This window comes from Odocoileus virginianus, chromosome 10 (genome assembly GCF_023699985.2).
Source record: "Odocoileus virginianus isolate 20LAN1187 ecotype Illinois chromosome 10, Ovbor_1.2, whole genome shotgun sequence".
Classification (NCBI taxonomy): Eukaryota; Metazoa; Chordata; class Mammalia; order Artiodactyla; family Cervidae; genus Odocoileus; species Odocoileus virginianus.
In genome coordinates, this window is record NC_069683.1 from 3,218,653 (window position 1) to 3,290,741 (window position 72,089).

Sequence of the window (72,089 nt, forward strand, 5' to 3'; positions counted from 1 at the left end):
CTTGCTGAGGGCTGCGCTCACTGCCCTCTGTTACAGTGTGGCTCCAGAGCCCTCACCAGGCCACTCACTAGCCAGTCCCAGGCCTGAGGAAGAGGTGAACCCTCTCCTCCAGCCCTGTCTCTGTGACCTAATAGCAAGGCATCCTGCCTGTGTCACGGTCTGCAGAAGCCCACCTCCACCGCTTTGGGCGGCCTGAGGAGCCAGAGGGCCAGTCGGGTTGAGCCCCCGGCTCCCTCAGCGATGACAGTTGGGTGGGGTCTGAGGACCTGGGCCTGAAGGAACTGTCAGCTGAGATCTGCCTCCTCTTTGCCAGGACCAGGACATTGGAGGGTGAAAGTTGGGCCCTTCCTTGTCAGGAGACTAGCATTCATGTCATAGAGATTTACAGTGACATCATTGCTTGGCCTTAACCTGACTTCAGAAACAAGGATCTGACATCAAGAAGTTTGCAACAGCTAGCCACGCCCCTCCCTCACTTTGCCTATCGAAGGGCAGCGCTGAAAGCTTTCAGTGACTATGGGGTTTTGGGGCATAAACCTCTCACACCCTTACTGTTATGCCTGATGTCCGAATCCCCGAGCGGGAAGAGAGAAGGCCTCCAAGACAACGCAACTAGCAAAAAGGGAAGTTTTATTGCTGACTCGAGTCAGGGCTCCTGCCGCATCCAATGCAGTGGTGCGGGATCAGAGAGCCCCGAGCCCAAGCTGTTACACAAATTTATAGGGTGAGCACACCCCGTTGGTAGTTGGTTTAAGCGGTTGGTCAAAACTTGCGCGCACGGGACTTTCCCGGGGTTTCCGCCCCGTTCCTAATTGGCAAACAGCGGTCAGTGTTAAGCTGATTGGTTGTATCCAGGTGGCCTGATAATCTTACCACCCAGAAGTAGGAAGGCCTACTCCTAATCTAAACTGCCTGCCATGGCATTACTTCTGCTCGCCTCACACTTGCATGAACCTGTAATCAGTCTTGCTCTGTTCCAAACTCCTACGTTTGAGTATTGCTTGACTTTACTGTGTGTTGGGCACACGGACTTGCATCTTGGTAACAGGAGGTGGTCCTGCCCAAGGACGCAGCACCAACCTTGGCTGGACAGGTTTCTGAGGGCGAAGAGGGCGACGGAGGACCAGCGGGGACGCCCTGGAAGAGACTCCTTCCCTTCAACCTCGGCCACGGGCAGCGGCAGGTTCTCAGCCAGGTGGCTGAGGTCTGGGGAGGCCCTTCTCCAGCAGGAACCCGTCCGGGGCCACATACTGCAGGTAGATTATGTTGCGGTCACCTGGCAAGGGCTGGTCACAGACACGCCACGTGAGGGAGGCTGAGATGGCCATGGTGCTGGCTGTCTCAGCCATTCTTCCAGGTTTTCCTTCCACTCGTCTTTATTGGGACGTGCCTCACGGTGGTGGTGGTGGGGGTGATGGGTGCTGATTCTCCAGTAGCTTCTCCAGGACTAGTGAGACGGAGTCAAGCAGGCCGCTTACCTTGGCTGTATACCCTGGCCTCAGGCCTGTGGCTCTTCATGTAACTTCTTTTTGCCCCACATGTTCTGCCGTTGGAGCACTGGACCTGCCGCTGTGGATGCTGGCCGCTGGCGCAGGCGCCCAGCAGCCCCCTGCCCCCCCTTCCACAACCCCTCCTCTCTCTCGCTCACACCTCCTGCTGCCCTTTCTGTGTTAGATATGGCCCTAGCCATCTTAATTTCTATTTTCGTCTTAAATGTATATTATTCTTGTCTTCGTCATAAAATTGTCAGCTCTTTGAGAGTGAAACACTAGCGGGTCCATATTCCCTGTTCCTGCTATGCACCTTAGCCACAATACCAGGTTTTCCAACGTTGCATGTTGGATTCTCTGAGGTCCTCCAAATCCTATTCTGTTGGATGGTGCTGGTAGCTTTTTACCACAGAAATTCCAGCAGGTCTGGACCTTGTACCCTCTGCAGGACTACTCTGAGATGTGATCAGTACTTGAATAGAAAAACAGCAGTCCTTGAAGAACAGGCACTCAGGGCAGGTTTGGTGCTGGAGGTATAACAAATCAGTCCAAAACCACTGCTCTCAAGGAGCTGATGATATTTTTCCACTCTCTTTACACTTTATAAATGACAAGGGCATACTTACATTCATTCACTTACCAGATTTCTGTGTTAAAGCTTATATTACAATGAAATAAGATAACATAACTAATTTTGGATGGTGTTGAAAACTATGAAGGAACCGAAAATGGATTAGTGCTTAGGTAATGATAGGTTCTCCTGGTGAGGGAGGAACAGGGATTCTGTGCATAAATTGGATTGGATGGATGGTGACTATGATAATAAGTAGATACTCCTCATGCAGATATCTGGGAGCTTCCAGGTAGCTAGGACATTGAGTTCAAATGTGCTGATGATGGAAGAAGAGGGTAAATAATGAGAACAGTTAGGAAGCTGATGCAGTAGCCCATGAAAGCTGGTCAGGGCTAGGCAAAGTACTGACACTCTAACATATATTGACTCTTTATAACCCCAAGTAATTCCTTGTATTTCATTCGATTACCTATGAATAAAGGAGGTACTCTCTAGAAAGGAAGGCGCAAGCTCATGATCAGAGAGTAAGTGAGAAATAGATGTGTAACTATTAAGAGAGCCCAAGTTTAGGGCTGGAAACTTCACATTGAGGTTTAGGGCAGCCTTACTCTCTCATCTGTTCAGCTATACCTAGTCCTTCTCCAACAAGTCATCTGGCAGAATGCAGATTCTTTTAGTGTAAGCCAATATTTGTACCAGTGAAAGCATAACCCAAGTCACTCTTTGTAGCCTTTTTCAATTGACTGAGCAGAGGGTTCCTAATTACAGGCTTAAAACTTAACATTATAAAAACTAAGATCATGGCATCAAGTACCATCACTTCATGGCAAATAGATGGGGAAAAAATGGAAACAGTGACAGACTTTGTTTTCTTGGGCTCCAAAATCACTGAGGATGGTGATTGCAACCATGAAATGAAAGGATACTTGTTCCTTGGACAAAAAGCTATAACAAACCTAGACAGCATATTAAAAAGCAGAGATATCACTTTGCCAACAAAGCTCCATATAGTCAAAGCTGTGGTTTTTTGAGAAGTCATGTATGGATGTAAGAGTTGGACCATAAAGAAGGCTGAGTGCCAAAGAATTGATGCTTTCGAACTGTGGTGTTGGAGAATATTCTTGAGAGTTCCTTGGGCAGCAAGGAGATCCAACCAGTTTATCCTAAAGGAAGTCAGTCCTGAATATTCATTGGAAGGACTGATGCTGAAGCTTCAATACTTTGGCCACCTGATGTGAAGAACTGACTTGTTGGTAAAGACCCTGATGCTGGAAAATATTGAGGGTGGGAGGAGAAGGGGGTGACATAGGATTGTCAACTCAGTGGACATAAGTTTGAGTATACTTTGGGAGATGGTTGAGGACCAGGCAGTCTGGCGTGCTGCAGTCCATAGGGTTGCAAAGAGTTGTATGCTACTGAGCGACCAACAAAAACAAGGCGTGTTTTTAATTTTTTTTTTTTTTTTTTGGTTAGGGGTAGACACCAGAGAGCATCAGAATGATAACTGGAGTCTAGGCAGCAATTACAAGCAATTTTTGGAATGCTTGTCATGAGAAGATAGATTAACTAATTATCATTAAAACATTTATTGAATACCTGGTCAGTGATAAACATTGAACAGGGGCTGGTGATAAAATGGTGAGTAGCAGCATATAGGGTGGCCACTACCCTCATGGAGTTTTCAGTGTTTAGTGGGCACACAGGCAGAAAACAAGTTGTGCTAGTGAGGTGCACAGGACGCAAGGGCTTGTAAAAGGAAATTTAACCTGGTCAGTTAAATCTGGGAGGATTTCCAAAGAGAACTCTATGCTTACATTAATAAAATGATAGAAGTTTACTTTTATTATTTTTTATTGAGATATAGTTTACTCATAATATTCTGTTAGTTTCAGGTGAACATCACAGTGCTTAAGCATTTTTATAGTTTTTTGTTGCTGTTGTTTAGTTGCTAAGTTGTATCTGGCTCTTTGTGACCCTGCAAACCTTAGCTTGCCAGGCTCCTTTGTCCATGGTGTTTTTCAGGCAAGAATGCTTGAGTGGGTTGCCATTTCCTTCTCCAGGGGATCTTCCAAACCCAGGGATCAAATCTACAAATCCTTCACAGGCAGGCAAATTCTTTACTGCTGAATCACCAGGGAAGCACTTTTATAGTTTATACTCCATTTAAAGTTATTATAAGATAATGGCTATGATTTCATGTGCTATGCAGTTTCCTTGTTCCTTATCTGGAAAATTGTTTTTGAATGCCTCTGAAGAGCCAAGGCAAAATACACTGAAGAAATGAAGTTGAAAAGTATACTATCAAGGTTGAAGTAGATCACCAGCCCAGGTTGGATATATGAGACAAGTGCTCAGGGCTGGTGCACTGGGAAGACCCAGAAGGATGGGGTGGGGAGGGAGGTGGGAGAGGGGATTGGGATGGGGAACACATGTAAATCCGTGGCTGATTTATGTCAATGTATGGTAAAAACCACTACAATATTGTAAAGTAATTAGCCTCCAACTAATAAAAATAAATGAAAAAAAAAAAAAGAAATGAAGTGACAGTGAAGGAAAAACCTGGGACACAATTCCATAGTCATATGGGCGGCTGTGTTCTTTGAACAGAAGTTTGTTACCATCTCAGGGCCTTTGCACTTGCTTCTAATGATGCTGCTCATCAAGATCTAATGGCAGTCTTCTTCACATTCTTATAGTCACTTTTTCATATCCCCCTTATTGAAACTAGTCCCTGCTTATCACTCTCTCACACAGCCTTTTGTTTTCTTCATTTGTGATGATCTTGGTTTTTCTTTCATTTACCTTTTCTTAATGACTTTCCACACCCACCCACCCCCAACTAGATTGTAAGCTCCAAGAGCCCAGGCCGCTGCAACTCTTTTTCATATCACCTGGCCTCAGTCTGACACATGGTAAGTGATCAATAAATACTGCCAAGTGAGAGAGAATGAAGGAGTTACATATATATCAATAATCAAAAAATAGAGAAGGATAAATGCATGCACAAGAAGGTTTATTCTGTTTTGAGTTAATAATTTCTTTTGCACAATGTTAACCATGTTATATTCCCTTCACATAGCAAAATTCCCATAAAACTCCCTTAAAGATGAAACTGCTACACAATTCTTTATTGAAGATGAGAAATGAACTTTGTTGTTTGCATAATCTGAGGTTTAGTTTAAAAATAAGCCTCTGGAAATTTACTTTGAAGCACATAAAAAGGATAGAGTAATGGATAGAGAGGTTAGATGGATAGATATAAAATAAAACAAGTTTACTAAAAATGTAACTTCAAAATTTTGATTATGGTTAGATGTTCATTCTAAAATCCTTTCAATACTGCAGATTTTCATAAATGAAGTTTAGAAAGAAAGGGTATCTGAGTGTTCCTTCTCTCAACAGAATTTATGGTTAATCTTTATTGATGTTAATAAAGTACATTAAAATTTTTATATTTAATTTAGTACTTTCTGTATCTTAAGGGTAGATAATTAACAGGGAAATAGTCAAGAAAATCCTTTACAATATACTGATTAAGCAACAAGTGATATACTTCTCTTTGGTATGATTTCCAGTAGAGAATTGTGCACTTATATGGTTGACACTTATATGGCAGAGAAAAGTTCATTGCAGGGCTGTGCCAGGAGAGGAGGTGAAAAGGAGGCCCTGAAAAGTCTAGACTTTCCAGAAGGATTTTGGCAAAGCTGCTTGTAAGGGCATGTGAGAGGGAGGTCCTGCGGTTTGGGATCAGCTTGTGTACAGCTCTCTGACTGGTTGATGGTGAGGCACAGAGGTTCCCATCCTCAGTTCTTGGTCAAAAAGTAGTTCCTCCTTTTGGGGGGGGGATAGGTTCCTATATGCAAAACAATTCAGGAAATTTGCATCAAGTACTATTTTCTGGCCCCTCAGAGAGGAGCTAAAGCAGAGGATGTGCCAAGATCGCCTTTTGTGGGGAGCTGTTCCCAAGAGGTCCCATAGGGTCCTGCTTGGTTACGGAGACAGAAGTCTGGCCAATCAAACCATCTTTATTCCTGTGGCCAAAGAGCAGAGGGTGGAAATGATCTGCAGGATGGATAATCTGAATTCTAACCCAGTGCTCAGTGATCTGGGGAGTCATGAAAGTAGCAGGCCTTGGGTCTCCTCCTCTGGGGAGATTATTGAACAAGCTGTTAGAAAACAAAAATTCAACTGAGTAAATTTGGTGATTTAATTGGCTTTATTTAGTGACATGAATCAAGTTAATCAAATGGGGCTTTGAGGGGCTGGGTAAATGGAAGGCTTTTATTGGAAGAAGGGAGGGGCAAGGAAGCTCTCAGCAAAGTATATTTAGGGCAGACACCTTTTTTGGTGGTGGGGAGCGGATGACAAGGGTTTTATCCTCTTCTTCCTCTGGGCTGGGGGCAAGGATGGAGAAGGGACAAAACACAACAGATTACCTCCTAGATAGCTGATCAAAAAAAATTACAGATAGTTGATCAGAAAATTACAGACAGTTGATTGAAATTACACTTTGGGGAGGGTTGAAACTGCAAGTAAGTCAGGCGTTATAGAGGTTTGGTATCATGACCTTTAGCACAAGTGACACTTTGGGGCCTGAGGCTTCCTCTTTAACACAGACTCACGCACATCCACATCATGTTTCTGGATGCCTGTAGTAAGCATCCATCCAGAGGGCTGTGGACTTCTTCAGGGCCCTGCGAGAGGAGCAGACAAAACTGTGAGTAGGTGAGACTCAGGTCGAAGGGGCTACTTCATGGAACATTTGCTCTTTTACTTAATTCAGGGCAGCATTGTCATTTTCAGCTGTATCTGGAAAATGTCTTTCTATTTTGCCAGTGGGGTGAGCCAGATACCCCAACTTATGTGTTAGAATGTGAGTCCGCCTTTTCTGGCTCCCCAGGTGGCTCACTGGTAAGAATCCGCCTGCCAACTCAGGAGATGTAAGAGATGCAGCTTCTATCCCTAGGTAGGGAAGATCCCCTGGAGGAGGAAATGTCAACCCATTCCAATATTCTTGCCTAGGAAATCCCTTGGACAGATGAGCCTGGCAGTCTACAGTCCATCACCATTTCTATATGGAAGAGATTGAATTTTTCTTTCAATTATTTTTCTTCTGTACTCCAAAACATCACTTATCCTTTTCTCCATATTAAAAGAAAAATCTCTACTGAGTCTCTACAAGATAAACCATATACCTATACCAACCTATCCTGTATCCACCTACCTCTCCTACTTTATAAAGTTAAAGACTTTTCTAGGCTCTGGTGATATAGCTGTGAGTAGGAGTGGTGAGAGTCTTTCCACCTGGAGCTCTGGTCTACATTGAGAGATACATATTGCATAATTTATTACCCAATATGCTATTAAATCATGATTGTAACAAGGATCAGAAATGAAAAGAAACAGGTGCTGTAAGAGCATGTGATAGGTTTAGTCTTGGGGGCAAGGGAGAACCAAGATGGAGAAAAGACCTTTTAGGTGAGCTTTCAGAGTGAATGGAACTTGAGAAGCTGACAGGAGGCAGGTGGCAAAGTTGGGAGATTATTCTAGGTAGGAGAAAAGGTGACCAAGGATGTGTCATGGCAAGGGGCAGGGAGTTATGTAGCAGCTGAAGGGAGGTCAGATATTGGGAGGGCAGGAAAGGAGGAGGGCAGTGGTAGAAAGTGAAGATGGGTCACTGTTCAGGGATCAGATCTGACCAGGTCTAGCCTTGCTGGCTTATTTTTCGTTTTAAAAAGATACTCTTGCTTTTCTTTTCCCAAATTTTAAGATAAATTATACAACCAAAGTCTTGGCTGTTAATTTGACGAGCACAGGCTTCTCTAGGGAACTGTGAATGATTCAGGATGAGCATGGATTCTCAGTTCCTGCAGGAAGAGTTGCCCCTGCCCATCCCACTGAAAGGTTATTGCTGATGATAAAATGCTGGGTTTCTTGGCCTCCGGAGGAGACGAATTCAATCCGGGGCCACAGACGAGGCGGGATCGCTCAGAGCTTTTGTGTAATAAAGTTTTATTAAAGTATAAAGGAGATAGAGAAAGCTTCTGACACAGGCATCAGAAGGGGGCAGAAAGAGTACCCCCCTCCTAGTCTTTAGCTGGATGTTATATAGTCACTAGCAGTCTATTAATGAAAGAAAGGAATGTCTTAAAATTCAGAATGGCACCAGATAATTCATCCCAGGCCATAAAATGATTGACTTGAATCTTGTAGAAGGGCAGATTACCATACAAATAGTTTCATTTACATAGATTAGGGAATAATATCTGAGTATAACATACTGGTTTGTCAAGTAGGTTGAGCCATTTGGCAGAACCAACTTGAAGACAAAGCCTGGGGCACATTAACAGAGCTTAAGACAGACATTTCCATAAGAAAAATGTATTGGTTAACTCAGGGTTTGAGAATAGTTAGCTTCAGGTGAAACCAGGTGTCATGGCAACACAGCATTTTAAGAGAAACCTTCTTCTAAATTTGTAGAGAAGGAAAAAAAATATCTCTAGTTTGTTTCCTCCTGCTGCTTAAGACAGATAAAAATGTCTGGCACTTGCAGCCTATTTCCTCCATTTGGAGACCCCTGGCCTTCCTGCCTCTTACCCTCTCACCACCAGACCCTGCAAGCATCTTAGTCTGCAAACCTGGACCAGATAATTTGAGAGTCCCTCCCATCAGTTAAGTTCTAAAGCATATCAAGGCTCTGTGGGTGATACAAAGGCACATAATACAGAACCCTGATTTATAAGAAGCTTGAAATTTAGTAGGGCATCAAGGCATTTTCACTAAGAAGTACCCAGAAGGCAGCAAGTAAATGGTAGGAATTACTGTTATCATTTCTGTGTTAGTGTTGCTCCTTATAGAGCCTCCTGTCCATGCTGGGCACATAGATGTTCCTTAATAAATAGCCATTGGCTGAATGATTCATAAAGCAGTGAAGAGTCTGGGGACCAGCAGTGAAGGGAAATGAGAGCTGTGGGTTGTGGGACTGTTATTACCTGGCAATATCTCCAAATGCCTTCAACATGGGCTTATTCACATATGGCAGTCCATGCTTGGCACACAGTGACTTCACCAGAGGTGCCACCTTGTGGTAATTATGGCGTGGCATTGTGGGAAACAGACTAGGGAAACACAGAAAGGAGATATAAAATTTCTCAGACCTAAGGAGAAACCCAAAGTTTGCATTCCCCCTTTACAAAATAAAATGATATCAGCCACGCAGACCCAACCTTGACCTTGCACAATACTTTTGTTCTAGAAAGTTAAAAAACTTGCTGGCAGACTCATCTTATCCTTTAACCCACTACAAGCCTTGTGGGTGGCAGATGTTTAGGAAGAACTAAGAGAATACGTTTTAGCTCCTTTCGCTGTTTATTTTTGGCCTGATCAAATGAAACTATACCATTTAGAACTTTCTACCATTTAGAACTACCCAGAGAACTGGAGATACTGAACTGCCCACCCTGCCCCTACTGATCTCTGTCTTACTCTCTGTCTTTCTAACTTCCTTAGCAAGAATAGATGAATGCATGTTAAGTCATGGTAAATAGCTAAAAGTCCTATGAAAGGAATAGAAGTGAGGAGAGATGGATTTTTAATCCCAAGTTTTCATTAGTCAACCAGATGACCATCATGGATGTAAACCTCTCCTTTAATAAAACTGTGAGTAATAATCTTTTGTTTTTTTGTTTGTTTGTTTTGCTGAAAATTTCAAGCCCTAATATGAGTTTTGAATGAAAAAAATTCCTTGAACAAATAAAGGTCTTGTTCCTTCTTTGACTATCATAGACTCACATGGCTTAGACAAAGAGAATGTGGAAAGCCTCTCCCTGATTCTCTGGAGAAATTGACTCTCAATGTTTTAACTTGCATCAAGGCGTGAACTACCCATTTCCTCTCTGTAACTGACCCATTGGTAAAGTATTTCCAGATACCATTTAGAAATTGCAGCAGGGACTCCACTTCATTTATTTTGTAACCTTGGCTCTAAAGACACAGATAAGTAAATATTTGAATTATAGCATAGTTAAGTTTGAACACAAGTTGGTTACTCAAGTGTCCTGATTTTTCTTAGGTTTTGCCAACAAAGCAAATGCAAAGAAATCACCAATTCCTAAGCCCATAGGAATCTGGAAACTGAGTCACTGATACTTTTCCAAGATTTCACTCCATTTACTCGCAATTGTGACACTTCCTTCATTTCTTTCTTCCTTTCTTTATCATTGTTGTTAATCCTTTAGAGAATCCTGGTTCATTCTTCTCCCTTAAGTTTGCGAGTCTACTGCTCTGCTCTGGACTATATGGAGGACAGTTATTAGTGACAGCCCTTGCCCTTTATCGTGAACTATTTCTCTTACTCACTGGTGCTCAATTTGGAAGTTCAAGTGCCCAGTGAACCAGTCATTGAAAAAGGACTGTTCAACATTACAGGTGGCCAAGACCTGCAAAGAAAAAGCTTACATTAGATGTAAATGAACTCATATCAAGCAAGAGGTTTAGTTACTCTTTTAGTTATCCATCATTCAACAAGTGCTGATTGAGTATGCATTTTGTGTAACAAACCATGATGAATAGAAATAAGTCCCAGGTTTCAGGGATCTTATAATTATAAGGGAAATAAGGCATTTTGCTAAGAAGTATAGATAAGGCAATAGATATGAAGAAGTAAATAGGATTTGAGATGACTAAGTCTCTATTTGCCCTCAAATTCAGAAGACTAAGGTATCACAAGTAAGGACTTTGGCAGATGGAAGTGGGATTGTAGGACTCTGGTAGAAATTATAGGAGTTTGAATATTATTACCACAGAATAGACTTAAAGGACTTCCAAATGGGGAATAAAGCATTCAGGGGCTTTAATCAAGGATTTTGTGCATAGAAATAAATTTATTAATATATACAAGTAGCTTCCTTTTTAATCTAATGTATTTTATTTTATACAAAGACAGATTGAGAAGAAGTTCATAGGATTCTCCAGACTACTTAGAATGCTTATGAATGTGACTTTTATTCAGTGCCTTTCTAAGATTTAATTCTTGTTAGGGTTGTTGCCATTTTGAAAGTTATTTTTGCAGTTGCTCTATGTCAGCGTTCCTTGAAGTGTACTTTAGAGCACCTTGGGGTTCCCTAGGACACTTTCAGGGGAACTTCAATGTCAAAATGATCCCCATAATACTTCTGAGACAGTATTTGCCTTTTTCATTCTCATTCATGCATGCTTATAGCATGGGTTTTACCAGAGGCTATTAAACATAGGATGATGTCATCACTCTGATGTTAACCTTTATTGGCTTTAAATTAATTAATCGATACTTTAAAACTCTGTTTCAATTTCAAATACAGTAAGTATCAGTGGATATGTCCTCCACAAATGAAAGCTCTTTGATGTTCTCAGTAACTTTTAAGAGTGGTTTCTTGACCAAAATGATTGAGAACCACTACAGTGTGGAGTGTCCACTGAATCTGGAAATGGGCATGGAGAAGGAAGCAGTATGATGACTGAGTCTTCAGGTAATCACGGCACAGCCAGTGTCAGGCTTAGGAGGCAGTGGTATTCTGCATGGGGTCACAAATCTTTTAATTGTTAACAGCATGCTTGCAGAGAATGCAGAGTCTATTCTCTGGGCCCCACCATCTATACAATGAAACGAGGAGGATTCCAGGGTTCTCCCTTCTGTTATTCTAGGAGTGTGAGATTTGTTGAAAGACTGTATCATGTTGAGGCAGGTTTAGTAAACCTTGCCTGTAAAGTGCCACACAGTAAATGTTTTAATTCTGCATCACAGCTACACAGTTCTGCTGTTTTAGAATGAAAGTTATCATAGAGAATATGTAATGTATGAGTGTGGTTATGTTCCAATAAAACTACAAAAACATAGACTGGACTAGATTGGCCCTCTGACTGTAGGTTATTAAGCCTTGGTTAAAAGCAAAGTTTCTGAAATCAAACTGCCGAAGTTTAAAACCTGCTTCTAGGGAACTCCCACTGGTCCACTGGTTAAGACTGTATGCTTAACACAAGTTTGACCCCTGGTAGGAGAATTAAGACCTTGCATGCCACACAGTGTGGCCAAATAAATACATAAAACCTGCTTCTACCACTTATCAGCTGTGTGATCTTACACAAGTTATGCAACTTCTTCATACCTCAATTTTCTCATTTGTAAAGTGGGAATACTCTGAGCATGTAGCTACAACTAATGTAACTACATGCAAAACAGTTGACGTGCCTGGCAAGCCTCCAATAAATATTATCTGAGGTAAGCAGATGGTAATCAGGATGCTTTGGTGGATGCTTTCCCAAGAACAGCATTATTACCTGAGTGCTGAACCAGTCCTGGTTCTCCTCGTTGCTCATTTTCATTGGTATGTGGCTCATCTGGGTAACATATGCAATCCAGGGACTTTCAAGAAACCTTTAAGAGAATAAAAGGAAGATATGATCATTCCTTGGGGAGTTTCAGTTCCAGTCACTGGGCTTGCATAACCACTGACAGATCTGGCAGAGCATTAGAGGAAAGGGCAGTGACTCAAAGGTTCCAATAAAGTGGTGGTTATTTGTTTTTCATCTTTGCAGACCTTTTATATCTAAAGATGACACGCTAGGTATCAGTCACACTCCCTGTCTTGCAGCCTACTGTACCAGAGCAGTGTCTCCAGTATTTTCTGTCTGCATTGGTGCAAGGCTCAGAAGATCCTAGATAACTGAAGGTCAGGCTTCCCTGGTGGCTCAGTGGTCAAGATTCCATCTGCCAATGCAGGAGATCTGGGTTTGGTTCCTGGGTTGGGAAGATCCCCTGGACAAAGAACTGGCAACCGACTCCAGTATTCTTGCCTGTGAAACCCCCAGAGCAGAGGAGCCTGGCAGGCTACAGTCCATGGGGTTGCCAAAGAGTCAGACATGACTTCGCAACTAAAGCAACAACAACTTAAGCATACATGCAATGTGATTAACAGCTAGGCTGTTGTCATCAGATAGAACTGGGTACAAGTTGTGATTTGGCACTGCCACTGGCCCTTATTAGCTCTTGAGTAAGTGATTCAATTTCTCTAAACTTTAGTTCTCTTACCAGAAAAATGAAATTGATATTATCTACATTGCCTGGTTGTGCATTTTTGATTACATCAAATAAGATCATGCATGTAAAGCCTTTAGCAAATTGCCTGATGCATAGTAGCTACTGTTATTGTTATGAATAGTAATGCAAATGAATGGGGAAGGAATATATTGGGAAGTTGAAGAGGGTTATTAAGTTTAAAGTCATTCTGATTTGGGGAAAATCTCTAGTCATAAAATAACTTTTTAAAAAACTGGCCTCCTATTATCTTTGGTAAGAATTATGATGTCCAGCTGGATTACAGTTTGAAGGACTTGGTGATCAGGCAGAATGCAATTGTCCTTTGAGAAACGTGCAGGTCCACTTAAATGTGGATATTTTAAAGTAAACACATACACTACTACAAGATTAGTGGTTGCCTGGATTCACAGTTGTGGAACCACATATATGGATAGATGACTATGGAGCTTGAATATCTTTGAATTTTGGTAACTGAGGTGGGTCCAGGGACTAATCCTGCTCAGATGCTGAGGGACTAGTATACTGCAATTGGGAATTAACCACGTGGGAAAAAAGGCAAGATTGGGCAAATTCAGTTTCCAAGAAACTCATTCAGCTATTTCATCTGTTTTATCCTACATTTTCTTGGAAATGTCTCAGCTACAAGAATGGGGTCTGGTGTCATAATCTGCTAATCATTGCTAATCATAAATATCAGAAAAAGGTAAGAGGACCATCTGGGTAATAAGAGTAGGATAATATTATTGTTTTCTTACTTGATTAAGTATATGAGCACCATGGTTCCGAAGATTCCATAGAAAGGACCAAATGTGATGAAATAGCGAATGTAAAAGCTGCTGATCCAGGTAATGTCCTGCGGAAAGAAGTGTTTGAAAGTTAAGCGAGTGGAAATAAAACTGGCTAAATCTTACATCCTGGTACTCAAGGAAGTTGCATGGAAAGAACCAAGCATTTACATTTTTCCCTTTCTACCAGCCTGATCTAGCTCTAGAAAAGGAATCGAGTGACTCACCTTCCAGTCCCTTCTGTGGTACATCTCTTGCATGGATTTCGTGTTGAAATATACTGGAACGAGAAGGGGGGCCGCAACTGAAAAACAAAAAAACAAACAAACAAAAAAAACAAAACAAGAAGATGGTGAACAAATGAGTTGATATGATTCTTGTGGAAGCTAGTGGGAGTTGATATCCTTAGCACGGTACCCCTGGAATATTGCCCCTGAGAAGGGGTGGAAGGTGAAGATCCACAACCACATTCTGGATGCTGCTGGGCTTTTAGAGTCTTTGAGGCTCAACCAGGACTTTGGTTCAAGCTCCCTTAAGGAGACTAAGGAAGCTTTGAAGATCCGAATCATTCTTGATGAAGGCATCCTGGAAGGGCTTCTGCTCTGAGCTTTCAAGTTTTCTCAAGGTCCCTGGAATCCTTCAATCCTTCACGATCCTTTGTGTTGGACCCTGTCACAATATGTCAAGGTGGCAGATGCAGAGCAGGCATACTGTGTCTGACCAAATAGTTATTTACCTGCATCTCTTCCAGGACCAGTGAACTTGCTTGGAGCACATAGGAGTCATATGGACAAGCTTCAGATTTTGACAACTCTCTCCTTGATCAAACTTAGTTGGATGCTCTGGACCCACTTCCTGACTAGGCTTCACATTTGACCTGTAAACTTTCAAAGTCTGCGAACTGTCAGCACAGATGATTTTGTCCACCCTACACACTAAGAGACTTGCACAAATGCTAGAAATAGTTTCTAAGAACAGTTCAGGGCCATGCTCCTGGGATGACTCCAGCCCCCTTAAAATTCTTGAGAAAGTTCAAGACTGTCCAAAGAACTTATTACTTGTTCAGTAGGCTTCTGACCTTCTTTTTATTCAATCATTTGTTAAAAAACTTACAATTATAAAATTCATACTGTGTCCCTCTGGAATCGATTGTCCCTGACCCAGAAATGTCTTTCTCAAGGACTTGGGAGTCATCTCTTTGAAGTACAATCTTGGAGGATTGGGCTCCGTCCTGAGGCCTTTGGGAGGGTAAGGAGTTTGACTTTGATAAGCGCCAGTGAGAAGACACACATGGCTTAACCACATGACCAGCTTCCCCTCCATTTATCCTCTTTCCCTAATTTCCTTTAGCATATCCCAGTGTTTTAAAAGTCTCCCACCTTTCATTTCTGAGAGTTGAGCTCAGCTTATACTGAAGTACCTTTCCCTGCTACAGGAATCTGCATGAAAGCTGTCTCGCCACCTTTATGAAATGTCAAGCTTCATCTCCCTTTGACGGGTTGAGTAGGACTCATTTGTACCTGTCATACTAAGTTGAAGACATTTGAAAGAAAATGACAAAATGAAACAGCTCCTGAGGACGATGTGGTTTGTAAGCTGGGCATTCTGCAGGGAAGCTACAATATTCATCCATTCCTCGTAAGCTAAGGCTGTATTGTTTTACTACACACAGGAGGAGAGTTCAGACAAGAGACCCCAACAGTTTTTTTCTTATGTGAATACACATCTGTCTGGGCTGGAATAGTTACCTTTCGAACTGGGGAACCAGTGTCCTCCACACCCTTCTTGGTCATGAAAGAGAATAACCGCATTAGGAGCAGTCCTCAGATTCTAGCACTGGAAGAGGCTGCAGTGGTGGTTGAGCCTCGTGTCTCAGAAAACAGACTCACAGGCCATCCCGGTCAGGGGAGACAGATGACCCCTGGTGGCCAGTGTCTGGGCGAGCCAGATCATCTGCAACCGTTCTCGATCTTAACACTGTTGGCAGCTTAGGGTCAGATAATTCTTTATTGTTCAGGGCTGTTCTGTGTCCTGTAAGGCATTTTATAACATCCCTGGCTTCTGCCCCATGGATGTCAGTACCATTCCCCGGCACCTTTGTTGTGATAATCAAAAAAGTATCTATATGGTGTCAAATGTCCCACTGGGAGCAACTATGCTCTTAGGTGAGGACCACTGATCTACAGGAAATGTTTGGAATCTTCCCTAATTTGGGTTTCTTTTCCAAATGAGTAAGCATGTTTTAGACGAGCATATTTTGGGGTCCTAAACTTTTCTTTGTGAGCTCTCATAAGTTTGACTTGGTTAAGAGCAGACCATTTTTGCTTCTAATATTTTCATTGGTATTAGCATTATTCAGCTACCCTATTTTCTCTCAAGCCTAGAATATATCCAGATCTATCTTATGTGTGTGTGTGTGTGTGTGTGTGTGTATCTGTCCACTAAAATACCTTCTCCAGCTGTATGTAAGCTGTGGGAACAGTCAACTTTCTTCCACACAGAAGTTCTGCAGGTGACTTTTATTCATGAGACTGCTTTTTCTGGCACCTACTGTCAGTGCATTCTTTTCCTGTTTTTCCTCCCTATCCATATACCACTATCCTTTTCTTCTTCATAAGTATTGTATTTATCCAGGACGAGAGTCACAGATACCAGACCCCTTGATTGGCATCCTGCCTCCCATCCTTCTTGGAACATCTCCTTCCCTGTACAGTAGCCAGAGTGATGAGATGCCCATTAAGAATGCCTAATCACTCTTCTATTTTCCTCTTCAGATTTCACCCAAGTAAGTCTGAAATAAAACATGCTGCTTTTTTGAGGCACAACAAGACATGGGATTGTCTCTCTGTGGGAGGATTTCAGTCGTGCCTTCTGGTTGACAACTATTTGCTTCCAGGAAATGGGATGATAGGGACTGTGGCTCCCTGGGACTCACCCATGAAGAAGTACAGGTGCTGCTTCTCGTAGTTGATGTATTTGATTTTGTTCTTGCCGTACTGAATGAAGAGAGAATAAAACTAAAATAAGAACAATATAGACTTCTGTTATTATACTCAAGGTTGTGTGTGTGTGTGTGTGTGTGTGTGTGTGTGGAGAATCTCTATAGAAAGAGTCATCTGGTCAGAGTTCATTTACTGTCAAACTGAAGGCACTGAAGAAGCAGAACTGAAGGGGAGGAAACACTGTGGTGTCTTTTTTCTTTATTTAAATGTGTGCGGTTCTTGCAGGGATGGTTTATGCCATTTGACTTCAGGGATTGTTATCGTTTATTATTATATCCATGGGAGCCATTTTGAAATTTTTGTCCTGGTGTGGAATGGAACAGCGATGGAGGAGAAATATTTCTGATAAGTTTTCAAGGTCTTCTTCAACCTATGTGCTTAGAATTCTGCTTGAAGCTCAGTCTGCTTGTATCCATTCATCCATTTAACAGATATTTGTTGAACGGTTGTGTTATAAAACACATAGTCATAACCTCTAGTATCTACTTCATCTTTCCTCCTTTAATTCCATCATGGATCTCATGCTGTGATTTACTCATTTTAAGGCATGATCATATATAATCTTACCACTGGAAATTTGAGTCATTTTCCAGGGGTCTTCTTAGTTAACTTAGTCTGTACCCAAATGCACAAGGGCAGCAAATATCTTGAGAGGAGGCAGAGAAGTAATGGTTTATCTCTATTACCTAAGACACATTTAATAAATGTCTAGCTGAATGAATTAATGAATGAATGATAATTCAAATCTCTATAATTTTACCATATGTTCAGTCAGTTAAAACACTGAGCCAAAAAAAAAAAAAAAACCAAAAAAAAAACCACAGCAACAACACTGTGAGCCGTGTTTGATTTTTGCCTTTCCTCTTCTTTTAATACTTTCCCTTCTACATATTTCTTCTGTTATTTGGATATTAGACTTGACCTTTCTTTCTCTTACTATCATGAATAAAAATAAATGTAATGGTGATAAAATAATGATAGTTATTTACAGTTACTCCCATCTGGTTTTAAGTGGTAGGAAACTACAAACAAAGCTAGTCGAGGTGATGGAATTCCAGTTGAGGTATTTCAAATCCTAACAGATGATGCTGTGAAAGTGCTGCACTCAATATGTCAGCAAATTTAGAAAACTCAGCAATGGTCACAGGACTGGAAAAGGTCAGTTTTCATTCCAATCCCAAAGAAAGGAAATGCCGAAGAATGCTCAAACTACCACACAATTGCACTCATCTCACACACTAGTAAAGTAATGCTCAAATTCTCCAAGCCAGGCTTCAGCAATACATGAACCATGAACTTCCAGATGTTCAAGCTGGTTTTAGAAAAGGCAGAGGAACCAGATATCAAATTGCCAATATCTGCTGGATCATCAAAAAAGCAAGAGAGTTCCAAAAATCATCTATTTCTGATTTATTGACTATGCCAAAGCCCTTGACTGTGTAGATCACAATAAACTGTGGAAAATACTGAAAGAGATGGGAATACCAGACTACCTGACCTGCCTCTTGAGAAACCTGTATGCAGGTCAGGAAGCAACAGTTAGAACTGGACATGGAAAAGCAGACTGGTTCCAAATAGGAAAAGGAGTACGTCAAGGCTGTATATTGTCACCCTGCTTATTTAACTTGTATGCAGAGTACATCATGAGAAATGTTGGGCTGGAGGAAGCACAAGCTTGAATCAAGATTTTCAGGAGAAATTTCAATAACCTCAGATATGCAGATGACACCACCCTTATGGTAGAAAGTAAAGAGGAACTAAAGGGCTTCTTGATGAAAGTGAAAGAGGAGAGTGAAAAAGTTGACTTAAAGCTCTACATTCAGAAAACTAAGATCATGGCATCCTGTCCCATCCCTCATGGCAAATAGATTGGGGAACAGTAGAAACAGTGGCTGACTTTATTTTTTTGGGCTCCAAAATCGCTGCAGATGGTGATTGCAATTATGAAAGTAAAAGATGCTTACTCCTTGTAAGGAAAGTTATGACCAACCTAGACAGCATATTAAAAAGCAGAGACATCAATTTGTCAACAAAGGTCCGTCTAGTCAAGGCTATGGTTTTTCCAGTGGTCATGTATGGATGTGAGAGTTGGACTATACAGAAAGCTGAGCACCAAAGAACTGATGCTTTGGAACTTTGGTGTTGGAGAAGACTCTTGAGAGACCCTGGGACTGCAAGGAGATCCAACCAGTCCATCCTAAAGGAAATCGGTCCTGGGTGTTCATTGGAAGGACTGATGTTGAAGCTGAAACTCCAATACTTTGGCCACCTCACGCGAAGAGCTGACTCATTTGAAAAGACCCTGTTGCTGGGAAAGATTGAGGGAAGGAGAAGGGGATGACAGAAGATGAGATGGTTGGATGGGGTCACCAACTCAATGGACATGGGTTTGGGTGGACTCTGGGAGTTGGTGATGGACAGCGATGCCTGGCATGCTGTGGTTCATGCGGTCACAAAGAGTCGGCTGCTACTGAGCGACTGAACTGAACTGAACTGAACTGAAACTTGAAAGAGGGAGTTGGTGGGAAATTTTGGAGGGTTGGCTAATATAGGTGAAGGATTGATTTTTGAGTATTGTTCCAAAGGAGAAGTCTAACTTTTCCAGAGTATGAACACAGGACCTGGCCCCTACAGGATTTAATTAATACTTGTTGAAGGAATGAATATTTGAAGAACATGGTACAAACTGACAGTAAAATGGGAAGAACAGAAATGTTTAGGGCTTATCCTTATTAGTTTTGTTGTGAAACAACTGAATTTTAGAGATTAAATGATTTTAAGTAATGTGTTGTGCAGTTGCTTTGAAATTAAAGTATACAGAACCTAAGGCTCGAGGGATATGCCTCTAGAATGGTGGAGAAGTGATGATGTCTCCATCCTCTGTGAAGAGGCAGCATGTGAACTGGATACAGTTCTACAGAAAGGACTTCTGGGGGAAGTCAGGCTGCCTCATGAACTCCAGTGAGACAAATCTCCATTGCTGTGAGGGAATGAGGAGAGAAGTCAAAATGTCATAGGTTTAGCGATCAGCCAAGGAGTTCGCAGGGATTTCCTGGTGGCTCAGATTGTAAAGAGTCTGCTTGCAATGTGGGAGACCCAGGTTGGATCCCTGCAGCGGGAAATGACAGCCCACTCCAGCATTCTTGCCTGGAAAATCTCATGGGTGGAGGAGCCTGGTGGGCTACAATCCATAGGGCCTCAAAGAGTCAGACATGACTGAGCGATTCACTGCAGGAGTTCAGAAACTTTAGAGAGCTCTGACTTGTTTGTGGAGTCATGGTGAAGAACAACTGACTGAAGACTACAGTCAAGGTTTCTTTCTTTCTTTCTTTATATCTTGGCAGGAGACTTTTTCTCCTAATTGGAAGAAGGTTGTCTTCCCAAACTGGGAAAACCTATTTTGAGAAAGTTGCACTATTCTGGTTACCACAAAGTCGACACAGCAACTGACCAAGCTACACTCCTTTGTTGTTAGAAAGCTCCTAAATTCTTCCAGAAGGCGATAGAGCCTCTGCCTAAGCACTTAATTCTCAGGATCCTTCATTTCCTCTCAAGGAAACATACCTTTCTGTGGTTATCCTTATACCTTCTATGTTGAAAGCAGACTCTAAAAATCTTGGTACTAATCCTTACATGCTGGTTTTTAAGCTGAGGTTTAAGAAAGTCAACAGCTGAGACATTCTGGAGTTTGTCTTCCTTTTTCTGTTGCTTAAGAGGTCTGAATTAGAGATGAGGTCCTAAGTGTGTTATGAGGCATTTGAGCTGAGTTTCATGTGAAAATGAACCAAAATGAACATAGAAATAAAAATAACAACTTAGTTTCTTCCAACAGCTAGAATTAGTTGACATATGTAGACGTCTTGTGATTTAGCACTTGTTGAGTGTTCTACCATGCCTTCTATGAGTGATTTAGCCTGAAAGACTTTTAAGATCATTTAGTCATTCATTCCACATTTTATTCTTTTATTTCAATACCAGATTCACTTATTTAAAATCTATATCCTGGACTTAAAAGAAGAAGAGATGCTCTGAAATCATGCTTGAAGTCAGAATCTCCAGCCTGATCTCCTCAAGACAAAGGTGTAGACCTTTCCAAGAACCACTTCCTGAAACATTTCTCTAGTGCTTAGGATTTCTAAACATACCTTGACAGGTTGTAAATCTCCAATAACAAAAAGGGGGCCTACATCAATATCCGGGTCTTTGGGGTAGATGTTTGTTTTGACATGGTGTTGGAAGTGCCGGTTATTCCACCATTTTGCAGATAGGCCCTGAGGAGAAGAGAACATTCATTAGCTGTAAGATTTCTCTCCTGAAATATCTTTCATTATCAGAGTTTTCCAAAACTAAAGAAAATCAACCCTGAATATTCATTGGAAAGACTGATGCTGAAGCTGAAGCTCCAAAATACTGGCCACCTGATGTGAAGAGCCAACTCAATGGAAAAGGCCCTGATGCTGGGAAAGATTGAAGGCGGGAGGAAAAGGGGATGACAGAACATGAGATAGTTGGATGGCATCACTGACTCAATGGACATGAGTCTGAGCAAACTTTATGAACTGGTGAAGGACAGGGAAGCCTGGTGTGCTGCATTCATGGGATCGGAATGAGTTGGACATGACTAGTGCATGAATAGTAACAATCAGAGTTTTCTGCCTACATCTCTAAAGTTTAATTAAGATATGGATTCCTGGAACATGCTGTCCCTCATGCCTGGGTCACAGAATGATTCATTAGCTAGAGGTTTTAAAAGCCTACCAGTGAATAATTATCTTACCCAGGAACACAAATTCCAGCGTAAAACAACTCCTGATAATGAAGAAGAATAAAAACCATTGAAATGTCTTTCCATCTTTCTTTTTATTGTCCTCCTTTTAAAAAGAAATATGAAATAGGTAGAGCAGAGAGTACACTTCTTATTTTATAAATAAAGAATCTTCAGCCCTAAAACTAATTAGTTCTGGGAGGGAAATGGCCCCAGGGTTCCTACTTCAATGAATATTTTAAAGAGTCATGGATCTGAAGTCATCTCCTATGGGGGCTTGCCTCTGATCATCACATGTTCAAGCTTCAATGATCTCATTAAATATAAGTGACAATAAAAGCATTTTAGTTTATGCCAAGCTCATATCACCTCTGATTAAGTTGTTTGGGCTTTTCTATCTTCCAGTGAATATCCGAATGTTTTAACAGAGAAAAGTATTTGGAAGCACATCAACTTAGTTGCATCCACTGGGTGTATAAATGCTTCTGTGTGGTTTGGGAAAATTATCTACCCTTTGATGTTCAACTTCTTCTTCAGTAAATATAGTATAATATAATGACATTTACCTGATGGGTTGTGTGAGGAGACATGAGATGCTGTAAGTAGAATGTTGGCATATTGAGATATTCAATTTCTCTTCCCTTCCCCTATTATGTTAATCATTTATAGAAAAATAAGCAATAGTCATAGTTTTTATTGCATATCTGACATCTCTCAAAAATTGATCAATACATATTTTAGATCTGCAGTGCTCAATAGAGTAGCCATTATCTATGTGTGGCCACTGAGCATCTGAGCACTCAAACTGAGGCAGGCTGTGTGAGTATATAATACATACTAGATTCAAAGCCTCAGGATTAAAAAAGAAATGTAAACTATATTAATAATTTTTATATTTCTTTCATGTTAAAGTGAAAATATTTGGAATATATACAGAAGTAATAATGTTGGAAGAGGGTGTTTGCTGTGACCAGTGTGTTCTCTTGGCAAAATTCTTTTGGCCTTTGCCCTGCTTCATTCTGTACTCCAAGGCCGAAGTTGCCTGTTACTCCAGGTGTCTCTTGATTTCCTACTTTTGCATTCCAGTCCGCTATAATGAAAAGGGCATTTTTTTTGGGTGTTAGTTCTAGAAGGTCTTATAGGTCTTCATAGAACCATTCAACTTCAGCTTCTTTGGCATTAGTGTTTGGGGCATAGACTTCGATTACTGTGATATTGAATGATTTGCCTTGGAAATAAACAGAGATAGTGCTTTCATTTTTGAGATTGCATCCAAGTACTGCATTTTGGACTCTTCTCTTGACTATGATGGCTACTTCATTTCTTCTAAGGGATTTTTGCCCACAGTCGTAGATATAATGGTCATCTGAATTAAATTCACCCATTCCAGTCCATTTTAGTTCACTGATTCCTAAAATGTCAATGTTCACTCTTGCCATCTTCTGTTTGACCACTTCCAATTCTCCTTGATTCATGGACCTAACATTCCCGGTTCCTATGCAATATTGCTCTTAACAGCGTTGGACTTTACTTCCACCACCAGTCATATCCATAGCTTGGTGTTGTTTTCACTTTGGCTCCATCTCTTCATTCTTGCTGGAGTTATTTCTCCACTCTTCTCCAGTAGCACATTGGATACCTACTGACTTGGGAGTTCATCTTTCACTGTCATATCTTTTTGCCATTTCATACTGTTCATGGGGTTATCAAGGCAAGAATACCGAAATGGAGTACAAAATGAAGCAGGGCAAAGGCTAGCAGAGTTAGCTAGACTTGGATTACTGTGATACTGAATGGTTTGCCTTGGAAATGAACAGAGATCATTCTGTCATTTGCATTCTCACCAAATCCTAGAACATCATAGAAAAGCTGAGATCCAGTTAAAGTCCTAATTTTAGAGATGAAAACACTGAGAGCCAGAGATGGAATCTGACTTGTTTACGGTTGCACAGTGAGTGCTATCAGAGCCAGGGCTGAAACCAACTTTCACCAATCCTTGTCGTGTTGTCAGGTTTCCATCCCTCATTCCATTCTTCCATCCACTCCTTCATGCATTCCACAGATGCTTATGGAAGGCCTACTGCGTGTGAGGCACTCTGCTAGGCGCTGCATCTCAGGGGTGCATAGGACAGTGTGCCTGCCTCCTGGAGCACATGTGAGGGGGGTAAGGCCAACTGCCCCTGCTTTTTCCGGCAGTCTGGGTTTTGCAGCCCTCAACTCTTAAACAGAGCCGTCTAACTTCCTGTGGTTTCTCTCTTTTGTTAAACTTTTCTCTATTCTGCATCTTTTGTTTTATTTATACATGGTCCTCCCAGGGCTAAAATGGTTGGCTGGATTCCCGTAGCCTCCCAGAGGTACATGTCCAGACCCCTTCTAAGAATATCCCTACTCATGACTTTATAGGTATATCTCCTGAGAGGTGGTTCTTTAATAGTCTACCAGGGATTGGGCCAAATAGTTTATTGGCTAAGAAAAAAACAGAACTTCTTAATAAAAAATAAACCTTTCCTCCTAAACAGTTAAAATTCTAATTTTAGCATATATGTTATGATGTTATGTTATATCTATATCTATATCTGTCTATCTATCTATATACTTATATATATATAGTCACTACATTGTTTGTATATTTACATTTACTTTTGGGGTGTGTGCTAAAAATGTTTGCTGCTAAGCGTATGTAGAAACCACTGCTTAGTGAAATGACTTTCAGAATCCTATCATAGTCTCTAGAACATTCTGTACCTTGAGATGACCCATCAGAAATGTTTGCATCAGGCGGTTCCACTTGGCCTTCTTAAATATGGATAGGTGTCCCATGTCATGCTGCAGAAATGAACACTGAGCCTGGAAGAGACAGGGTTGCAGTCAGAGAAGTTGACAAAGAAAGAAGAAAGCAGTAAGTGGGCCCGCTGGTGGGTTCAGGACCCCATGAGAACAGTGGCGATCTCTGTATCTGTCACACTTGCTGAGTGCTTTCCCGTCCCTGTACCTTTGCACAGGTGGCTCTCGACGCCTAGAATGTTCTCTCCACTGTCAGAATCGTCCAGTGTGGACTGGAAGGAGGATGCCTTTGGAGTCAGGCTGGCTAGGGTTCTGAACTGTCCTTCACCACTTTACAAGTTATACAACTCTTGGTAAGCTAGTCGGTGGCTCTGAACTGAGATCTTTGTCTGAGAAGCAGGGATTATAATATTATACCTTGCTCATTCAGCTGTCTTGCAGGCAAAATACATGTAAAATTCCTGATAATCCTAAGCAGTCAAACAAGTATTTGTTTCCTTTCTTGATTCCAAAATTTGCTTCTCAAAGAATAAAGCAGGTTGACTTTTCAAGAAAAAAATTAGCATATAAAATTTTGTAATTACCATTGATGTTAATTCTCCATGAAATCATCCCCAATTGCCTCAATTAGAATTAGATGCCTCTTTCTGCTCCAGCAGCACATGCTTGTTTCTTTCCCTTCTGCCTTGTATCATGTCTAGATATTTAAATGACCATCTCCTCTGTTGGATGACTGCTGCCCAAGTACAAGGTCAGGTGCGTTTCCCTTTGTGTCCACAATACAGTGTTGTGGGCATAGAAGGCCCTCTTCAGAGATCTGTGCTTCATTCAAAGGATTTATCAATTGTGCTGCTACACGCCAGTTGCTGATTGCCATTTCTGGCAGAATACTTGATCCTATTATCATGGGATAATAAATAGACTCTCTTCATAGACTGGTGTATTGATAAGCATTGGTGAAGTGGGAGGCTTTTGGCTTGGGTCTCAGGGAATTTTTTTAAAGATACATATATATATATAACACATTTTAAGTAGATTCTTTTATTGTGAAACAGCATGTATAAATAGTGAATACACACACATACACACACACACATATATAGATACATACATATAGGTATGAATTAATGCCGGGGGAAATATCAATAACCTCAGATATGCAGATGACACCACCCTTATGGCAGAAAGTGAAGAAGAACTAAAGGGCCTCTTGATGAAAGTGAAAGAGGAGAGTGAAAAAGTTGGCTTAAAGCTCAACATTCAGAAAACTAAGATCATGATATCTGGTTCCATCACTTCATGGGAAATAGATGGGGAGACAGTGGAAACAGTGTCAGACTTTATTTTTTTGGGCTCCAAAATCACTGCAGATGGTGATTGCAGCCATGAAATTCAAAGACGCTTACTCCTTGGAAGGAAAGTGATGACCAACCTAGATAGCATATTAAAAAGCAGAGACATTACTTTGCCAACAAAGGTGCATCTGGTCAAGGCTGTGGTTTTTCCAGTGATCATGTATGGATGTGAGAGTTGGGCTGTGAGGAAAGCCGAGCACTGAAAAATTGATGCTTTTGAACTATCGTGTTGGAGAAGACTCTTGAGAGTCCCTGGGACTGCAAGGAGATCCAACTAGTCCATCTTAAAGGAGATCAGTCCTGGGTGTTCATTGGAAGAACTGATGCTGAAGCTGAAACTCCAATAGTTTGTCTACCTCATGCAAAGAGTTGACTCACTGGAAAAGACCCCGATGCTAGGAGGGATTGGGGGCAGGAGGAGAAGGGGACAGCAGAGGATGAGATGGCTGGATGGCATCACTGACTTGATGGGCAAGAGTTTGAGTAAACTCCGGGAGTTGGTGATGGACAGGGAGCCCTGGCGTGTTGCTATTCATGGGGTCACAAAGACTCAGATACGACTGAGCGACTGCACTGAACTGAACTGAACTGTATGTGGGGCTTCCTTGCTTCATGGTGGCTAAGATGGTAAAGAATCTGCCTGTAATGTGGGAGACTAGGATTTGATCCCTGGGTCTGGAAGATTCCCTGGTAAAGGGAATGGCATCCTACTCCAGTATTCTTGCCTGAATAAATCCATGGACAGAGGAACCTGGCAGGTTACAGTCCATGGGGTCTAAAAAAGTTGGAAACAACTGAGTGATTAAAAAGAAAAAAAATAAGTTCACGTATGTGCATATAGTCTTGATAAAATCATTGAACAACCATTAAAAATGTTGGTTTTTTAATGAATGAAAGATAAAGGCAAAGGTTACACGGTCTAGAACAGAACTCCAGTTACTGACATTGTGTGGATAATATTGGGCAACGGGTAGCAACTGCCAAGGATATTTACCACATGCCAGTCTCTGTGCTAGGTACTCTACAGAGTAACTTGTTTAGTTTTTTTAGAATATTTCCATAAAAAAATTGTTACCCCATATTACAGATGAGAGAACTGGGGCCCAGTGGGTTTTGATAACTTGCTGGTGTCAGACACTGATGAGTAGCTTGCCAGGAAGTGCCAGGCGGCCGCTGACACCAGTGTAAAGAGGGAAGAAAAAATTCTGAGGCTTCCCATAGAGCCGCTGCCTGGGTTTAGGACGCCTACTTACCTGAGCAACCGTGAGAAGACAAGAAATGAATATTGTGACAAGCCAGCCACTGCCAAAATGCCACACTATTACCCAAGCCAGGGCTTCCAAAATCAAGACCTGGGCGAGGTGAAGGAAGAAGAACCCCAGGTTGGCATTGAACAAATTCATGGTCTCTAATGTCTTCCGCAGTTCTTGGAAATCTTCCACCAACCGGGACTGTGAGATAAACATGCAAGAAAGGAATTAGTTCCTTCAGCGGAGAGGGAGCACAGATGGACATAATTATTAATCCATTTTATCAATGTATGATACCTTAATTTTATGAATAGATATTGATTTATTTAATAAATATAATTAGGCATAATTTAAACAAAAAACAAATCTTAAATTAACATAGAAGCAAAATGCTTAAAACAAGCTACGAAAATTTTTTTTCTGGAGAAGAGGCAGATGAGTAGTCATTGTAAAGTGTCCTCAAGTTGTTATGGGACTTATACTTTACTTCTTTTTTGGGGGGTGGGGTGGGGGTTTCAATGAAGAGATACATATCTCTAACAATTCTCTTTTTAAAACTGATTAATTAAAAAATTTTTTGATGCAGATCATTTCTTTTGAAGTCTTTATTGAATTTGTGACAATATTGCTTTTATTTTATGGTTTTTTTTTTTTTTTTTTTTGGCTGTGAGGCATGTGAGATCTTGGTTCCCTGATGAGGGATCAAACCTGCACCCACTGCATTGAAAGGAGAAGTCTTAATGACTGGGCTGCCCCCAAAGTCATTTTCTACTTTTCAAAACAAAAAAATTTATTGAACCTTAGTTGATTAACAATGTTGTATTGGTTTCAGGTGTACAGCAAATAATATATATATATATGTGTGTGTGTGTGTGTGTGTGTGTGTGTATGTTGTTTCTTCAGAGTCTGTTCCATTCTAGGCCATTATGACATACAGAATATAGATCCCTGACAAACAGTAGGTTTTTGTTGTTTGTCTGTTTTATATGTAGAAGTGTATATCTATTAATAATAGTTGCCTTTTAAAATTAATGTGTTGTTTGATCTCTGATTATACTTTGGGGAACTTTGCTATCTACATGGATCTGTGTTACTTTCTATGTTATCAGCTGATAACATAGATAAGTGGCTCGCTTATCACAATATTCATTTCTTTTCTTGTCACGGTTGCTCAGGTAAGTAGGTATCCTAAGCCCAGGCAGTGGCTTTATGACTGGCATATCAATCTGCCAGTCTTTAGCGTGTGCAAAAGACTTCTTTATGAATGACAGAGTTCACTTAGATTAGCTCAAAGGATGAATGTCCTGTGAGATGCTCAGAAGCTCTACAGGAATAAGACAGGGTCTCCTGTGGTATTAGTGTGTGTGTCCATTGGTTGAAGGAGTCCTGATTCTGTGTAGATGCACTGTGCTTATGTATGTAGGTCAAGTGCTAGCACTGATTTATGAACTTGTACATCATACTCAAGAGTCAGTGAAAGGCCTGGGAAGAAATATCTTCTTAGCTTAATAACTATAATGGGTTTGAAACTCAGACTGCTGAGAAAGTGACCAGGGTACAACAATGAAAACTGGACTGTTCAGATGTAAAAGAGAAGAGAAATTTGAAATAATGATAAAAAAAGAGCTATGAACATAATCCTAGAAGCAAGAAAATTCGTTTAAAAATTCACTGATAAAACTTTTAAATGATCCAATCCCTGGGAAAAGTCTGGATGGTCTCATCTCTAGAGGCCCCATGAACATCGGAATTCTGGTGGCCATAGATAACTTTAATAGATCACACAAGTGTGCTAGTCAACAAAAGAGTCCGAAATACAGTACTTGGGTGCAAAATAAAAAATGAAAGATGATTTCTGTTCATTCCCAAGGGAAACCATTCAATATCAGAGTAATCCAAGTCTGTGCCCTGACCACTAATGCTGAAGAAGTTGAAGTTGGATGGTTCTCTGAAGACCTAAAAGACCTTCTAGAATTAATAGCAAAAAAGATGTCCTTTTCATCATCAGTTCAGTTCAGTCAATCAGTTGTGTCCAACTCTGCGACCCAATGGACTGCTACACACTAGGCTTTCCTGTCCATCACCAACTTCTGGAGCTTAATCAAACTCATGTCCATTTAGTCAGTGATGTCATCCAACCATCTCATCCTCTCTTGTCCCCTTCTCTTCTGCCTTCAATCTATCCCAGCATCAGGGTCTTTTCAAATAAGTCAGTTCTTTGCATCAGGTGGCCAAAGTATCACACTTTCAGCTTCAGCATCAGTCCTTCTAATGAATATTCAGGACTGATCTCCTTTAGGATGGACTGGTTGGATCTCCTTGAAGTCCAAGAGACTCTCAAGAGTCTTCTCCAACACCACAGTTCAAACGCATCCGTTCTTCAGTGCTTAGCTTTCTTTCATCATAGGGGATTGGAATGCAAAAGTAGGAAGTCAAAAGATACCTGGAGTAGCAGGCAAGCTTTGCCTTGGAGTACAAAAGGAAACTGGGCAAAGGCTAACAGAGTTTTGCCAAGAGAACTAACTGGTCATGACAAACACCCTCTTCCAACAACATAATAGATGAGTCTACACATGGACATCACCAGATGGTCAATACTGAAATCAGATTGATTATATTCTTTGCAGCCAAAGATGGAGAAGCTCTATATAGTCAGTAAAAACATGACTGGGGGCTGATTGTGGTTCAGATCATGAATTCCTTATTGCAAAATTCAGACTTAAATTGAACAAAGTAGGGAAAACCACTAGGCCATTCAGGTATGACCTGAAGTAAATCCCTTGCAGTTATACAGTGGAAATGAGAAATAGATTCAAGGTATAAGATCTGATAGACAGTGCCTGAAGAACTATGGACAGAGGTTCATAACATTGTACTGAAGGTAGTGATTAAAATCATCCCCCTGGAAAATAAATGCAAAATGGCCAAGTGGTATCTGAGGAGGCCTTACAAATAGCTGAGAAAAGAAGAGAAGTGAAAGACAAAGGAGAAAAAGAAAGATATACACATCTGAATGCAGAGTTCCAGAGAATAGCAAGTAGAGATAAGAAAGCCTTCCTCAGTGATCAGTGCAACGAAATAGAAGAAAACAATAGAATGGGAAAGACTGGAGATCTTTTCACAAAAATTAGAGATACCAAGGGAAAATTTCATACAAAGATGGGCACAATAAAGGACAGAAACCATATGGACCTAACAGAAGCAGAAGATATCAAGAAGAGGTGGCAATAATACAGAGTAGAACTATACAAAAAAGATCTTAATGACCTAGATAACCACGATGGTGCTGTGATCACTCACCAAGAGCCAGACATGCTGGAGTGTGAAGTCAAGTGGGTCTTAGGAAGCATCACTATCAACAAAGCTAGTGGAGGTGATGGAATTCCAGCTGAGCTATTTCAAATCCTAAAAGATGATGCTGTGAAAGTGCTGCACTCAATATGCTAGCAAATTTGGAAAACTCAGCAGTGGCCACAGGACTTGAAAAATCAATTTTCATTCCAATCCAAAAGAAAGGCAATGCCAAAGGATGTTCAGACTTCTGCACAATTGCACTCATTTCACATGTTAGCAAAGTAATGCTTAAAATTCTCCAAGCTAGGCTTCAACAGTATGTGAACTGAGAACTTCCAGATGTACAAGCTCGATTTAGAAAAGGCAGAGGAACCAGCAATCAAATTACTAACATCTGTTGTATCATAGAGAAAGCAAGAGAATTCCAAAAGACATCTACTTCTGCTTCATTGACTATGCTAAAGTCTTTGACCATGTGGATCGCAACAAACTGAGGAAAATTCTTCAATAGGTGGGAATACCAGAATGCCTTATCTGCCTCCTGAACAACCTGTATGCAGGTCAAGAAGCAACAGTTACAACTAGACATGGAACAATGGAGTGATTCCAAATTCGGAAAGGAGTACATCAAGGCTGTATGTAATCACCCTGCTTATTTAACTTCTATGCAGAATGTATAATTTGAAATGTCAGGCTGGATGAAGCAGAAGCTGGAGCCAAGATTTCTGGGAGAAATATCAATAACCTCAGATATGCAGATGACACCACCCTTATGGCAGAAAGTGAAGAGGACCTGAAGAGCCTCTTGTTGAAGGTGAAAGAGAAGAGTGAAAAAGCTGGTGTAAAATTCTACATTCAAAAAATGAAGATCATGGCATCCAGTCCCATGATTTCATGACAAATCACAGTAACATTATACTGGAGGTGGTGGTCAAAATCATCTCCAAGGAAAAGAAATGCAAAAAGGCAAAATGGTGTCTGAGGAGGCCTTACAAATAGCTGAGAAAAGAAGAGAAGTGGAAGGCAAAGGAGAAACGGAAAGGTATATCCAACTGAATGCAGATTTCCAGAGAATAGCAAGTAGAGATAAGAAAGCATTCTTATGCAAACAAAGCAAGAAGTAGAGGAAAATGATAGATTGGAGAAAGCTAGAGATCTCTTCAACAAAATTGGAAATGTCAAGGGAACAATTCTTTCTAAGATGGGCATTGTAAAGACCTAACACAAAAGATAATATTAAGAAGATGTGGCAAGAATAAACAGAATTATACAAAAAAGCTCTAATGACCCAGGTAACCACGATGGTATGGTCATTCACCTAGAGCCAGACAGTTTGGAGTGTGAAGTCAAGTGGGCCTTAGAAAGCATTGATATGAACAATGCTAATGGAGATGATTCAATGCTAATGGAGGTGATGGAATTCCAGCTGAGCGATTTCAAATCCCAAAAAGATAATGCTACTATAGTGCTACACTTGGTATGCAAATTTGGGAACCTCAGCAGTGGCCACAGGACTTGAGAAATCAATTTTCATTCTAATCCCAAAGAAAGGCAATGCCAAAGAACATTCAAAGTACCACATAATTGTTCTCATTTCACATTCTAGCAAGGTAATGCTCAAAATCCTTCAAACTAGAGCTCAATAGTACATGAACTGAGAACTTCCAGATATACAAGTTGGATTTAGAAAAGGCAGAGGAACCAAAAATCAAAATGCCAACATCTGTTGGATTATAGAATAAGCAAGAGAATTCCAGAGAAACAAAACAAAACAAAAAATCTGCTTCGCTGACTACTCTAATATTCCTCTGGGTTTAGGGTTTCTTCTGACCCTTTGTGGATCACAACATGCTGTGGAAAATTCTTAATGAGATGGGAGAACTAGACCTCCCTCCTGAGAAACCTGTATGCAGGTCAAGCAGCAACAGTTCGAAGCAGACTTGGAACAATGGGTTGGTTTAAAATTGGGAAAGGAGTATGTCAAGGCTGTATATTGTCACCTGCTTATTTAATTTATATGCAGAGTACATCATGTGAAATGCTGAGCTGGATGAAGCAGAAGCTGGAATCAAGATTGCTGGGAGAAGTATCAACAACTTCAGATAAGAAGATCATACCACTCTGATGGCAGAAAGTGAAGAGGAACTAAAGAGTCTGTTGATGAAGGTGAAAGAGGAGGGTAAAAAAGCTGGCTTCAAACTCAACATTCAAAAAATGAAGATCATGGCATTCAGTTCAATCACTTCATGGCAAATAGATGGGGAAAAAATAGAAACAGTGACAGACTTTATTTTCTTGGGCTCCACAATCACTGCAGCTGGTGACTGCAGCCATGAAATTAAAAAATGCTTGCTCCTTGGAAGAAAAGCAGTGACAAACCTAGACAGCAAATTAAAAAGCAGAGACGTTACTTTGCCAACAAATGTCCATATAGTCAAAGCTATGGGTTTTCCAGTAGTCATGTATAGATGTGAGAGTTGGGCCAGAAAGAAGGCTGAGCACCAAAGAATTGTTGTTTTTGAACTGTGGTGTTGGAGAAAACTCTTGAGAGTCCCTTGAACAGCATGGAAATCAAACCTGTCAGTTCAATAGGAAATCAACCCTGAATATTCATTGAAATGACTGATGGTTGAGCTGAAGCTCCATTACATTGGCCACCGGATGGGAAGAACCAACTCATTGGAAAAGACCCTGGTGCCTGGAAAGGTTGAGGGCAGGAAGAGCAGAGGGAGAGAGGATGAGATGGTTGGATGGCATCATGGACTCAATGGACATGAGTTCGAGCAAACTCTGGGAGATAGTGAAGGAACATGGCGGCCTGGCGTGCTGCAGTTCGCAGGGCCTCAGAGTCAGACGTGACTTACTGACCAAACAACAGCATCTCGGCTCCTACACCTCGTCACAGGAACCAGGCTCTGTGTCCAGGCTGTTAGCCCGAGGGCCCATTCATCTCAGTACAGTGCATTGCTTCCTGACACACAGCCTTGAGGGATGCACTATGGGCCTAAGGAGTCAGCCCAAGTATTCCTCTTCATCCTGCAAGTAACCAGTCCTCTTGCCTCAGATTCCTCCTATCCCCTTGTGAGTTTGTTTCTTCATTTTTTAAAGTGGAAATGTAATTCTTATTCTTTCTGCCTCACAGTGATATCTGGATCACCACTTTGTACAAAGTATTTCAAAGAATGGTACAATTGTAAGCTGTTTTAAAACATGAAGTGCAAAAAAAAAAAAAATGCAGTGCTTAATATTAGGTAAAATCCCTTTAAGCTTTATGTGCAACCATTCTAGTGAATTCTAGTCTTATGGAGGCCCTGCCTTCTGAAGACAGTTTTTCAGTCAACCAAACTCTTGGCAAAAGAAAAGTGCTGCTTTTTGTGGGGAATACCCAAAGGTTTGGAGCCAGAAAGAGGTGAACTGGAGTTCCTGTTCTTTGCTTTTCAGAAGATAGTTTATTCTCCTGGAACTGTAATTTCTCCAATTGTAAAAAGAACTATAGTTAGGATATAGTCACATCATTGATTCAACAGCTATTTATGGAATTCCTACTACAAGTCCAATCATGTGCTGATAGGTACTGACAACTCAGGGATGAGCAAAATTGACATAGTCTCTGCTCTCATGGAAACTGGTTTAACAGGGAACATCAAAAAATTATAAGCAGTCATGGAAAAAGAAAAGCTACGTATAAGTTGCATGGCAAGAAGTAGGTAGTTAGACACATGGAATTACTGTTTGGCACAGGGCTAAGCACTCCATTCCTTTGTTTCTCAGAGGTTTAAGAATTCTGAGGATCTCAGGAGGATGACATTGCTTTGAAGTACTTGGAATCTACTCATTTATGCTATTGAAGGTCCTCCCAGGCAGGATGGCTGGTTTCCCACAGAAAATGATAAGTTGGCCCTAAAATATATTTTGCTCCCATCCCTCTGCATACTCTTGAGTCCCAAGACCTCACTCACGTTTTTGTTTCTCTCCTGATTGGGCTCTTCTGGAGCAAGCTCTCCGATGAGCAGGGGTTTAAGGTACAACCGCACAATGTCAGGGTCCGGATGCATGGCTCTGAAGACGTCCTGTGAATCAGAGAGAACTGTTAGAGGCTTAAAAATTACATGCTTACACACAGATATCTCCGCTTCCTTACTTTGTTCTGTATTGAGCTTAGGAATTAGAACAACCATGTTATAGAGCATTTACTTCTAACTCTAGGTTGACACTTCAAGTTCACTGATCAGAATTACCCTTGGAATTCCTCTATGAAAGCCTCACACTGGAGATCCACCCACTGAGTGCATGGCTTACTAGGCAAGTCCTGGGTAGAAAGTTGATCCCCAAGCATTGGAAGAGATCGTTGTTTATTTTATTGAGCACCAGAAGTAGTTGGCTTTGAGATTATGGGCCATGGTGAATCTTTAGAGTCAAACCTCAGGCTTGGTGTGGAAGTTGCCCACATTATTTGGGGCATGCAGCAACCAAGACTGCCTATGCAAATCACATCTATCAGAGTTTCCCTTTTAGTTCTTGGTCAAGGACTAGGGGACAGAGGCTCTTGAATTAAGTTATTTCCAAGAAAGACAAGTTAAAGTTGATGATGATAACAAATGTCTAAGAGAGCATGAGAGCTAAGCCCTCGAACCCTTAGTTGTCTAAAGTGGCACTTTCTTGGCTAAGTTTATCACTGAAGAAGCCTTAGCACTCTTTCTAAAAGAAAACACCATAGCATTCTCTATAGGGGCTTGAGACAGGCACGAAATAGAGCTGACCCACTATATTTTTCCAACTCCATTCCCATGTTAAGTAGTAACTCCAAGTGGCTATGAGAAGCAGTGTTGGTTCCCATGTCCTGCTTAAGTTTGGAAATAAGAGACAGTCTTTTTTTTTCTTGCAAGGATTTAAACTGCTTTGGGGGGGAAGGAGGCATCTCCAAGAGAAAGATAATGGACTTCTTGCTTTGCTTTGAGAATAGGAATGATTAAGTATGAAGAAAAATAACCAATGTTTTAATTTGAATATGTGGAATCCATACACAATACTTTGGAGTGGTGGTGTTGCATAGTGCTGATTAAGAAACTGGATCCCCGAGCAGCCTTCCTACACCTAAGTTCGATACTTGCTGTGTAATTGTGGACAAGTCTCTTTTTGACCAGTCCATGCTCCTATTTTCTCTTCCCTAACATGGGAGTGACATTAATAGCTACTCCATTTATAAAGTTATTATGAAAATTAAGTGAATTGATTAGAATCTGAGTGGTTTATAGTAAATTCTCAGACACATTAGTTCTCTTTCCTATGTGTATGCCTATAGGCTTCCTTGGTGGCTCAGATGGTAAAGAATCTGCCTGCAATGCAGGAGAGCCCGGTTAGGTCCCTGGGTTGGGAAGATCCCCTGGAGAAGGGAAAGGCTACCCACTCCAGTATTCTTGCCTGGAAAATTCCATGGACAAAGGAGCCTGGTGGACTACAGTCCACGGGGTTGCAAAGAGTTGTACATGACTGAACGACTAAGACAGAGGGATAAGGGCTACCTTCCTTCCTTCTCTTCAATAAAGTATAACAGTTCAGAGATTTTCTTTCCATACTCCAATGTCTAATGTGGAGTAAGCTCGGTATTATTTTAGTGAATATAATGAACCCTCCATCTTCAAAATCTAAAGCAACTTTAGATATATATAGAACTACATACAAACTTACACATAAATGTGTGTAGGTTGTATGTGTATATATATATATATATAAAATGAATGAGGTTATTCAGAGGGGTGCAATATAAACTCTTTAGACTCATTTTTCTAGATTCACTGATGTAAGAAGGGATTTGCATCTGCTAGAACCAGTCCAGCCTCTGCTGTTCATTCTGCCTTTGTATACTTTCTCTGACCCCCTTGGGAAATGCTGCTTTCAAAGATGTGTTTTCATTGTCACATTCAATGACTCTAAAGTTAGTTTACCTAACAGGATGAGAGTCATTCGGTGATTACAAATGCGACTAAACGTTTCAGGGTGGCCCATACTGAAAAATCACGTTCTGCCTGTTGTTAAGGAACAGATGAGTGTGAGAAACACTCTGAGGGATCAAGATCAGCGTGTAGAGGAGGGGTGAGGCCCTGGATTTGCATCTTACTCTGAGCAGTCATCCAGAGCCCTGGGACAGTGTGCTGATGCTAATGTTCCTCTGGGTTCACTGTTTCTTCTGGTCTTCAGCAAGATTCACAGGTCAATACTGTGACAGCAGAGACTGAAGACCCACAGACTTTTCCAGAAGAGTAAGAACTGCCCTGCTGTGTGGAACTCTTTTCGTTGATTTAATGGGCAGCACAAGAGTGGCTTAGATGGTCTTAGAATATTCAGTTTGAAGGAATTCCCTATTAGAGTCTGGATACTGAGTAAGTTGTATAATCTCCTTCTCAAAAGACCTTCAAAAATGAATTATCTTTTAAAAAATTAACATTATTTGTCAAATATACTCCTCCTGAAGAAAGTCCAAGGCTAAATGAAGGGGAGAGGGAGTAACACCTTTTTTTTAGTGTATCCTGTGTACAAGGTGCTCTATGGGCCAACTCAGCATCATCAACTTATTTCTGTGAGGTTCCATCATTTTTGTTATACATATAAACACTCCAAATCTCAGGACATTTCCACAGTCAGTGGGAGAGCCAGGATTTGAACTCAAGTCTATGTGGCTTTAAAGCCATGAAGCCATAATGCCCATTCCAGCCTTAACATGAACAGTTCTTTTCCTGAAATAAGGGTGACACGAGATTGTTTTGGGAGGATATTAAGACCAGTACATGCATGCTAGGCAGCTAGTAAAGGTGTTTCCCATCTTAGGTTTTAATCACGTGCATCACTTTGTCTGTGGCCCCAACCTACTTCTCCAGGTTTGCCTCTCACCATACGCTTCGGGCCTCATCCTGTCCATGTAAGTCTCCCTGTTTGATAAACATTCCATGACCCTGTGTAGTTCTGAAGTTTTGTGATACAGACGGCTCCCTTTGCCTTGACTGCTTTCCTCCATTTTTTCAACTTAAAAGTTCCTTCTCATTCTTGAACATCCAGATGAAATATGCCTTCCTAACACAGTCAGGAAAGTTATTTATGATCTCTTCTGGGTTCCCATGATACTGTGTTCCTAAAGCTTTTCAAATGATGTTGCAGTGAAACTGTGTATTCACAAAGGCCTTCTTAGTGGCTTTTGACTTTTTTGAAGATTGAGACCATGCACTATTGATTAAATTATACCTGATGTTTGTTGCTGTGCCTGGAATGTGACATGTGATCAAGAGATGTCTCATGAATAAGGGAAAGGGTGAATGAATAGAGCAGTATATGATTTCTCTAACAAGGAGAAAGTTGAGAAGTATTGATTTCAAGGATATGGGTCTAAACACTGCAGTCTCTTCCCCACTCTCAGCGTCTCTATTTTCTGACCTTTTAATTACTTTATCATCTCTCATTTTCATCTGTTAACTTTTGATTCACTTCTCAACCATCCTATTTCCTAACCTATTCATAAATTTACACTGTAGCTCCTCTTAAGACTGATTATTCTCCCAAGCAGTATCAACACAGAGGAAATGTGTGATTATCTTTGCTTTCACAAGTGACTTTGGAAATCCTGCTGATTTTTTGCTGTTATTTAATGGAGGATGGAAAGCTGTCCTTTATTGGAAGAGCAGTATGATCCTTAGTGGGAGAGACAAGTATGTAAAGTGAGAAGGCCTGAGAAGGATCACATCCTTACAGTTTACCTACTGTATACAGGCTGTGCCCTGCATCAAGGCACTTGGCCTAGAGGGCACGTGTGGGTTGAAATCCAGGAGACACTCCCTTTGCCCAATCTTGTTCTTCAATCAACCAAAGTGTGTGTCTATAAAATTTACACCAAAATACAGCATAGGGAGCAGTGCAGTGTGTTGTTTATATTGGGAAAATGCTTAATCTCTCAAGATTCGATCTGTTTTCTAACTGTGGATATTACTTATTTTCCCACATGGGCTCACTTATTCCTTCATTCATTTATTCAGTCATTACAAAACCTTGCTGAAGACTTAGCTTAGCATCAAAGAGCTTAAGCTTTGGAATCAGATGCCATTAAATGATGATATTTTTATATAATTATTATTTGGTTCACCTGAAGAGGGTTGAAATTTCCACAAATTCAGAAAAAAGAAAAGCATAGTGAATATATGTATATAGTCAGAAAATCAACATAACTAGAAGATAGATTTTGATTTACTCATCTCAAAAAGCTCACCAGGGGACTTCCCTGTCAGTCTGGTGATTAAGACTCCATGCTTCCATGGAGGGGTGTGGGGTCCATCCCTGTTGGGCAACTAAGGTCCCCCATGCCTTGCAGCACAGCCAAAATCCAGAAACTCCCCAGAATATTCAATACCCAACCGCGGACACCCATTCCTACATCTTTGGGTAATTTCTCTCCTGCTTCCTTCTCAGACCTCACCTGTTTCAAGGCAAATGCTAAATCAAGGTCCCTCGTATTTCTGGGAGATCACAAGTTTTGAGTAGGCTTATTTATGTGTAGAATATACTGTTTGCCTATGTTCTGGAAAAGAGCCACTTTGGAGTGGAGAATGTTTACATGATGTCACCAAGATTCCCCTCTACCCACAGGGATAAACAGAGGGCTATTTTTTTTTTTTTTTTTTGCCATAACTCACTCTATTTATTATTTGGAAATTTTCATTATTTGAGATTTTTTCCTGTGATATACTTAACTGAACTCCACGCCAGATTCTCTCTCTCTCTCTCCACTGTCCCCACCAAACCTTCATCTTCCTGGCTTCATTAGCCCGTAACGGCAACTGCCACCCACCTGCCTACACGAGTCATCCATCAGACAGTGTAGACTCCTTACTCCTGCTTATTCACCCAGCCACTTACCCCTTGTTATAAATGATGTCTCCCGGTTATCCGTCCCCTCGTCCTCATTCCTGTGGTCAGTGCCTTGTTCAGGACTTCAGCATGTTCCCTGGACTCCTTCCTTCATTTTGACTCTTTTTTTTTTTAAAATTATTTTACATGGGACCATAGCCTATTAATAGTGTTGTGATAGCTTCAGGCAGACAGCAAAGGGACTTGCCATTTGGATATCTGTATCCATTCTCCCTTGACTTACTCTTCTTGATCTTCAACCTTTACTTAACCACCATGCTGGCATTTGAAAAAGAGTCCCTCTTCATGGCCATTGTCACCCATTAGCACTTTAACTGCACTTGTCTCTTTACTCTCTTACCTATTTTTCAACCTGAACCATCATTCAAATGAGAATCAAATTAAAATTTAATTTTAAAGTAAAAAAAAAAAATGCTGACAGCCCACTAAAGATGCAGTTATTACTGATGACAACTTTCCTTTTATAAACAGCTGGAATCCTGGCTGGTTTCCTTGTAGGACTGGGTGTAGGGAGGGAGGCTAGGCTAGAGAAGTGTCATTACCTGCAGTGGGAGGAGAGGAAGACCTACAGTGATGGTAAAATTCAGGGTCCTTCGCTCAGAACTCAAGACCCTTTCTCCCCTTCCTTCTTCTCTTGTCTCTTTCTTTACTTCCCACACCCTTCATCCTCTCTTCCTCCTTCTCCTCTTCTCACCCTCAAGCCATCATGTTGACCAGGATTGTGCTAAGCAAAGGATGTGGCCAAGCCGGGGCACCTATTCTGCTGGTGCTTCCTCACGATGTGAACCTGATCCTTATCCCACCTCCGTACACATCCTCTCTTGCCCCGCCCCAGCCTTGCCTCTGTGATTCCACATGACTCTTTTGGACTTTCACACAGCTCTATCCTCTCCCACCTTGCAGTCTTCCAAGCAGATGAAACACATTTTGCTGTATCTCCTCTAGGCTTTGTCGTCTCTTTCCTGTCATATCGGATTTTACTCTGATGATGAGCTTGAGCTCCTCAGTGTCCCTCTCAGGGCGTGATGTTCAGACACAAGGAGGTGGCTGACCTTGTACCTTGGCTGATGGCCCTGACTTCTCTGTTCTGAACACGCTGCTCTTGTGCACACCTCCCAAGATTGTGTTTACTTCTTTTGTGGAGCCCAGAAATATTGTTGACTTACTGTTATAAAATTTGGGGCTTCCCAGGTGATGCTAGTGGTAAAGAACCCACCTGCCAATGCAGGAGACAAAAGAGATGTTGGTTTGATCCCTGGGTAAGGAAGATCCCCTGGAGGAGGGCAGGACAATCGACTCCAGTATTGTTGCCTGGAGCAATGCCAAGGACAGAGGAGCCTAGTGGGCTATCGTCCATAGGGTTGCCAGAGTCAGACGTGACTGAAGCAACTCAGCACAACTTAGCATGCAGCATGCTTCGTATGGACGGACATGTTGTAATCCATATAATTAATTCCTCTTGTTGGACTTATAGGTTGTTTCTGGCTTTTCCTAGGTAAGCTTTTCTAGCTGAGAAGATCTGAGCCTCGACTTTAGTTATGAACATTGTACATTAGTTTTAAATCATATAATTAGAAAAAAATCAGATTAATATGTGCAATAACAGGAATTGATGTGCCTGTGTTTTGTATAATAAACTTATTTTTCTTAATAATATTCCTTGGACAAAGTGACAACTTATCTCAGAATAACTAAGTAATAATAAACACCATTTTTTGAGTGTTTAATCTGTGCCAGGTATAAGAAGAAAACCTTTATTTTATCTCTGCCAACTTTGACAACCATAGTAAGATAAAAGTATCATTATCCCACTTTCTAGACAAAGGAGCTGAGGTTCCAAGAGCTTCAGCAAGCTTCTCAGGACATTCCTGGTAAGTGGTGGATCCCGGGTACAAACCACACCTCTTTCATTCCCAAATTTGTACTCTTAATCATTAGAGTGGACACCTAAAAAAGTTTTAGAATGACTCACCACATGAATGAATGAATGAATGAATGAATGAGTGACCCTATGGAACAAACTGCCTTGGTATCATTATGTACTTTTCATGAGAAGGATGGGGGCTTGGGGAAGAGTTTCTATGTAAATAAGGAAAGACGCCCCCCTCTGGGCATATGCAGCTATGGTCCAGGGCTTGTGCACAGAGATCATATTTGGTGCACATTTGCCTTTCAGGGCACAGCCTGCAAACACTTTTTAGGCTGTAGAGAGAGAGCATTTGACCTTAGGTTCTCTGACTTAATGTCCTCCTCTCCTTCCCTAGAGAACATGCCATTTCTCCACCAAGTATTCCTCTGTTCCCGGTTGGCAACAAACAATCAGGACTTCTAAGCAGGTGGTAAACAGGAAATGTGAATCACATCTCTGAGGCTGTGGATGCTGTGATGTGAATAATAATAGCTATGATTTAATGGAAAGTGTATCTGGCATTATGCTAAACACTTTACAAGCTTTAGTCTCGTTTTCTAATTAGATGGGTAAGGTCGTCCCCATTATGCAGGTGATGAAGCTGAGTTCCAGAGCATTCCAGTGACTTTCCCAGGCTTATATAACCAGTATACTGCACCTCAGGTTCCATGTACACTGAGTGGCCATGGAATACCGTGGTTGTCAGAATTCTCCTAGCACCCTTCCATTCTTCGCTAGCCATCATCCCCTGGAGACTTTTCTCTGAACATTCTGGATCTGCCTTCTAAAAGTGTGGGGCACATGACTGACCATGCTCAGGGTGTTCATCCTCAAGACACAAATCCTAAGGTGTCATGTGTATTTTCCCATAAGGTTCTGGTTGTTTCTATTTTATTAATAAATTCTTCCTTTTTGACTAGAATTGGATGCAGAATCATGGCCTTCCTCTAACTTCTGGGTGATAAAAACTCACCAGCAAATTACAAATTCATCAGCTGAGCTGCTTGCTGCAAGCTACGTCTACCAGTTATATTTAAGGTGGTTGAAGGTACATATCTTTCTAACACATCCTCTGAGCTGATTCTGTGACTTGTGTTAGAAAAGCATTGTCCATATTTTCTTTGTGTTGTGGAGATGAGATCTGTGGTATTTTTTCCTCTTTTTTGCCACTTTAGTTTTTTAAGTGAAGTATAATTGCTTTACAGAATTTTGTGGTTTTCTGTCATACATCAACAAGTATTTTTTCCCTTTGTTTTTGTTAATCTTTCCCCTGATTCTTGCACAAATGCCTGTCACTTGGCTTCTGCTACCCTCAGCTCTCTGGCTTCCTAGGGTCTCCCTGACACATGTGAGACTCCCATCATGGGTCACAAGCTCATGTGCACTTTCGCAGGAAAAGGTTGAGCTTTGTTTTAAAAATATCAGATCAGACCAGAGTGGTGGGGATGTGGAAGGGTCTGCTCAGAGAGGCATTCCTCTGATTGCAGAATCAAGATGAGAAGATTGTAGAAGACCCTGATTAGACAGAAAAGTTGAGAAATTGGGGAAAATGAGAATTGGGGAAAGATGTTGCTAGTGTCAAAAAACACAATCTTTCTTACTTTGCAGATTTGCCACATGCTTGTGTATTCTGTTTTCATCAGTCAGGTAACACTCACAGAGCAGAGCTTCACGAATCAATATTTTTAATCCTATGCTTTGACACCAGTTGGAAAAATTATATACTAACATGAAAACAAAAAGGATAACAAAAAAAAATCTGTTTAAATTTATACTCTATAATATACTAATTTTCTGATCTTGAATTAGTTTATTTAACACTTTTTTTCTCCATTTCTTCATGTGTATAATGTGGAGAAAAAGTTCCTAATTGGGCTAAAACCAACTTTCTTATAGAATATTAAAAAAAAAGAATATTTTAGAAGGGATTCCTAAATGCATTTAATGATTGAAAAACCTCCATCTTCAATATTAAATGGAAATTTTATTTTTAAGATCAGCTATAAAGGGCTTTATGGTAAAAACCTACCTGATTTAAAAATTTGTCACTGTTATTTGTGGGCTGTGTGATGCATTATTTTCGTGTTTCAGCATCAGGTTTTTTCATCTTTAATATGGTAGTAACATTCACACTCCTTTCAGTGAGTTTAAGTGAGGTCATGCATTTGAATGTGTCTATGGTGTCTTCAGGCTTCCCAAGTGGTGCTAATGGTAACAACACTCCTGCCAATGCTCGAGAGGTAAGAGATACAGGTTCGATCCCTGGGTCAGGAAGATCCCCTGGAAAAGAGCACGGCAACCCGCTCCAGTACTCATGCCTGGAGAATCCCGAGGACAGAGGTGCCTGGCGGAATGTGGTCCATAGGGTTGCAAAGAGTTGAATGTGGCTGAAGTGACTTAATATACATGATGTGTGGTATTTTAGGCATCTATTGAAAGTCTATTTTTTTTTTTCAGCTATTATGGTGAAGGAAAGTGGTTAAGACTGAAAGTTAAGAAAGATAAGTGTTTTGAATCTGAGATCTGCTGGCTGGGTGAACTTGGGTCAGTCACTTGACCACCCTGATTTCAGTTACTTCTTCCATAAAAGTGGTTGTATTACCTGTATCACACTGAATGAACTACATGACAAAAAATAACTCTACAAAGTCTAAAATACTGTGTCACCGTACACTCTAAACATTGTTCAATGTTTTGATGCTCACCAGATGAGCTGTCTATTTCACTCACTGCAGTTGCAGGAATCTGAGAAGTTTCTACTTGGGTGAAGATGCTTTTTCCAGATTTTACTCACCTATTTGTAACGTTCTCCTTATAAGACAATGGCTCCATTTCAAAACAAAACAAATAAAACAAAATCATAATGTGAAGAACAAAAACCAAAACCTGAAATACACATAGTATCTACTGTCAGCGTCTGAGCCCACCCCAAACCTAGTGTAAATAATAGCTAGACCTTGAGGCTTAATTTTAACTTTCAAGTTTTTCTGGCTAGGAATCCTGAAAAATTGGTTTGGGAGGAGATGAGTGATTATGGAGCTTGAACACGTACTTGAAATGCTTTTGGAAAGACAGCCAAGCTCCCAGCCACCCAGCCGCTGGAACAGAGAGAGAGGGCAGACTTCGAGTTCCTTACCGTGGCGTCTTCCCCAGCATAGTGGTTGAGGACCTGGCGCCCACCAGGATGCCTGTCCGCCCAGCCAGTAACGTCGTAGACCTTGCGATTGATCACCAGCCACTGGTCAGTCTCCTGACTGTGTCTCTGGATCTCCTGCCAGGTGTACCTGTTGAGGCTTTTTCTGGGCAAGCCGCACTTCGCATTTGCCTCCTGCCTTGCAGAGAGCCTGGCTTTCCCGCTTGCTCCTGGTTTCCCGTTTGCCTGATGCCTCGCACCTAGGTACTGCTGGCTCTCGTCTACAAGGCTCTCAGGCTTTTCTTCAAACGTCATCGTCCTGGTACTTTTAGAATTTTATTTCTCACCTGATTGAACTACAGAATGACCTTTCCCTCTCCTTTTATTCCATGAAGAAAAAAGCCTACACAGAAAACTTTTTAGCCAACTTGACTCTTGGCAAAGCTGAGTGAGCTCCTTCCCAGGGTCTCACTTCTCTGTCCTGAGTCTTTTTTTGTCCTGATGAAGACTGTATTACCTCTCCCCGCACCCTAGAACATTAGTCTACCTTTCTCTCTTCTCTCTCTCTGCTGACTGATCGTTTCGCAGCGTTCTTATTCTTCATTAAATGTCCCTTAGTCAAGAGCTGGAGACAATCACAGCCCAGATGATGGTGTGGCCTGATCCCTGGAAGGAGGGGCTGGGCTCCCTCTCTGCTGACTGCCTACACTGGATCATGCTGGGTCAGGTGCATTAGCTCTCCCCCGTTGAAAGGAAGAATTGTTTTAATTCAACACATGAGCAGAAGATTTCAAAACATTTAGGAGGATATGAACGCCTCCTGGAATTGGGAAATGTTCTTTCTTTGTTGTTGTTAAGATTGGAAATCTTTTATTCTGGTTTTCTCAGGTTACTTAATTTTTTTTTTTTCAAACTGAAGGATAATTGCTTTACAGAATTTTGTGGCTTTCTGTCATACATCAACAAGAATCAGCCACAGGTACGACCATATCCCTTGCATCTCCCTCCCCCTCCCACCCTTCTAGATTGTCATAGAACTCCTGTTTGAATTTCCTGAGTCACACAGCACATTGCTCTTTTGACAGCTGTTATTTCTCCCTAAGGGTTTTAAGTTTCTGAAAAAAGCATTTTTGACTTTAAAATGTTTGTAACACCCTATCGAGGTTACATTGGTTTATAACATTATATAAACTTCAGGTGTGGAAAATTATAATTCAACTTCTGAAACACTATAGCATGCTCACCACCAAAAGTTTTATTTTCCATCAGTCACCATACAGTTGACTTTCTTTACCCATTTTACTATCCTCCCAACACTTCCACTAGAGTAGCCACTTCACTGTTCTGTATGTTTGTTTTTAACATTTCAAGTTTATATTCCACAAAGGAGTGAAATCATATGGTAGCTGTCTTTCTCTGCTTGATTTTTTTCACTTAGTATAATATTCTCAAGAAAGTGAAGTTGCTCAGTCATGTCCAAGTCCATGCAACCCCATGGACTGTAGCCTACCAGGGTCCTCGGTCCACGGGATTTTCCAGGCAAGAATACTGGAGTGGGTTGCTGTCTCCATCTCCAGGGGATCTTCCCAATCCAGGGGTTGAACCCGGGTCTCCCCCACACTGTGGGCAGATGCTTTGCCATCTGAGCCACCAGGGAAGTCCAAATTCTCAAGGGCCATCACTATTTCCAAAAGTATTAAGATTTCATCTTTCAACCATTTTAATTATCTTTTAATGATTTCTGATAATTTTTATCTGTTTTGTTTTCTTTGCTTTATTCTTCAGTTAGCACTCTGTTTTGATTTTGTTTTATTTATTTATTTTAGCTTTTTAAAAATTGTTTGATTTCCTTTTTATCTTCTTTAGTTTGTCTGGTTGTTCTCTTGTGTTTTGTTTTGGTTTTCATTCTGTTTTCATTTCTTTTGTGTGTATGTGTTACTTTGTTCTTGTTTCTATTTACAATTTGGGGCTTTGTCTTTTCTTTCTTTTTTCCTTTTCTTTAATCCTCATTAAAGGATTTTGATTTGCATTTCCCTGATGACTAACAGGAGAAGGCAATGGCACCCCACTCCAGTGCTCTCGCCTGGAAAATCCCATGGATGGAGGAGCCCGGTAGACTGTAATCCATGGGGTCGCTAAGAGTCAGACACAACTGAACGACTTCACTTTCATTTTTCACATTCATGCATTGGAGAAGGAAATGGCAACCCACTCCAGTGTTCTTGCCTGGAGAATCCCAGGGACGGGGGAGCCTGGTGGGCTGCCATCTGTGGGGCCGCACAGAGTCGCACACGATTGAAGCGACTTGGTGGTGGCGGATGACTAACAATCTTGAGCATCTTTTCATACATCTGTTGGCCATCTGCATATCTTCCTTGGAAAAATGTCTATTCGTTTCTTCTGCCCATATTTTAACTGGGTTGTCTGTTTTTTGGAGGTTGAGTTGCATGAGCCGTTCATGTTGTTTGGATCCCTTTTTGCTCATGTCATTTGCAAATATTTTCTTCCATTCAGTAAGTTGTCTTTTTTGCTCTGTTGGTGGTTTCCTTCATAGTGGAAAGCTTTTAAGTAGGTCCCATTTGCTTATTTTTATTTATTTATTAATTTTTTTGTTTTTCGCTGTGCTTGGTCTTCATTGCTAAGCACGGGCTTTCTCGAGTTGCAGTGAGCTAGGGGCACTCTTTGTTGAAGTGGCCTCCTTGCTGTGCAGTGTGGACTCCAGGCCCACAGGCTTCAGCAGGTGTCTCGTTGGCCCTAGAGTGTGGGCTCAGTAGTTGTGTGCGGTTGTGGCTTAGTTATTCCATGGCACGTGGGATCCTCCTGGACAAGGGATTGAATTTGTGTCCCCTGCATTGGCAGGTGAACACTTAACTGCTAGACCACCAGGGAAGTCTCTTATGTGTTTACTTTTGCTTTTATTTCTTTTACTTTATGCTGTTCAGTCGCTCAGTCATGTCCAACTCTTTGTGACCCTATGGACTGCAGCACACCAGGCTTCCGTGTCCTTCAACATCTCCCAGAGCTTGCTCAAACTCCTGTCCATTGTACATGTGTACATGTATGTTCACCCAAGTTCATGCCCAAGTTCAAGAAGAATGAAAGTGGAGAAGCCCGTTAAGAAGCTCTTGCAGTATTCCAAGTGAGAGGTGATGACGGGTTACACATGAGGAGTGGCAGTAAAAGTGGAGAGATTGTGCAAATGAACTTATACTTTAAGATTCTTCTCTGATATATTGCTTTTCTAACAAGGAAAAAAAAAGTTGAATTTAAAAAGCCAGGTCTTTAGTCCATGTAGGTATTTCCCCATGCTCCAACATTACCCAGTGATTCACCCCATCAGAATCTTCATTAGTTGGAATCACATATAATTGCTGCTTTTTAAATGTCAAGCCAAATATAATTAGTGTCTTATGGCTCAGTGTAGGAAACAAAATTCGCCTGAGTATGCTCATGTTGAGCGTCTGTTTTGTGCCAGCATTGTGCTGGTTCCTACCAACTTGTATGTGTTCATTTTAGTCATCTGACTTTCACCCAGGGACACTTACTAAGGACCATGACCTTTATATCTGCATTTCTAACCGCCTATACAGTGACTGGCAAATTTTAATAGAAAGAACCCTATTTGTACCGAAGAAGCAAGGTTTGGGTCCTTGGCAAAGCTAGAAATAAAAGAATCAACAAAGATAGTGGTTTAGGGATGGATTTTTCTGGTTCCAAATGATATTGTCCTCATGGTTGGTAATTGACTGAAGAGATAAAGGATTGGCAGGGATAGAAACAATTTTCTAACTCCTACTAAAACCTAAGGGAACTTTGGTCTCATCCCTTGAGCCAAAGTCCTGAAAATATGCAGGAAATAATTCTGAAGTTGGAATTTAGCTGTCTCTGTGGTGTGGTGTTATGTTTTTGAGATTAGTTCATGCTTTGGAACATTATTCTGAAATAATGAAGTTGGATCCTGGTTTATAGACTCCATGGTGGGGACTGGGCTGAATGACAGGTATAGTCAGTAGAAATCTTTTATGAAACCAAGTAGAATTGGTAATTCATGGTGGGAGTATATGATTATGTAAAAACAGCACGTGGTTTTTTGAAGAATGGAATTTCCTCTGCTAAGTCTATGGCATCTACCATGACCTTGTCAGTAACCTAATGTATGTGATCCTTGAACTTACTCCTTTGCACCTGGACCACATCCAAATCACAATATTTGTGGTATGATGATAAACAAAATGGGCTCTCCTCTCACAAGTAAGAGAAACACTCCCAGGAACAGTACATTTCTTTGAAATGCTGGTGATAATGATCTGACAATGGTAACAATAATCAAACATTTATTAAGCACCAAAGATGCACCAGCAGTATTCTAAACCCTTCACATGCATTAGAAAAGTTAATCCTCACAACAATCCTATGAGACAAGCACTAAAACTTGAGTAACTTGCTGTCATTTACACAACTCACAGTGGCAGGACTGGCAAATCACTTACACAGTGACTAGTCTGCTAGCCATCGTTACGCTTCTCAACCATGAAACTGCCTTCTGCTGCACAAAAGCTTTGTTTCGACAGTATGATTTGTTTGGAAACCTTCTCTCTTTACCTGGCCAGGAAAACCTCTATATATCCATTAAGACTCATTAAGGAAACATGAAGATTTCTTAGTTTCTTGTGTTTTCTTGGTACTTAGAATATTTCGCTACAGACTAATGTTCATATGGGCCTGTTTGCCTTCACTGCTAATCTCTAACCAATTCTTGCTTCTCTTTATCCTTGGGACCAGGTCAGTGCATAATAAATGTTTTATCAGTGAATAATGAAAGAATGACGATAAGAGCTTAATTATTTGGGCAGAGCCAAAATTCAGACAGTAAGCAGCCTAAACGAATTGTCCTCAGTGAAGTGCAGTTGAAATGTATTTAATTGTCTATCCATCATCTCTTTCTAATAGAATTGCCCCGGCCTCTGATGATGTAGTTCAACTGGAGCAACTATGTCTCTGTAAGGTGACCCTTCACCCTCTAAGCCACAGAGGCTGATTCAGGAGAGCCACTCAGCTCCAACTGAGCCAGAGAACTTCTTTTGGAATTAGCTATTATCTTGAATGGAGGATATGTAGACTTAAGTTATTGACCGCAGCTGCTCTCCACCACTTGCGCCAGGAAGCCCAAAGGCTTGTCTGTAACAAGTGCAAAAAGTGAGATTAAAAAAAAACTCAAGATATAAATTCAGGAAAATTTCCTGGCTAGATCTCTTGTAGTATCCCAGTGACTGAGAGCAATAGGCTCCATGAGAAAATAATCATTTTTGTTGTGTCCACTATCATATTCTCAAGTCTAGCAGACTAAGCAATTAATAATTATTTGTTTAATCCATAAATAGGCAGGGTCCTGAAAAGAAGAAATACATGGAGGAAGGAAAGGGACAGCAGGTCTAGTCCTTATCTCTCATGTAGGATTATAATTGATTACCACAGTTGATGTCATCATTTGAACTTAGAATCTTCTGTTCTGAAAAATGTTGCAAAATTTACTTGGGTGGATTAGATAATCATGAATACTTGGAAAATTTTTGTAAATATTGAATTCTGGGTATCAGCCTGTGGAAATTCTGATTCAGTTAGTTCAAGGTGGTGTTTCCAGATTCTGCATTTTCTGAAAGTTCCCCAGATGATTTTATTGAACAAATAGGTTTTTAGAGTTTATTGAATTCCCACACCCTATGGTTCATTCATCTCCCAGTTCTAGTACTAGACTTTTTATTCCGTTAAGGGTGTTTTAGATAACATCAAATTGCCATTCATCAGGGACTACTGATGAAATGATCAAATGTACGTAAAGAATAGCACAAACTGATTGCTCTGCTTTTAAAATTCCCTGGTGAAAATTCAGTTACCACCATCCTTCAATGAAGAAAACAACAATATTACTTTTGGCTCAGAATTCTCAAGGTACCATCTAATCAGAATGTAAGACAAACCCCTCTTTTACATGTGAAGGGATGAATCAGTAATATGACAAGGCCAGAGAATGTGGGATTTTTAAAAGCCCTCTGTTTATCATTGTAAGCTGGCCTCATTTATCCTGACCCTTTCTGTCTGCTTTCCACAGACTTAGCTTTAGTTCAAGGTAAACTGGAAGCTGAAACTCTGACCATAACTTAAATTGCACCATTGTGAACTGTGAATGGGTCTGTACTTAGAGATCCTGAGACTCATGGTGCTGGTGGCTGCCTTTTCAAACAGGTGGTGCCTAAACTGTGATAACGCAAATATGACTCAAGGCATCTGGGTTCTACCCCTCATTATTGATTCTTGTTGTTGTTGTTCACTCGGTCATGTCCAACTCTTTGTGACCCCACTCACTGCAGCACCCAGGCTTCCTGTCCTTCATCATCTCCTGGAGTTTGTTCCAACTCATGTCCATTGGGTCAGTGATGCTATCCAACCATCTCATCCTCTGTCATCCCCTTCTCCTTCTGCCTTCCATCTCTCCCAGCATCAAGATCTCTTCTAATGAGTCAGCTCTTCACATCAGGTGGCCAAACTATTGGAACTTCAACTTCAGCATCAGTCTTTCCAATGTATATTCAGGGTTGATTTCCTTTAGGATGGACTGGTTTGATCTCCTTGCTGTACAAGGGACTCTCAAGAGTCTTCTCTAAAACCACAGTTCAAAAGCATCAGTTCTTTGGTGCTCAGCCTTCTTTATGGTCCAACTCTCACATCCATACATGACTACTGGGAAAACCATACTTTGACTATATGGACCTTTGTTGGCAAAGTGATGTCTCTGCTTTTTAAGACACTGTCTAGGTTTGTCATAGCTATTCTTCCAAGGAACAAGTATCTTAATTTTGTGGCTGCAGTCATCATTTGCAGTGATTTTGGAGCCCAAGAAAATAAAATCTGTCACTGTTTCTACTTTTTCCTCCTCTATTTACGATGACGTGATGAAACTGTATGCCATGATCTTTATTTTTTGAATGTGGAGTTTTAAGCCAGCTTTTTCACTTTCTTCTTTCACTTTCATCAAGAGGGTCTTTAGTTCCTCTTCACTTTCTGCCATTAGAGTGATATCATCTGCATACATGAGGTTGTTATTTCTCCTGGCAATCTTGCTTCTGGCTTGTCATTCATCCAGCCTGGCATTTTACATGATGTACTCCACATAGAAGTTAAATAAGCAGGGTGAAAATATACAGCCTTGATGTACTCATTTCCCTATTTTGAACCAGTTCATTTTCCCATCCCATTCTATTATTTCTTGTCCTACATACAGGAGGCAGGTAAAACGGTCTAGTATTCTGATCTCTTTAAGAATTACCCACAGTTATGATCCACACATCAAAGACTTTAGTGTAGTCAATGAAGCAGAAGTAGATGTTTTTCTGGAATTCCCTTGCTTTATCTATGATCCAACAAATTTTGATAATTTGATCTGTAGTTCCTCTGCCTTTTCTAATTCCAGCTTGTACATTTGGAATTTCTTGGTTCACGTACTGCTGAAGACTTGCTTGAAGGATTTTGCGCATTAGCTTGCTAGCATGTGAAATGAGTGCAATTGCACAGTAGTTTGAACATTACTGATTAGCTGGATGCCTTGCACAATCGTTTTTCTTTCCGGGGTCTCCGTGTCCTCATCTCGCATTGAGTGATGCATTAATGTTGTTCTCAAGGACTGAGTGATCCCAAAGAATACTGAATTAGAAATCAAAAGCAACTTTTTGGCTGATCATTGAACACTGAATTGGATAATATCTGATATTCCTTCCAGCTCTTAGATAAAAAGAAGCCCTGTCTGTTTTCCTTGCTCTGGTAAAGTTAGGGCTTCATTGTTCTCACTTAACCATAGACAAAGTATACTTCTGATTCTGCTCTATTGCTTATGGGATTAAATCTTCAGATAATATGACATTTCATAATAAATATTTAAATCCTGTGAACATATCTGCCAAACATCCTACTAGGCGTTCTCAGGTGATGCACAGGAAAGGCTGAGTGTGACCTCTGCTCACAGTGGTTTCCCATCCCCACCCGCTCACACCTTCTGCACTCCTGTTAAGGTCTATGTGTGACGTCACAAAGTCACCATGCCTATGTTAGTCCACACCACCCTGCCTTTCTAGGGTACTCCTGCTCATTCTTCAGAATTCAGTTTAAGCAAGCACTTGTATTGTTTCATGCTCAATCTTGATAGAGAGAAACTCCTTCTTTGCGTTCTCATGATTCCTTTGGCACGGTGAGATTATTGCTTTGGTCACGTCTTGTTTGTGTTTCTGTTGCCACTGTTGTCTGTTTCCTCCTCTAGATCTTCAATTGTTTGAAGGCAGGGAGCATGCCTTTTTCACTTCTGCATTTTTCAAACCAGGCACTAACTCGTGTTCAGTATTCGCTTACAGAGTGAATGCTGGTTCAGTGGATAGCTAAGGCCCAGAGTTATGCACACTCTACTCTGTCGTATATGCTTTCTGTGATGGAGGTGAGGGGGTGAGTGCCAGCCCCACTTAACCCCCCAGCTCCTGTCTCGCCTTAGCGGTGCCAAGCCTTGTGACTGATTTCAGTGTGATCCCTGCCTGCTCTTTCTCACCTGGTCAGAGTGTCCTTAGGGCTTTAATTCTCGGTACACTCATTTATCTTTGGATGTGCTGTTTATATTCTTGTATCATTTACATAATCTTTAAGTCTAATGATGATTGCAAATTCTGCTAAGCAAATTCTCATCAAGGGCAAAAGGTGATTTCTGAAGGCATAACAAACTCTTCAGGTGATAAACTGAAGACCCAAACTGTGGTTTTCTAAGGAGCATTTGCTGTTGCAAGTGACAGATTCATGACTTTGCGTTCAGTACTGCAGTTGATCTGATTCTTATGGTTGTTTTTACCCTTTATAGCACAACTGCTGTGTTCCAAAATGTTAATTACAATTTCTCAGTCAATCTTAACAGCTGATCCTTAGCCCCATTTTGCAGATGAGTTTCAGAATAGATATGAACTTCTCAAAGTCACATAGCTGGAAAGTGACTCAATTAGGATTTGAATTTGGTTGTGGTTGGCTTCATAGCTGAAACTCTTTCTGTTTTACACAGTGTTATTCCACTATGACTAATTTCATTACATACCAGTTTATTGTCAATCTGCATCCTAGTGACCCTCCAACTTTCCCCCTGAGTTTGAGTAGAGCCATTGGGTATTTCAGAAAGGAATCTTTCTTTAGTTTCTGACATCTATGGGGGGAAAAAAAAAGTAAAAGTAGAACTACCACATTAACTATCAGTTTTACTCCTGGGTATATGTCCAAGGAAAACAAAAACACTTTCAAAAAGGATATATGCTCTGGAATGCTCACTGCAACCTTGTTTATAATTGCCAAGCTATGGAAGCAACCTATGTGCCCATCCATACATAGATGAATAAATAAAGATGTAGCATATAGGGGGAGTTTTATAATCACAGTTTCAATTTCAATACTGGTGATTAGTCTGTTTATATTTTCTGTTTCTTCATGCTTCAGTCTTAGGAGATTGTTCATTTCTAAGAATTTGTCCAGTTATTCTAGGTTGTCGATTTTATTGGCAAGTTGTTTGTAGTTGCTTGTAATAGTCTCTTATGATTCTTCTTATTTCTAGGGTGTCTGTTGTAACTTCTTTTTCATTTATCTCTTTATCAATTTGAGCCCCTTCCTTTTTTTCTTGATGACTCTGGCTAAAGGTTTATCAACTTTGTTTATCTTCTAAAGGAACCACTTTTAATTTCATTGATTTTTTTTCTATTGTTTTCTTCATTTCTATTTCATTTATTTTTGTCCCGATCTTTTTGATTTCTTCCCTTCTGCTAACTTTGAGTTTTGCTTGTTCTTTCTCTAGTCACTTTAAGTATGATGTCAGGTTGTCTTAGGTTTGTGATTTTTCTTCCTTCCTGAGGTAAGATTGTGTCACTATAGACTTTCCTCTTAGGACTGCGTTTGCTGCATCCTACAGGTTTTGCATGATTGAGCTTTCATTTTCATTTGTCTCCAAGTGTTTTTTGATTTTCTGTTTTATTTCTTCTGTGATCCACTGGTTGTTTAGTAGCATATCATTTAGCCTCCATCTATTTTATAGTTTTTTTTTTTTCTCTTGTGGTTGATTTCTAATCTCATAGTGCTGTGGTTGGGGAAGATGCTTGATGCAATTTTGATTTTTCTTAAATTTACTGAGGTTTTCTTTGTGGCCCAGCATGTGGTGAATCTTGGAAAATGTTCCCTTGTGTACATGAGAAGAATGTGTATTCTGCTACTCTTGAATGGAATGCTCTATAAATATCAACTAAGTTTATCTGGCTTAACATGTTATTTAAGGTCTGTGTTTCCTTATTTGTTTTCTGGATGATCTGTCCATTAATGTTTTACTGTCATTTACCCTTCTTTTTTGGCTGTATTTGACTTATGTATTGGGATGCTCTTATGGTGGGTGCATATATGTTTACAATTATTGTATCTTCTTCTTGGGTTGATCACTTGATCATTATGTAGTGTCCTTCTTTGTCTTTTTTAATGGTCTTTATTCTAAAGTCTATTTTATCTCTTGTGAGTATTACTACTGCAACTTTCCTTTGATTTACATTTGCATGGACTACCCTTTTCCAGCTCTTCACTTTCAGTCTGTATTTGTCCCTAGGTCTGAAGTGGATCTCTTAAAGACAACATATATACAGGTCTTGTGTTTTTATCCATTCAGCCAGTCTGTGTTTTGGTTGGAGCAGTTATCCATTTATGTTTAAAGTAATTATTGATATGCATGTTCTTATTGCCATTATTGGTAACTGCTTTGGATTTGTTTCTGTAGGACTTTTTTCTTCCTTTCCTCTTTTGTTCTCTTCTCTTGTGATTTGATGGCTAACTTTAGTGTTGTGTTTGAGTTCCTTTTTCTTTATTTGTGTGTGTATCTGTTGTATTGGGTTGGCCAAAGTGTTCATTTGGGTTTCTCTGAAGACCTGAATGAACTCTTTGGCCAACCCAATAGATTTTTTATTTCAGGTTACCATGAGGTTTTGATATAGCAGTCTGTATATAAACAAGCTTGCTTTAAGCTGTTGGTCTTTTAATTCTAAATGTATTTCCAATATACTGCATTTCTGCTCTCCTCTATCACAGTTGATGCTTTTGATATTATATTTCCATGCAAATGATTTCAGACCTTTCCAGTAGTCATGTAGAAATGCAGAGTTGGACTATAATGCAGGTTGAGCACCGAAGAATTGATGTTTTCAAACTGTGGTGTTGGAGAAGACTCTTGAGAGTCCCTTGAACATCAAAGAGATCAAACCAGTCAATCCTAAAGGAAATCAACTCATTGGAGGGGAATGGAGAGGAAATTCTTAAGGAAATCCCTCATTTTAGGGACTGATGCTGAAGCCTAAGCTCCAATACTTTGGCCACCTGATGCAAAAAGCCAAGTCATTGGAAAAGACCCTGGTGCTGGGAAAGATTGAGGGCAGGAGAAGAAGGGGAAACAGAGGATAAGATGGTTGGATGCCATCATTGACAATGGACAGGAGTTTGAGCAAACTCCAACAGATAGTGAAGGACAGGGAAGCCTGGCATTGTGCAGTCCATGAGGTCAGAAAGAATCAGGCACAACTTGGCAACTAAACAATGGCAACGACTCTATGTTTGCCTTTACTGGTGAGCTTTTCCATTTGCAATTTTCTTGTTTCTGGTTGTGGTCCTTTTTGTGTGTGTGTGCTTAGAGAAATTCCTTTAACGTTTGTTTGCAAAGCTGTTCTGGTGGTGCTGAATTGCCTTAGTTGTTGCTTGTCTGTAAATCTTTTGGTTTCTCCATCAAACTTGAGAGTTAGCTTTGCTGGTTAGAGGATTCTTTCTTCTAGGGCCTTTCATTTCATTATTTTAAAATGTCATGCCACTCCCTTTTGGCTTATAGAGTTTCTGCTGATAAATCAGCTGATAATCCTATGGCGTTTCCCTTGTATATTATTTCTTGCATTTCCCTTGTTTCTTTTAATAATTTTTCTTTGCCTTTAATTTTGGTCAATTTGCTTGCTATGTGTCTCAGTGTGTTCCTATTTGGGTTTATTCTGCCAGGGACTCTGCCGCCTGGACTTAGGTGAATGTTTCCTTTCTCATGTTAGGGAAGTTTTCAGCTATTATCTCTTCAGATACTTTTTTCAGGTCCTTTCTCAGGTTATTTGTTTAACCTTAGCAGCATGACTTACCTCATATAGGAAGCATTTGGAGTTGTTGTTCAGTTGCTTTTGGAGAAAGAATTAAATAAAATTTGAAGAATTTTTCAAAGAAAGGACACTTTCCTGCTCTGTAGATTGACATTCTACATTTAATAAGACGTTCAGTGTTTCCCCAGCCGCATTACAATCTCACTCTGGTTTTGATCCACAACAGACAGAAACCAAAGAACCTTGTCCTCTCTAAGGTGCAAGCTCAGGGGGAAGGCAGCTCTGCAGCTGCTTGCACCTTGGTGTCAGATAATCACTCACAATCCATCTGCATATCTCATCAGAAAGGAGTCTAATTATCTTCTCCCTCTACAAATTCTCTGGAGGGGAAACTCCCCCCTCCCCCGCCCCGCCCCCAAGAAGAGTAATGTCTTTGAGCTTAATTTCACCTTGGGGAAGCAGGAGAGAAAAAAGACCAAACATATTTTTTCTTTTTTCATATAAATAGTTTTTTTTTTTTTTTTAACCCTGGTTTTCTGATTTTATAGAGAAATATTTAAAGTACTTAGACCCTAAACACAATATGCTATCAGGGAAGCCCAATATGTGTGCAGTGGTGTGAATTAAGTTCTAATTCACATATTTCTTCCCTTGAACTCAATTGCTCCCCATCCAAGCTCACTGGGGCCAGAGGGAGGCTTAACTTAAACTGTATACTATGATATAATATTAGATAATATTTTGTGTGTGTGTGTGTGTGTGTGTGTGTGTGTGTGTATGTGAGTGTATAGCTTTAGCAAAATGAGGTGGAGAGAAGAGTTTTTTCCAAATCATTTTGCCTAATGTCACCAGCTTAGATGAGTAATTCAGGCCTCTCAATGGCAAATTTTCGGGTGTTCATTATCTGGTTGATTACTTCAGCTTCCCACTACACAGATGTAGACTGAATTAATGAGGTGAACAAGATTACAGACATTATATAAGGGAGTCTTTAAAGATACTGCTTTGCACTTAAGACCTTACCAGAGATGTCCAAGATGTGAGTTTGCAGAGACATTTGCTTTCTGTGAGATCCATTTCCACCCCCTGCATGTGTTATATTTCTCATCTACCTGGTATTTGAGGAAATAGAGTTTTGTACAGGTGATGCTTTCATGGGTCAGGGAATTGGAGATGATCAAATGATTCATTTCAAGGAAAAGGACTGAAATCAAACCCTCTGATTGTCCTCAATTGGAATCTTTTCTTTCCCCCAGCATGAAGAAAACTGAATTCTGATAAGCCAGAGCATTAAGCAGAGAGTAAATCAGGTGAACCTGGAGCATTACTGAATTAGATTGTTAAAAGTACAAGGCAGGGAATGTGCCTTGTTCAAATTTTTACCCTTCACTATGATACAGTGGGTAATCAATTGATGGTATTTTTTCAGTATCCATAGTAGCAATGCCTTAAGCTTAAAAAACTCTTTGAAATGCACCAATGTCTTTATGTTTATTACTTAATACAATGCCAGTAGAACAAAGCTGAGTATATTATACTTATTTTGCAAATAGGAAACAGACATTGATGATTTAAGAAATTGCTCCAAGTCACAGCTCAGTTCAGTTCAGTTGCTCACTTGTGTCCGACTCTTTGCAACCCAATGGACTGTGTAATGCCAGGCTTCCCTGTCCATCACCAACTCCTAGAACTTGCTCAAATTCACATCCATTGAGTCAGTGATGCAATCCAACCATCTTATTCTCTATCGTCCCTTTCTCTTCCTGCCTCCAACCTTTCCCAGCATCAGGGTCTTTTCCAATGACTCAGTTCTTTGCATTAGGTGGTCAAAGTATTGAACATTCAGCTTCAATATCAGTCCTTCCAATGAATATTCAGAACTGATCTTTAGGATGGACTGGTTGGATCTCGTTGCAGTCCAAGGGACTCTCAAGAGTCTTCTCCAACACCACAGTTCAAAAGCATCAATCTTCAGTGCTCAGCTTTCTTTATAGTCCAACTCTCACATCCATACATGACTACTGGAAAAACCATAGTTTGACTATATGGATCTTTGTTGGCAAAGTAATGTCTCTGCTTTTTAATAAGCTGTCTATGTTGGTCATTGCTCTTCTTCCAAGGAGCAAGCATCTTTTAATTTCATGGCTGCACTCACAATCTGCAGTGATTTTGGAGCCCCCAAAAGTAAAGTCTCTCACTGTTTCCATTATTTCCCCATCTCTTTACCATGAAGTGCTAGGACCGGATGCCATGATTTAAGTTTTATGAATGTTGAGTTTTAAGCCAACTTTTTCTCTCTCCTCTTTCATCTTCATCAAGAGGTTCCTTAGCTCTTCTTTACTTTCTACCATAATAGTGGTGTTAACTGCATATCTGAGGTTATTGATATTTCTTCTGGCAATCTTGATTCCAGCTTGTGCTTCATCCAGCCCAGCATTTCACATGATGTACTCTGCATATAAATTAAATAAACATGGTGACAATATGTAAATAACAGCTTTGCTGTACTCCTATCCCAATTTGGAACCAGTCTGTTGTTCCATGTCCAGTTCTAACTTGCTTCTTGACCTGCAAACATTTCCCAGGAAGCAGGTGAGGTGATCTGGTGTTCCCATCTCTTCAAGAATTTTCCACAGTTTAATGTGATTCACACAGTCAAAGACTTTGGCACAGTCAATAAAGCAGAAGTAGATGTTGCTCTGGAATTCTCTTCCTTTTTCAATGATCCAACAGATATTGGCAGTTGGATCTCTGGTTCTTCTCCCATTTCTACATCCAGTTTGCATATCTGGAAGTTCACAGTTCACATACTGTTGAAGCCTGGCTTGGAGAATTTTGAGCTTTACTTTACTAGCGTGTGAGATGAGTTCAATTGTGCAGTAGATTGAGCATTCTTTGGCATTGCCTTTCTTTGGGATTGGAATGAAAACTGCCCTTTTCCAGTCACTGGCCACTGCTGAGTTTTCCAAGGCACAGAGCAGGTATTTATTAGCACCTCTGAGGGCAGGCAAAGCTCTTCCATGTTTCAGTTGATTCTTCTTGTTCTGCCTCTGCTGCCCTCATTTTTTGTAATGTTTGAAAGAAACTTGAGTGAATGAATGAATGATGGCTGGAGTAATATGCCATGTCTCCAGATTGGAGAGATTACCCTGGCTATCTTATTTAACTTCTGCTTAATTAATAGCACCCTGCTTAACTAACTTCTATGCAGAGTTCAGTTCAGTTCAGTTCAGTTCAGTTGCTCAGTCATGTCCGATTCTGCGACCCCATGGACTGCAGCACGCCCAGCCTCCCTGTCCATCACCAACTCCCGGAGCCCACCCAAACCCATATCCATTGAGTCAGTGATGCCATCCAACCATCTCATCCTCTGTTGTCCCCTTCTCCTCCTGCCCTCAATCTTTCCCAGCATCAGGGTCTTTTCAGATGAGTCACCTCTTCACATCAGATGGCCAAAGTATTGGAGTTTCAGCTTCAACATCAGTCCTTACAGTGAACCCCAGGACTAATCTCCTTTAGGATGGACTGGTTGGATTTCCTTACAGTCCAAGGGACTCTCAAGAGTCTTCTCCAACACCACAGTTCAAAATCATCAATTCTTCGGTGCTCAGCTTTCTTTACAGTCCAATTCTCACATCCATACATGACTCCTGGATAAACCATAGCCTTGACTAGGCAGACCTTTGTTGACAAAGTAGTGTCTCTTCTTTTTAATATGCTGTCTAGGTTGATCATAAGTTTCCTTCCAAGGAGTAACCCTCTTTGAACTTCATGGCTGCCATCATCATCTGCAGTGATTTTGGAGCCCCCCAAAATAAAGTCTGACACTGTTTCCACTGTTTCCCCATCTATTTGCCATGAAGTGATGGGACTGGATGCCATGATCTTTCTTTTCTGAATGTTGAGCTTTAAGTCAACTTTTTCACTCTCCTCTTTCACTTTCACCAAAAGGCTCTTTAGTTCTTCTTCAATTCCTGCCATAAGGGTGGTGTCATCTGCATATCTGAGGTTATTGATATTTCTCCCAGCAATCTTGATTCCAGCTTGTGCTCCCTCCAGCCCAGCGTTTCTCCTGATGTACTCTGCATATAAGTTAAATAAGCAGGGTGACAATATATAGCCTTGACATAGCTTGCCATTAATTCTTCAGTTTGCATTTATTGTTATATCCTGGGCATGCTTCCAACTTACTATAGAAAGTGTCTTCATTAATTTTTTTATTGCAATATAGTGCATTAGGCCCACACTGATGGACACTTGGGTGATTTCTAATATTTTCTCCTACAAACAGTACTTCAGCAAATAACCAGTAATATGAGTTGATACAGTTGCAGGGATATCTATCAGATAAAGGCCCAGAAGTAGAGTACCAGAGTCAAATAATAAGTTGATTTACAGTTGTAATAGATATTATAAAACTGCACCCCTTAGATATGGAAACATTTGCATCTTCACCAACAGTGCAATCTAAGTGAGTGGTTATTTCTCCACAGCTTCTGTGGAAGCTGGTATAGTGTTAAACTTTTGAATTTTTGCCAGTCAAGTAGGTGAGAAATGTCATTTAAACATAGTCTTATTTTGCATTTTTCATTTTATGTGAGGGATGAGAAACTTTCATATGTTTTGGGATGCATTTATATTTCATTTTCTGAAAACTTTCTGTTCTCTGCTTTTGAATTGGGATTTGGTTCCTTTGCATATTAACAAATTGTACAAATATATGACTGAAGTGATCTATAAAGTTACTAAGATAAATATTATTAAAATGTATTCGACATGGCTCTATCCAAGCTTCTTTTTCTTTTCCTTTCTTTCCCTTTTCTTTTCCGTTCTTTCCTTTTTTAAGGCCAACATGCCTGCAGTAGGTTCTTATTATTATTCCTCAGTGTTGGAGAGTTTTCTTACTGGTGGGACAAATCCAGCTTAATAGTAGACTGTAGCATCACCCTCCAAAACTGAGTTAGTCGGCTCTAACTTGCTAACCTCAGGAGTTCATTTTCCCTTGGATATCTTTGTGTGCCAAAACATTTCCATCTAATACAAGTATATTTTGTCTTGTATTAGATGATATTACATTAGATGATGTATTAGATATATGTTGAGCATATATTCTTGTCCACACTTTCTCCACAATGAACATTTTCAGCTTTTCAATTTAGAGAAAAAAAAAATAATGTTCCTTCTTAGATTGGATTTTCATTAAGTAAGAAAAAACGAATCTTAAAAATGTTCCACCAACCTTTGCTCAGTGGTGAACTTCGTTTCTGGAGATGCATTAGTACCTTTACCATTTGTAGTTTCAGAATGAAAATTTACACGTTCCTGACTTTGTCCCGAAGTACACTCCTACTGAAAGGCATTTGTTTCCTGTATTTATCTTCTCATGACAAGTCGACCACCTTTTCAGCTTCCACTACAATCATTTCTCTCACTTGATAAGTAGTGTTTTCCCTGGTGACAACATTTAACTGAAACAGCTCCATTAAATTCCTGTATTTCTGTCTAGAGAGTACTTGGACTCGAATATTCACCTTGGAGATGTGAATTATTACTAAATTTGATATTCTGCTTTCACAGTCAAGCAAACCTTTTGCTTTCAGTCTGAGAACTCTTATTTTCTCAGATTCTTCACTTCTATCTCAAATACTAGAAGCTGGCTTTCTCTGTCTCTCTTATTATTATTATTATTTTTTTTTGTTAGTGTCTCGGTCATGTCCTATTCTTTGTGGCCCCATGGACTGTAGCCCGCCAGGCTCCTCTGCCCATGGGATTCTCCAGGCAAAAATAGTGGAGTGGGTTGCCATTCCCTCCTCCAGGGGATCTTCCCAACCCAGGGATCAAACCCAGGTCTCCTGCATTACAGTGGATTCTTTACCATTTGGGCTATCACATCTACTTCTTCCTAAAAGGAGGTTTATCGTGGCTAGACTGTCTTGTGAGAACCCTCTTACAGTGTGATAAAAATTGTAACATAAGACAATAAAGGTGGCTGCACAGAGTAGGGCTGGCCATAAACCTGTAAATATGATGTGTTCCTTCTCACAAACCTCCGAATGGCAACAGGTCTTTTATTTCTATAATTAAACTTCCATCATTTTTGTACTGATACAAAGATGAGCTTCGTGTTAATCATCTAGGGGCTACACGTGTACCAGGAGCATCCCTGCCAGGACATTTCTAACCAGGACTGTAGAAGCTGCAAATGAACCACAGATTCACACAGCAGAAAATTTTAGTTGGAGTAATGAACCTCTTAAAGCTGAGATCCACAGGGGTGGCTGCTTCATTAGATTCCTGCTGCAGTTTGCCATTTCCATAGGCCTATGAAGTCTTTTTATTTTAATGCAGTTTTGTTTTAACACATTTTTCATGTATTAATAGGCATTCATACCTCTTCTGTGAACAGCTTGCTTTTTCTTTTTTTAAAAGAAATCTTTCATTCTTCAAAGGAAGGAACTATGGCTTTCACATTTACAGAAGGCCTACCAAATTTAAATTCAAGATCACTTTTCTCCTCTGTCACCTCTCTCATTTTCTAGCACTTACAACTTCCAGGAGTCACTGAGTTATCCACTTGAGAAGAATTATCATTTTCTTTTTAAACATTTTTTGATGTGGATTATTTTTAACATCTTTATTGAATTTGTTATAATATTATTTTTGTTTTATATTTTGGCTTTTTTGGCCGTGAGGCATGTAGGATAACTACTGGGTCAGGGATGGAACCTGCAATCCCTGCATTGGAAGATGAAGTCCCAACCACTGGACCACCAGGGAAGTCCCTGAATTTTCCTTTTCATTCATGCCATCCCATCTCTGTTCTCTTTTCTCCTTCTGTTCTCCCATTGGATTCCTGCCTTCTTCGTGACGACCCGCTCACAGGTCATATCATCTGTGGTGCCAGCTCCCTGGAAAGGGTAATTATCCCCCACTGTCCTCCCCCACGCCCTCCCCCCACCCCAGGATCTACTTACACCACTTCTGATCTTTCTTTTATATTTGCAAACAGGCTATGACTAAATGCTCTGTCTGGGCTGGGGAGCTGAGGAGAGAAAGAAGGTTGCAAACCTGTAAACAGTGAGATTTTTGTCTGTACGACTTTTACCTGTTTTTGTCTATCTGAATGTTTTTATCGGTCCAACTGTCACCCTGATCCATCTTTGTGTATTCCTGTGGAGCAATGTCTAACAACTAGCTCGCTTCTCTATGCTTTTATCAAAGTATCAATTCATTTTCGATTATCTGAAATTGCTGCTCAGGGGAGCTTGGCTGAAGACAGTCCCTCCTGGGAAAGGCTTGAGGCTGGGAATAATTTTGTCCAGGAGCACATTCATCGGAATTAGAATTCAGTCTCCCTTTCCAAGTCCTGGCTTTCCGCTGTGAGTAGGAAAGGGGCCTTGGAGGAAAGCAGACACTAGACAGCTATCTCCATCTCTAATGTATTGGGATCGAGTCCACGTTCTCTGGGTTCACAATTAGTCAGAGGCTGAGTGTCAGTCAGTGTGATCTTGACCGTTCCCCTTATGACCTCTGTGTCCCACAGGCAGGGAGTCAGGTACATGCAGACCCCAGCCTTCACCTAGGCTGGCTGTGGGGTGGGGATGGTGTTTACTCATCTCACTCACTCGGGCCCTCCTTAACTTTCATCCTTCTGTTCTCCTTCCTATTGTGCATGAGATTTGCTCCCCTGTGTCCCCACATCCTGATCCAATTAATAGTTGGCTCTTGACAATATGATGGCTATAGTTAACACTGTTCTATGATATATAGGAAAAATGTTAAGAGAGTACATCCTAAAAGTTCTCATCATAGGAAGAAATGTTTTCTTTTTCTCTATCTTCTTTCTCCCTGTCTTCTTTCTCTTAATTCTCTTGTATCTATATGAGATGATGGCTATTAGTTGAAATGATTGTGATCTTTATTTCATAATATGTGGAAATCGAATCATCATGCTATATATCTTGACTTATGCAACGATTTATGCCAATTGTAAAAAACAATTTGTTCTTGGTGTAGGAATATTTCTCAATATTGCTTAGTTAATCCTGACAGTATATTGCTCAGTCAAAAAGCCAGGTTGCTTCCTTATGAGCTTCTAAGTGTTATTCTATTGTGGTTGGAGAAGGACTTACTGCAGTGGCTTTTCAAGCCAGGACCTGAATGGCTAACTTGTCCTTTGAATCCTACTTACTGTCCACCCTGATAAACACTGTCTCAAAGAGAGAAGTCAGCCTTTCAGAGAAGCAGCAGTTTTAGTGGATTTGAGCTCATTAGCAGCAACATAGGAGAAGACCTTGCAAGCAAATCACAGAAACATAATAGGGACTGCTTGCTTTATGTTCTAACTTGACTCAAAATCCTTTTCATTTCAGCTGCTGGCGAGTTCACCAAGTGAAATCCTTCAATCTGAGTAGAGAACATGTAAGCCAGAGCTTAAATGTGGCCAATCCCACATTAGCAGCCAAGGTCTAGAGTATCCAGTCTTAACTGATGGGAAGAAAGCAGGGATTCTCCATTTTGTGTCTGAGAGTATCATCATTGAGGCTAGAAAGAGAATCTTCTATCTCCAGCAAGAGAGACGAGAGTAGTCAACCATCAATTAGATGTATTAATACTGTTTGGATGGATTTAGTGGCAACCAAGTCTGGCCCCAGGAAGAAAAGCAGGTCCCAGGTTCAGTTGCAGCCAGTGTCCAAGAAGATTTCAGGGGTCTTCTGAATGCTAGCCAGGGCTGAAAGGGAAATATTTGAACAGGGAGAGGTAGGGATGAGTTATAGGGATGGGGCCAAAAGACATTTCCAATCATTGTTTTAGCACTTTATTTTTCATTGTCTCCTTGTGGCCTGAGAAAGTGCAGGTTACGTATGTGAGTACAGAGTTAATCTCAGCTGACCTGTTAGAATTCTATGCTTATTTCAGGGACACTTGGAGCTAAGGTGCTGATCCTGGCTAATCTGGGATGAAGTCAACTAGCTAGTGATAAATATTCCTGTGCCAGGGTCTGAGAGAGACATGGTACACAGCCCGTGCTAGTTTATTGATGTCGGTCATAAGAACAAACAAGCAAAAAAACACTGGCTTCTCTGCTGGGTCAGAGGTTAAGAACCCACCTGCCAACGCAGAACACATGGGTTCAATCCCTGATTTGGGAAGATACCACATCCCATGGAGCAACTAAGCCCATGAACCTCAACTTTTAGGCCTCTTGTCCAGAGCCTGGGAGCCACAAAAAGAGAAGCCACCACAAGGAGGAGCCCACTTACGGCAACTAGAGAGTAGCGCCCACTTGATGCAGCTAGAGAAAACCCCACATAGCAATGAAGACCCACAGCCAAAAATAAATAAAATTATTAAAGAAAAAAACCCCACAAAGAACGAATCTGATAGATGATTTGCACCCAGTTTCTGTAATTGTACCCAAACAGGACCCTATGTGCCCTTCCAGGGACTAGCCTTCCCCTGTATTATGTGCTTCAGCATCGCTCCAGAAGTGGCTATTGTATAGATAACAGTATTGGATGGGCTTTTCCTGACTTGTTTTACAGATGGGAAAACCATTACCAAATAGATGTTAAATACTTGATGACCATAAGCACATAGCCCCAGGCCTCTTGGAGCCTAAGAACTGAAAGCGCTAACCTCTGCGACATCACCCTGCTCCCTCCCATCAGCCAGTTGGAAAATAGGGCATGAGCTGATCAGCCCAAACTTCCCTGGGGCCCGCCCCTCCCATAACTGACTTTTAAAGATGCTTGGCCAAACATTTCAGGGAGCTTGGGGCTTTTTAGGTCATGAGCCACCTGTCTCCTTGAGTGACTCAGCAATAACATTTCTCTGCTCCAAAACCTGATGTTTTGGTTTGTGCGGCTTCTCCGTGCTTCGGACACATGAACTTGATCTCACATTAGGCTTTCTTGGTTTCTTCGGTTGCTCTTGGTCAGGCAGCCTAATATTGGCCACCCAGCCTTGCCAGGACACTAATGTGGCTCTGCTAAGTCCAGGCCTTGTATGCATCTTGGTAATTCATGATTCAAAGTACAAACAGCATCATATGCCCCTGAGGAAGGATCTTGGGAGCGGTGTCCAAAGTCGTGGACCTCACTGATGTTTATCTGTGCTGTCTCTTTCCTCATTTATTGGAGTCTCCTTTCAATGATTCAGTTCAGTTCAGTTTAGCGCAGTCACTCAGTCATGTCCAACTCTTTGCGACCCCATGGACTGCAGCAAGCCAGGCCTCCCTGTCCATCACCAACTCCTGGAGTTGACTCAAACTCATGTCCATTGAGTCAGTGATCCCATCCAACCATCTCATCCTCTGTCATCCCCTTCTCCTCCTGCCCTCAATCTTTCCCAGCATCAGGGTCTTTTCAAATGAGTCAGCTCTGTGCATCAAGTGGCCACAGTATTGGAGTTTCAGCTTCAACATCAGTCCTTCCAACGAACACCCAGGACTGATCTCCTTTAGGATGGACTGATTGGATCTCCTTGCAGTCCAAGGGACTCTCAAGAGTCTTCTCCAATACCACAGTTCAAAGCATCAATTCTTCGGCACTCAGCTTTCCTCACAGTCCAACTCTCACATCCATACCTGACCACTGGAAAAACCACAGCCTTGACTAGGCGGACCTTTGTTGGCAAAGTAATGTCTCTGCTTCTTAATATGCTGTCCAGGTTGATCATAACTTTCCTTCCAAGGAGTAAGTGCTTTAAATTTCATGGCTGCAGTCATCATCTGCAGTGATTTTGGAGCCCCCAAAAATAAAGTCAGCCACTATTTCCCCATCTATTTTCCATGAAGTGATAGGGTCCAATGCCATGATCTTAGTTTTCTGAATGTTGAGCTTTAAGCCAACTTTTTCACTCTCCTCTTTCACTTTCATCAAGAGGCTCTTTAGTTCTTCTTCACTTTCTGCCATAAGGATGGTCAGTCAGTCAATCAGTCAGTTCAGTTGCTCAGTCGTGTCCGACTCTTTGTGACCCCATGAATTGCAGCACGCCAGGCCTCCCTGTCTATCACCAACTCGCGGAGTTTACTCAAACTCATGTCCATTGAGTTGGTGATGCCATCCAGCCATCTCATCCTCTGTCGTCCCCTTCTCCTCCTGCCCCCAATCCCTCCCAGCATCAGGGTCTTTTCCAATGAGCCAAGTCTTCGCTTGAGGTGGCCAAAGTACTGGAGTTTCACCTTCAGCATCAGTCCTTCCAATGAACACCCAGGACTGATCTCCTTTAGGATGGACTGGTTGGATAAGGATTGTATCATCTGTATATATCTGGGGTTATTGATATTTCCCCTGGTAACCTTAATTCCAGCTTATGTTTCATCCAACCCAGCATTTCTCATGATGTATTCTGCATATAAGTTAAATAACTCATCACTGTGTAACTGATGCTTTATGCTAGTTTTGTATTCACTCTGGAATATGATACAGTGAAAAGTCTATACACATTGTCAGCTTCTGTCTCAGGCAAATCTCAGGTCTCACTGGATGAGGTCAGATGAGCAGCTGACAGCCTTGAATATCTGATTATTGGCCCTCCTCTTCATCCTTTCTCCTCATCCCCCTTAGAGTAGAACTTCCTCATATTTTCCCCTAACATTCTCTCTTCAAAACTGTCTGTGGATTGTTCCAAGTTTTTTTGTTCAGTTACTCAGTCATGTCTGACTCTTTACGACCCCATGCACTGCAGCATCCCAGGCTTCCCTGTCCTTCAATAACTCCCAGAGTTTGCTCAAACTCATGTCCATCAAGTTGGTGATGCCAGTCAACCATCTTGTCTTCTGTCATCAGCTTCTTCTCCTGCCTTCAATCTTTCCCAGCATCAGGGTCTTTTCCAATGAATTGGTTCATCACATCAGGTTGCCAAAGTTGGAGCTTCATCTGCAGCATCAGTTCTTCCAATGAATATTCAGGACTGATTTTCTTTAGGACTGAATGATTTGATTTCCTTGCAGTCTAAGGGACACTCAAGAGTCTTCTTCAACACCACAGTTAAAAGGCATCAGTTCTTTGGCACTCAGCCTTCCTTATGGCCTAACTCTCACATCCATGCATGACTATTAGAAAACCAAGGCTTTGGCTAGATGAAACTTTGTCTGCAAAGTAAAGTCTCTGCTTTCTAATATGCTGTCTAGGTTTGCCATGGCTTCTCTACCAAGGAGCAAGTGCCTTTTAATTTCATGGTGGTCACCATCTTCAGTGATTTTGGAGCCCAAGTAAAGAAAGTTCGTCACTGTTTCCATTGTTCTCCCATCTATTTGCCATGAGGTGATGGGACCATATGCCATGATCTTAGTTTTTTGAATGTTGAGTTTTAAGCCAGCTTTTTCACTCTCCTCTTTCACTTTCATCAAGAGGCTCTTTAGTTCTTCACATTCTGTCGTAAGGGTGGTGTCATCTGTGTATCTGAGGTTATTGATGTTTCTCCTGGCAGTCTTGATTCCAGCTTATGCTTCATCCAGCCCAGCATTTCGCTTGATGTACTCTGCAAAGAAGTTAAATAAGCAGAATATATAGTCTTGATGTACTCTTTTCCCAATCTTGAACCAGTCAGATCTTCCATGTCCAATTCTAACTGTTTCTGAAAACCTCCCTACTTCTCCCCTACCCTGTCCCTACTAAGTAAAACTAGTTTCCAGTCATCTGTCTAGTAACAGTGTGTCTTCACAAAACTACTGTGACACATCACATCCTATTATATCCTTTTTTCTCCTGATAGACTAAAATTTGTGAAGACAGCAATTCTTTTTATTCATTTGCATGATTCCACCAACTTTTAGCAAGTCTCTTATAGAAGTATGTACTTATTACAGGCATGATCAAAGAAACTAATGAATTAACAAATAACTCTTTAGAGAGAAAAGAGTTCCTTCACTTTGAAGAGTTACTATTTATTCACTGATAAGAATCTCCCAGTTGTATTTGTATTCCAAATACAGTAGGCGAATACAACCTTAAGCTAAAGTTATGCTATGTAAATCATGCCATACCAGATATTACTAGTGTGTAAGTGAGTCAAGTGAGCAAGTGTTTGCATATATTCTTAATCTGGGGCACCAGGAACGTTCATAGAGACATCAAATAATGTCCTGTGGGTGATTGTGAATGTGAATACACTTTGGACCCTGGAGAGATCAGTGACTATTAATCTGGCCTAAGTTGGAGTCAGTTCTGCCCCTGATAGAATCACAATCTCATTTTTTCTTGAGTCATTCAACAGGGAGCTAATCTCCTCTTTGGTCAGCCTGCAGCTTTGCCACCAAATAGTTGTAAGACCACATTTCATAAGACTTTTGTGAGACCTTCCTCTCCTTATTTGTAAAATAAACTTTTCTATAATCTCTGGAGTGCCCTTTGGCTAAATATTTTATCTGACCATGGCTAAATGAATTACCCATAATCACTTGACTAGAAAGGCAAGTATTTTGTGTGAAATCACTGAGATAATAATCTTTCACTGTCTTGACAAATGAAAGAAAGTAGCTGTAGCACGGAGGATTGACAGGTCACACTTGAATAGGAAAAAAAATAAAAAGAACATGTGATTATAACAAATTTTTAGTTTTCAACTTATTTAGCCTAAACTATATTATACTCAATTTGCTTCTCTTTGGAATCAACTTTACTAACTGATACCATCAAATTGTCTGATTGCCCATATGACTGGGAAAGAGATTACCTGGCAAATTAATAGCTATCACTAAGTCTATGATGTACTCAGGTGACCATTTATTTCCACCTCTGCAGATGATGGAGATAAAAGTATATGTATAAGTCAGCTGAACATTCACCAAAGCAGGCTCATTAATGTTTGAAAGTTTAGTCCATGGACATAAAGTGTCATGAGAGAAAGCTGAGCGATTGCCCAAAATTCTTACAAAACTATTTATTTCAGAAACTTCTAGCCTGGATCTAGCTATGTTGTCAAGTACAGAATCTTGGTATTAGGGACAATTGGATTGATGGTTTTGACTTGAGCCAAAGAATATCACAGGATAATGATACCTAAAAGGCTCCAAAAACCCACCAAAGGATAATACATGAAAGTAGAATTTATGATTTTATTACTCATTTATGATTTTATCACTAGATATGTACTTTGGCCACCTGATGCAAGGAACCAACTAATTGGACATATAGAGGCAGGAGGAGAAGGGGATGACAGAGAATGAGATGACTGGATGGCATCACTGACTCAATGGATGTGAGTTTGAGCAAACTCTAGGAGATAGTGAAGAACAGGGAAGCCTGGAATGCTGCAGTACTTGGAATTGCAAGAGTCAGATATGACTGAACAACAAGTGTAGTTTCTATAGAGAATGAACCATATGACCTCATTCATTCAGGCCCCCTGAAGAATACCTACATTTGTGTGTGGGGGCATATGCTAGCTTTGAGCTTGCTTGGTGGATATGGAAATGGGTAAGGGAGGGGCGGCTAAAATTTGAATATTTAGTGGCATCTGGTTAAGCTGCCTTAAGAATGATAATCCATAGTTCCTTACTCCATATAACACACTTGAATAGGAACTTTCATCTATAGCCTGATCTAACAGGTGTGTGTGTGTGTGTGTGGTTGTATTATTGGTCAATTCCTCTTCTAGTGAATAAAGTGCTTTATCTTTAGATAAAGCAATAATTTAATCTTATTTCTGTCCAATGTAGCAGGTTAGATTTTTCGAAAGTGACTGGATATTTTCTTGTCCTCAATTATTTTTATTCTCCACTCATTTATGTTTCACTCTCAGAACGGGCAACTCTAATTTCCTTCTATTTTTTTTTTAATGAAAAATATTTATTTATTTATTTATTTTTCATTTATTTTTATTAGTTGGAGGCTAACTACTTTACAATATTGTAGTGGTTTTTGTCATACATTGACATGAATTAGCCATGGATTTACATGTATTCCCCATCCCGACCCCCCCTCCCACCTCCCTCTCCACCCGATCCCTCTGGGTCTTCCCAGTGCACCAGGTCCGAGCACTTGTCTCATGCATCCAACCTGGGCTGGTGATCTGTTTCACCCTAGATAATATACATGTTTCAATGCTTTTCTCTTGAAACATCCCACCCTCGCCTTCTCCCACAGAGTCCAAAAGTCTGTTCTGTACATCTGTGTCTCTTTTTCTGTTTTGCATATAGGGTTATCATTACCATCTTTCTAAATTCCATATATATGTGTTAGTATACTGTAATGGTCTTTATTTTTCTGGCTTACTTCACTCTGTATAATGGGCTCCAGTTTCATCCATCTCATTAGAACTGATTCAAATGAATTCTTTTTGATGGCTGAGTAATATTCCATGGTGTATATGTACCACAGCTTCCTTATCCATTCGTCTGCTTATGGGCATCTAGGTTGCTTCCATGTCCTGGCTATTACAAACAGTGCTGTGATGAACACTGGGGTGCACTTGTCTCTTTCAGATCTGGTTTCCTCAGGGTGTATGCCCAGAAGTGGGATTACTGGGTCATGGCAGTTCTATTTCCAGTTTTTTAAGAAATCTCCACACTGTTCTCCATAGTGGCTATACTAGTTTGCATTCCTACCAACAGTGTAAGAGGGTTCCCTTTTCTCCACACCCTCTCCAGCA

The 72,089-nt window shown here is 40.7% G+C and overlaps 1 protein-coding gene across 1 annotated transcript; it reads right to left on the bottom strand.

Annotated features, from left to right (window-relative positions):
- Positions 1 to 6,297: 6,297 nt before the first annotated feature.
- Positions 6,298 to 44,640, bottom strand: LOC110150743 (fatty acid desaturase 2-like protein FADS2B). The gene is made up of 12 exons (XM_070473716.1): positions 44,329 to 44,640; positions 34,333 to 34,443; positions 27,083 to 27,280; positions 24,436 to 24,537; positions 21,071 to 21,196; positions 16,859 to 16,919; positions 14,151 to 14,203; positions 13,894 to 13,991; positions 12,379 to 12,475; positions 10,423 to 10,502; positions 9,057 to 9,182; positions 6,298 to 6,758 (listed from the first exon to the last, which is right to left on the bottom strand). Exons 1-12 carry the CDS (start codon positions 44,638 to 44,640, stop codon positions 6,698 to 6,700), a joined length of 1,425 nt encoding a protein of 474 aa, XP_070329817.1. The 3' UTR covers positions 6,298 to 6,697.
- Between the last annotated feature and the right edge of the window lie 27,449 nt (positions 44,641 to 72,089).

Excerpts from the sequence above, each read along its gene's own strand:
- LOC110150743 (XM_070473716.1), bottom strand. The coding sequence starts at position 44,640 with ATGACGTTTGAAGAAAAGCCTGAGAGCCTTGTAGACGAGAGCCAGCAG. Across the intron at positions 13,992-14,150 it reads ACCACAGAAGGGACTGGAAG|GACATTACCTGGATCAGCAG; the intron begins GTGAGTCACTCG and ends TTCTTTCCGCAG. Across the intron at positions 10,503-12,378 it reads AGGACTGGTTCAGCACTCAG|GTCTTGGCCACCTGTAATGT; the intron begins GTAATAATGCTG and ends TTTTCTTTGCAG.